The 71,634-nt window shown below is 46.3% G+C and overlaps 3 protein-coding genes, 1 non-coding gene and 1 pseudogene across 4 annotated transcripts; 2 read left to right on the top strand and 3 right to left on the bottom strand.

Moving 5' to 3' along the window:
- The first annotated feature begins 43,537 nt into the window (after positions 1 to 43,537).
- Positions 43,538 to 48,685, top strand: LOC125511124 (P-loop containing nucleoside triphosphate hydrolases superfamily protein). The gene is made up of 11 exons (XM_048676411.2): positions 43,538 to 43,686; positions 43,853 to 44,825; positions 45,452 to 45,576; positions 45,663 to 45,782; positions 45,941 to 46,028; positions 46,669 to 46,760; positions 46,863 to 46,967; positions 47,432 to 47,541; positions 47,980 to 48,067; positions 48,150 to 48,185; positions 48,274 to 48,685. The coding sequence occupies exons 2-11, from the start codon at positions 43,883 to 43,885 to the stop codon at positions 48,355 to 48,357; spliced, it is 1,791 nt and encodes a 596-aa protein (XP_048532368.2). The 5' UTR covers positions 43,538 to 43,686; positions 43,853 to 43,882; the 3' UTR covers positions 48,358 to 48,685.
- Positions 48,686 to 49,701: 1,016 nt separating this feature from the next.
- LOC125511125 (small ribosomal subunit protein eS26) lies at positions 49,702 to 51,894 on the bottom strand. Its single transcript, XM_048676412.2, has 5 exons — positions 51,737 to 51,894; positions 51,559 to 51,651; positions 51,102 to 51,186; positions 50,870 to 51,000; positions 49,702 to 50,003 (listed from the first exon to the last, which is right to left on the bottom strand). The coding sequence occupies exons 1-5, from the start codon at positions 51,737 to 51,739 to the stop codon at positions 49,887 to 49,889; spliced, it is 429 nt and encodes a 142-aa protein (XP_048532369.2). The 5' UTR covers positions 51,740 to 51,894; the 3' UTR covers positions 49,702 to 49,886.
- On the bottom strand, positions 50,182 to 50,284 carry LOC125511872 (small nucleolar RNA snoR99). The gene has a single exon (XR_007285144.1). It is a non-coding gene; the product is annotated as a small nucleolar RNA snoR99 (small nucleolar RNA).
- A 2,654-nt stretch (positions 51,895 to 54,548) lies between the features above and the next one.
- On the top strand, positions 54,549 to 55,518 carry LOC147973448 (uncharacterized; annotated as a pseudogene).
- A 149-nt stretch (positions 55,519 to 55,667) lies between these two features.
- On the bottom strand, positions 55,668 to 64,010 carry LOC147973447 (B3 domain-containing protein Os03g0212300-like). The gene is made up of 4 exons (XM_087524685.1): positions 63,906 to 64,010; positions 63,535 to 63,820; positions 63,400 to 63,453; positions 55,668 to 55,711 (listed from the first exon to the last, which is right to left on the bottom strand). The coding sequence occupies exons 1-4, from the start codon at positions 64,008 to 64,010 to the stop codon at positions 55,668 to 55,670; spliced, it is 489 nt and encodes a 162-aa protein (XP_087380811.1).
- Between the last annotated feature and the right edge of the window lie 7,624 nt (positions 64,011 to 71,634).

Below are 71,634 nucleotides of genomic sequence, written 5' to 3'. Positions count from 1 at the left end.
CAATCTTGTTGGGCCCTTCTACAACCTAGATGGTCTCATCTCTCATATTATGGTTCAAGGGACAGTTGTGGATCAACCTACAGACGACGCTGATTCTGACGAAGCGCCTGCACCACCGAAGCCAAACAAGCTGAAGAAACCTAAAGCTTCGAAGCCTTCCCCTGCACCAAAGGTTTCACGGGCGAAGCCTCTGGCCACTGCACCTCCTGAAGACAGTGTGCAGTCTGAAGATCTTTCACGCATCTCCAAGCCCGCCAAAGTGAAGATGCCCATGCAACCCACTAGCCAAGCACTAACCCCTGCTGCTGTTCTGCGCAACTAGAATGACGCCATTGATGTGTCCAGCGATGACGATCTTGGCGATGACGCTCTTGAGCAGTTGATCAAGAGCAAGCAAGAGGCGGAAATCTTCAATGACCTTCCTCTCTTTGATGTGGAAATCTTAAACAAGTTCATTGATGAGTGGTTTGACAGCCCAAATGTCAGCTTTGATGATCTTCAGCTTCCCATTGGCCTCAGCGTCGCCTTCCATGGAGCCATTGCTGCTAAGCTGGCTCTAGCTCAGAAAATTGTTGAGCTGACACATAAGATAGATTATGAAAAGGCTCAGTTCAAGAAGCATATGGCCAAGCTCAATGTTGAAGACATTCAGAACTTCTAGGTCATGATGCATGAGCTCAAGGAAGCATTCCGCATGAAACGCGAAGAAGCCAAAGGTTCTTGTGAGCGCATGAAGGATCTTGCTGCTAAATGTGTTAAGGGATACAATGAAGCTGAAAAGCGCAAGGCTTTGGGGCGTCCAGGCATCGACCCCCGAATGGCGGCCAAGAAGAAGAAGAAGCCAGTTGTGGTAGAACCCAAAGCACCAAGGCAGGAAATACATCCAATTGTCTTCCCAGCCAGTATGACAGGGTTGAAGCCTAAGGTCCCCACAGTGGCTTCAGAACTCAAGAAAACAAGGGTAGCTGAAGCCGAAGCAAGAAAACGCAAGACCAAGGCCACCACTGATGATGCTCCCCCATCCAAGAAACGGAAAACCAAGAAGAGAGACCGGGCTGCTCCCACAGAGCCCCTTGATGTCGAACCAATCTTAGTGGCTCGTCCTGCGTCTGAACATCAAGAGCGCCAAGTGATAGTTCATGAGCCTGCTTACACAAAGGCTCCTGAAGCTGAAGACAATCCAGCTGTTGACCCCACCGCAGCTGAAGACATTGGTCCTCACGACAATGTTGAAGATGATGAAGTCCTTCCTCAGATCGAGCACAATTTGGTATCATCACCTGTGCTCACGCACAGCGAACTCATCAGCATTGGTCATCCTATGACGCCAACTGCTCAGGATGCCTCGTGGGCTGATCACCCACAACGACAAGACACCCCAAGTTCTCCCCAACCACAAGTCACCTCACCCGTGAAAGATGACAATGACTTTGAGGCCCAGCCAACTCCATCTCCACAAGTGTCGCCAGCATTATGCAGGCTTCGCAAAGGACCAAGGCCCCAAGTCCCTTCCAGTGTGCACGTTTCTGAGTCTGAAGCCAAAACGGCTGAAGATATTCCGGCTGCATCAGCCGATGAAGGAGAAGAACCAAGAGTTGAAGTAGAAAGAGTTGCTACACCCCCGTCCCACCAAGATGTTGTTCTCGAGGAGAACGTTCCGACCCTCCAGCTCCTGAAGTGGAGGTTAACAATCCTGAGGCGGCCACCAACATGAACACTGAAGCCAATGGCGTTGTCATGGCTGAAGCTAATGTGGCGCCTGAAGCTCATGCGGTGCCAGAAGTGCATGCACCTGAAGCCACTGCAGCGCCCGAAGCCAATACTGAAGCTCCTGAAGCCAATGTGGACCCTGAAGCCCATGTCAATGCCAATGCCAATGCTCCTGTACCCCCTCCAAGACCTCATACAATTGAGCTGGCATTTGATCATGGTCAGCCTGTTATGGTCCGATGGCCCATTCTGGTTCCTCCACCTGCTGCAGGTCCACAGTTTCACTATCATGTCGAGCACAGACCTCATGTCCAGAAGCCCAAGCCAAGACTTCCAAGATTCCCAGGCACTGCAACCTCTCCTGGGGTCTTCAATGTGAATGGCTTCGTGGCACATAACACCTTCTTCAACAGCGCCAAGAACCCTTACACCAAACCTCGCATTTCATCGGATCGGTTCTGGAGCTATCAGCAGCGCAGCTACTATTCCTACGTCTTATACAATGAAGGGCGCATATTTCCACATATGCGTCTCGACACTGAACCTATAGCTGGCCTACCCTGTCTAGAAGAGGCATTGGATTGCTTCAGAGACGCTGGACTCCTGCAGTTTTTCACAGACAAGGAACACTGGAATGAAGAGCTTCTGCTACAGTTCTATGCAACTCTTCACATTCGAGGCTACAACAGGGATCCAAAGACTTGGGTCCTTGAGTGGATGACAGGCAATGTCCACCATGAAGCCAAAGCTCTTGATATCACTGAGCTCACAGGCCTGCCCACTCCCGATGAATACTATGAACCAGGTTGTCAACAACACCAAAATGCTTTGGAGAGCATTTTTCATAAGCCAGAACCCAACATGAGCCAAATGTTGAGCATGATGAAGCCTTTGCCTCACGACGCTGACTACCCATCTGAATTCTTTGTTGAAGACCTAGAGTATTTGCCTCGCACCATTTATCATATCATCGGAAAAACTCTATGGCCTGTCAAAGGGCATTCATCTGCAGCGAAGCTTGAAGGAGCAATGAAGACCTTGGTTTTCTATATCTTCAATGGCATCAGCTCCAATGCTCAAGACTTCTTCGTCAGGCAGTTGGCTGCATCTGGCTCCGACATTTTTGGTCTGAAGTTCTATGCTCCATGGGTAATGCGCCTTATCAAGCTTCACTCTGCCATCAACTATTAGCCGTCTACGCGCAATCATCTTGTATTCTTGTCAGAGGTTGATTTGTCTGTTGAAGCTATTTACCCAGAGCCTGCTCAGGATCCCATTTATCTTCACAATGTTGATCACCAAAGCTTCACCCAGCCCATTAAAGGAGTTCAGGCAGTCTCGCGTGTTTATCCCTTGGCTGGCAATACACGTGCCCCTCGCGCTCAAACTGGCGCCACTAGAAGCACCATTGCCCAAAGGCCTCGGAGGCGATCTCATGTTCTCAATGACCGAGAGCTTCTCGTTGCGCTACACCAGAAACAGGACAAGCATCACAACTGGCTTAAGCGTCAGATGCAAAGCCTCTTGGTGGATGTCAATCGCATTCGCAATCTTGCCACCAAGAATGCCTTTGTTACTCATGAAACCTGTCGGAGGTCTTGGAAGAGTTTGACATTGCTCAGTGCTGAAGCTGATCTGCAGGACGATGGCTTCACCGAAAGATTGAAGTTTGACTCAACTCCTCCAAGGAATGCTCACTTGCGTCGGACTCCCTCACTTGAAGACTCTGACTATTCGTCCTCAGCTGCGACAGTGAATGCCAGAGTCATCGATGGCCAAGATGATGCCACTTCACCTCCTCCAACTTCCGCGCATGTCGACACTGCACCAAGTTCTTCTGCACCACCGGACCTCAACGACGACCCTACTGCCTCGCCTGTACCTCATGGGAACGAGTAGGCGCTCTATGTCTTCAAACCTTTTTGGTCCTTACTAACAAAAGGGGGAGAAGCATATGAGTTGATAGTCTTCAAGTGGGTCCATATGGGTGGTTGCCTTACTTTTTGCTACGTTTGCCAAGTGCTTACAACTCTAGCTTTTCGATACATTTGGTTCTTTGAGTTGTAACACTTAAACTCGATGGTCGTCTGCTACTTATTTGCTATTCTGTGATGCGATGATAAATTCCGCATGTGCGATGATAACTTCCGCACATAGGTCATTTTGCAGACGTCCATTTTTCATTATGCATGTCATTATCTTCGTTACATCAAATCATGCATGATGAATTGTCATCATAAGTTGAAGAGGATCTCCACAAGTACAACCTGCCATGTGCATTTGCATTCCAAAAGCAAATTACTTATATGCACATCTTCAGGGGGAGCCTTTGCCACTTATGAATACAATACCCTATCCTTTACAATTTCACATATTTTATTCCCCGTTGAAAACTTCAACCAGTTTGTCATCAATCACCAAAAAGGGGGAGATTGTAAGTGCATCTAGTGCCACCCCTAGTTGGTTTTGGAGTATTGACGACAAACCTGGTTGAGGGACTAATGTGTTTGTGAGAATTGCAGGATAACACAGGTAGAAGTCCCTCATTGATTCGGTTTTCCTACCAGAGATGACCCCTAAAAATGTATGAAGACATTGAAGTCAAAGGTGGTATGTGAAGACATTCACATTGAAGACTATGACAAGAGAAGACATCGCGTGAAGACTATGGAGCGCGAAGACTTAGTTGTTTCATCGTTCTTTTTCTTCTTTGTTGAGTCATAGGAACCACCGTACTGTTAAGTGGGGTCCAAGCGAACCAGTCAGAATGACTGAAGTGATGCTTAACCAAAATCCTATGTCTTCGAGCAAAGACAATGAGCGCAAATCTTGTCTAGAGCTGGATAAGTCAGCCTTGCTTGTAGCCCAAGTAATGTTGTCGTGTGTGTTTGAAATCTGACCGTTGGAACACGTGTCAGTTCCTTAGTGACCCAGGGTCATTTTGGACAAATCAGGTCGGGTTGCCTAGTGGCTATAAATAGCCCACCCCCTACAACCATAAATGGTTGGCTGCTCAGAGTTAGTGTACGGCTTTTGTCGTTTGAGAGCAACCACCTCGAAGCCTTTGAGAGAGAATTCCTTGCGAGGACAAAGCACTAAACACCTAGAGCCAAAGAGTGTTAGGCATCACTGAAGTCTTCCTGTCTGTGTGATCTGAAGACTTATTACACTTGAGGACTGTGAATCCTCCAGCCGGTTAGGCGTCGCGTTCTGAGCATCCAAGAGTCATTGTGGATCGCCGGTGAACGAAGTCTGTGAAGGTTTGGAAGTCTACCTTGAAGACTTACTAGAGTGATTGGGCGAGGACTGGGTTTCCTTAGCTCAAGGGGAATAAGGTGAAGACGTGGTCTTCTGAGTTGAATCTCAGCCTCCCAACCAGACGTATAGTTGTCACAGCAACTGGAACTGGTCCAACAAATCATTGTCTTCAACGAGCCACTGGTTCCATCCTTCCCATATCTTTACTTTCAGATTGGTCCTTGTGAAGTCATTGCATGTCTGCATTATCTATTTGTCTTCACTGTGTGACTGTTGTTCTGATTGGCTTCATACTATCTTCCATCCTGATCTATACTGCCTAGCTGCTATTAGTCCTTGTGCTTTCATCCCATTGAATACTTGACTATGGCTTGCTTAGTGTAGTCTACCTTCCGCTGCATGGTAATAGGTTTGTTTCTATCGCTTGTCTTCGAAACTTCCATGTTTTGAAGACTTTCATAAAAATCGCCTATTCACCCCCCCCCCTCTAGTCGATAACTAGCACTTTCACAATGTTATTGTGGATGATTGACGGGGCCATCTAACTTCTTGGCGACGACACAGTGGAACTCTCAATGAAAGCACCAATGTCGGTGTCAAAACCGACGGATCTCGGGTAGGGGGTCCCGAACTGTGCGTCTGAGGTTGATGGTAACAGGAGATAGGGAACACAATGTTTACCCAGGTTCGGGCCCTCTCAATGGAGGTAAAACCCTACATCCTGCTAGATTAATATTGATGAGTATACAGGAGTTGATCGACCACGATATCGTAATGGCTAAAACCCTAGAAGTCTAGCCTATCTGATTATGATTGTTCTGCCCCTCTACAGACTAAACCCTCCGGTTTATATAGACACCGGAGGGGACCAGGTTTGTACAAAGTCAGTTACAGAGAAAGGAATCTTCGTATTGGGATGCCAAGCTTGCCTTCCACGCCAAGGAAAGTCCCATCCGAACACGGGTGAGTGTCTTCGGTCTTGCATCTTCACTGTCCATCAGTTCGGCCTACGTACCAAAGTCCGGACGCCCGAGGACCCCCTAATCCAGGACTCCCTCACCCGACTCCAACACCTCTTATATATACCCAAACTTCCAGAACATAACCTAGATCAGGAGTTCCGCTCCCGCAAGCCTGTGTAGCCACCGGAAAACAATCTATACCCATTCTGGCACCCTGCCGGAGGGAGGAATCCCTCTCCGATGGCCATCTTCATCATCCTGGCGCTCTCTGTGACGAGGAGGGAGTAGTTCACCTTCGGGGCTGAGGGTATGTACCAGTAGCTATGTGTTTGATCTCTCTCTCTCTCTTGTGTTCTTGATTTTGCACGATCTTGATGTATCGCGAGCTTTGCTATTATAGTTGGATCTTATGATGTTTCTCCCCCTCTATCTCATTGTGATGAATTGAGTTTTCCCTTTCAAGTTATCTTATCAAATTGAGTCTTTAAGGATTTGAGAACACTTGATGTATGTCTTGCATGTGCTTATCTGTGGTGACAATGGGATATTCATGTGATCTACTTGATGTATGTTTTGGTGATCAACTTGCGGGTTCAGTGACCTTGTGAACTTATTCATAGGGGTTGGCACACGTTTTCGTCTTGACTGTCCGGTAGAAACTTTGGGGCACTCTTTGAAGTTCTTTGTGTTGGTTGAATAGATGAATCTAAGATTGTGTGATGCATATCGTATAATCATACCCACGGATACTTGAGGTGACATTGGAGTATCTAGGTGTCATGGAATTGTCACGGCAGATGTCCTTAGTATCAGGACTTTAGTCGCGAGGCGAACGCATCTATGTGGTAGCTTGAGAGGGGTTGAGCGGGACAAGAGACGCGATGTTTTACCCAGGTTCGGCCCCTCACGGTGGAGGTAAAAGCCTACATCCTGCTTCATTGATATTGATGATGATGGTCACAATTACACGGGTGCTCTAACTCGAGAGCTCTAGACTTGTTTGTCTAACCCTAACTTATCAAACTTGTGGAACTTGTCCCTCTTGGGGTGCCCTACCCCTCCTTATATATGTTGAAGGGGCGGGTTACATGTGGAGTCCAACTCGGACTTTAACTTAAACTATTCTGACTTCCCTTCTTGGGCTTCTTAACGTCTGCCGGTTTAACATTGTCTGTCGGTTTAACATTGTTTGTCGGTTTAACACTGTCTACCGGCTTAACACCAGCCGGTTTACCGTCTGTCTTAGCCATCTGTCTTGACTCTCTGTCTTAACTCTCCGCCGGTTTACCATCCGCCGGTTTACCAAGTCCCAGCCGGTTTACAACTCCAGCCGGGTCATACCGCGGGGTATATCCCCGGCATTAGCCCCAGTTTAATTTGGATTTATCCATGTTAAACTGATCCTGAGCATCTTTAAATCCTTGTCATTTCCTTCTAGAAATTCCGAGTCAATAGACCAGCTTCATAATCAATTTGCTGACATTGGTTTGTCATAGATAAATATTGTGAAGAATAACTCCTTTGACTTCAGCTCCCAATGCTTAACAAAAATATTGGCCTTTGAAATACTCATCTGATCTGCAGCCGGTTTAAGAATGTAGAACTTGCCGGTTTGAGAATGTTAAACTGTGCCGGTTTAAGACTTGAACTTGCCGGTTTATCATTACCGGTTTACAAATATTGACGGCACCAGGTCATAATTGTAGTTAACATCAAACTTGAAAATATACCTCTTATATGCCTATCACTTGTAGCCCCCAAATCTTAAGAAGGTAGCATAGCAACAGCTTAAGACTTGCTTCAATATGAATGTCACAAGCTTGAAGAAATCCAGGTTGTTCATTTCAATCACCAGTCAGAACTGAGTATTCCACATATGTAGCCCCCAAGTGTCGGGTTGTCATGCTTGCAGCAACCTGGGACTTGAAATTGCCTTATTCTTATAAAAACTTCAACCAGTGTAGCCCCCAAGGGCCGGGTTATTATGCAATAATGAGCAGGGACTTTTGTAAATATGATCATGTAAACTTGAGCAGCAATATGTAACCCCCCAAGGGCCGGCTCAATAAGATAATGTTGAGCTGGGATTTGATATATTCTTTAATGAAAATAACATCATATGATGTAACCCCCATCATGGGGCTTGAACCCACGTCCACAAGGTTGAGATCTTTGTGCTTTACCAACTGAGCAGTGGATCCTTCAATAATAGATGAAAACTTGTGTACCTTGAATTGTTGACAGGAGCAATTGGTAGCCTCCAAGGGCCGGCTCATTATGATGTGATGAGTCGGGTCTTCAATGAGGTGAGCAAAAAATGACTTTGCATTAGCCCCCAAGTGTCATGGTGCATGCTTGCAGCGACATGAGACTTGTGTATTTGATGTAATTTCAACTGAAATAATGTAGCCCCCAAGTGCCGGGTCGTAAGCCTGCAGCAACTCGGGACTATTCCTTCAATTGTAGAATAAATCATATCTATTGATAACATGATAGCCATTGCGCAAAAGCGACTTTGGAAACCTTAATCATAATACTGGTCATAATTAAATTCCAGCCATGTTGGCTATTTGAATAATATACCCAATGATTTATAAGCGCATAATTCCAATGGCGCAATCCAAATATATACTGGCGACTTATAGTCCAAAGCCAGGCTGGGTCAATAAACACCGGATTATAAGTGATTATGTACTGACAACTTGTAGTTGAAAGTCGAGCCGGGTTAACGAACACCGGGTTAATTTGATGACTAATAGTCATGCCGGGTCAATAGACACCGGTTCAACATAAAATTTATCAAAAGAGAAAAATCTTGACAAAGGCAAATAAAACCGTGTAGTCGAGGCTTTTCAAGGGCTGCCAGGCCCAAATTCGAGGCTTTTCATGGGCTGCCAGGCCGCTGAGTTAAACCATTTGACAAAGCCTTTTAAGATGGGCCTCCAACTAACCAATCGCCGTTTTAACTTTGACAAGTTCAGGGTCTCAATGAGAGTAACTGTCAAACGTTCGGCGGGTCATGCCAGGATTACGTGGATAGGAGTGGCTTACTTGATGAAGGCAGGTTAACCCGGGGTTTTAGGTGAATACACCAGGCTTCCAAGCCGTGGGTCGATACCCAATTACAAGGGTCCTTTCAAGCTCTTTGTTACTTTACACAAAGAGCCCCCAAGTAACTTTGTGAGCTGTGCTCAATGGGTGCCTATGTTTGAGCTGTGCATAGCAACAATACTCTCTTTGGCCCCTTGGGTGTGAAGCTCCCGAGCTTTGTTGTGGCGTGATAGCCGGATTAATGGACAAAACTTCCGCTTTGTCAGCTGAAGCCCCCATGTAATCAATAATATGATAAGCCAATAAGGCGGGATACCCATGTTTGAACCGTACATCATGGCAACAGGTCCTCTTCGGCAACTTTTAACTTTTTGCAAGAGATAAATTCTTCTTGAACCGGGATTTTAAACCGGATATTGAGAGCTTCAAAGCTTTATGGGAGACATCTTTCCCTTGAACCGGATTTTAAACTGAAATCCTCATTTTCAGCCGGAAATTTTCTGACGGCCTTGAGCCGGATGTTTGAACCAGATTTGAGTGCTCCAAACTTTGCGGGAGAGAGGTGTCTCTTGAACCGGATCTTGAATCGACAATTTTTTGATGGCCTTTAAATTTTCATCAATATGGCGGTGTCCTCCAGAACAGGGTTATCATTCGCTCCAATGACCCGGAGTTCCCGAGTCATGTTATTGTAGCCCCCGAGTCATAAGGCGACTTGAGGAGTTGGCTTGAGATTCTTCATAATTAACCGTGATATAGACTGGTTTGAATCCTGCATGGGACAACTTGCAAACTGGAGTAATTTCTCTTTTATAGAAAGCAATATATATATATAAAATATGCTGGATGGATTTCACCTAATGCGTCAGGTCAGAAATTATCACCACAGAGTTGATGATCACCATGGTGAAACTGAAATCAATCACGGCCGAGTCGGCCGCGAGTGCTGACAGATCTGTCGGCCGCGGCGTTTTAAACCGGTGTGGATGGGAGAGTCGACTGCAGCGTTGTAAACCGGTGTGGCCGCGAGAGAGGGACACGATGTTGTAAGCCGGTGCGGTTGCGAGAGATGGCCATGGCGTTGTAAGCCGGTGCGGTCACGGGAGACGACCACGGCGTTGTAAACCGGTGCGGGAGTTCGTCGAGTAACGACGACCACCTGTGCCAAAAGATGTTGGCGTGCCTCCATCTCCGCGTTATAATATCACTTTTTTCATAAATAATTGCCCTGCATAAACAATATTGCAGACCAAGGCAAGATAAACTTGTTCTTTGACAAAAATAACATGTGCTAATAAATCAAACTTGGATGGATATCACCTGATTTGTTTGGACGATGGATGATCTGTTTATCGCGACAGAGGTGGCTTAGGCAGACCAGCGACTCAATATAGTTCCGGCGGCTCAGGCAGACCGGCGACTTAATATAATTCCGGCGGTTCAGGCAGACCGGCGACTTAATATAATTCCGGCAGCTCAGGCAAACCGGCGACTTAATATAACCCCGACGGTTCAAAACGGCAAGGGCGGCTCAACGCGGCTCCGGCGGGTTGACGTAGATTAAGCTGCACGGGCAGCGACTTGCGCACACCTGTTTCATCAGTAAGCGGGCGCAGATGCCAGTGCGTGATGGTGCTGACGTACACTTCATAGGCACAATATGGCACCACCTTTGCTGCACATAAAAATATACAGACCAAAATAATTGTTCTTTGATGAAAACAATATGTTTAATAAAATAAACTTAGATGAATATCACCTGATATTTTTTGTCAAACAGACAGAGATGGAGCAGACCAAGTTTCAACAGGCAGATAAATCCACAGTTGGAATTATGGACAACATCCAGCAACCAAGTGCTAGGTTAAATTGCCTGGCATCTTTGACGTGACTAGGTAGATCTTATCTCCTCATTGTTTTAAGTGGCAAAGCAATAACAACACCCTGCCCGTCCTTTCCTCCTTTTGTCTTTTTCTTGTTTCACATGGGGTGAACTTGCACATTCACAGAACGTCTTGATTGAAGTACCATCGAGGTTGTGGTTTTGAACCATTAGTTCCAATGTCGGCTGCATGCTATGCTGCAAAGGAGACGATGGTGATGACGGCTCGTGGCACGGCAGGCAGGCCGGGACTTGCGGCGCAAGAAAAGATAGCGGAGGTCGGCCAAGAAAAACGTAGAAATGATGCCTGCTCAAGGTAAGCAGTGGCGACTTGAAGCGGGTCCCTGGCCGTAGTGGCGACTCAAGGTGACTCGCCGGCGGCACAGGCGGGGGTCGACGAGGCAGGGCCGACTTGCGGTAGCGGCGCCCCAGCACAGCAGCTCGCACAGAGGTAAGGACACCGCAGCGCCCGCTCAGAGGCAGTCGAGGTCCGAGCAGAGGACGCGACAAGGCGACCACATTAGAGACGGCGGCTGTCGGTGTCAAAACCAGCGGATCTCGGGTAGGGGGTCCCGAACTGTGCGTCTAGGTCGGATGGTAACAGGAGGCAGGGGACACGGTGTTTTACCCAGGTTCGGGCCCTCTTGATGGAGGTAAAACCCTACGTCCTGCTTGATTAATATTGATGATATGGGTAGTACAAGAGTAGATCTACCATGAGATCAGAGAGGCTAAACCCTAGAAGCTAGCCTATGGTATGATTGTTGTCCGTCCTATGGACTAAAACTCTCTGGTTTATATAGACACCGGAGAGGGCTAGGGTTACACAGAGTCGGTTACAATGGTAGGAGATCTACATATCCGTATCGCCAAGCTTGCCTTCCACGCCAAGGAAAGTCCCTTCCGGACACGGGACGAAGTCTTCAATCTTGTATCTTCATAGTCCAGGAGTCCGGTCGAAGGTATAGTCCGGCCATCCGGACACCCCCTAATCCAGGACTCCCTCAGTAGCCCCTGAACCAGGCTTCAATGAAGACGAGTCTGGCGCGCAGCTTGTCTTCGGCATTGCAAGGCGGGTTCCTCCTCCAAGTACTTCATAGAAGATTTTGAACACAAAGGTAGTGTCTGGCTCTGCAAAATAAGTTTCCACATATTGCCATAGAGAGAATAATATTTACACAAATCTAATCTGCTGACGTATTCCGTAGCGTGACATCACACCACGGCCAAGTCTTTATTCGAATCGTTTTATTGCTCTACCTCGGCGCGCTTAGCGAGGCGGTTTCCTTGGCACGTCTTGTTAAAGCAGAGATCGTGTCCCCTTATTCCGGGATTCTCATCAATACGGGTGTGGGTAACCCAACCGCGCCATTGACTATGGCGCTTGGGAGATAGGCGAGTTTTACCAGGCTGGTGGGGACGCATAGTCGCGTCCGCCCATATAAGGGGATAAGGATCCACCTGTTCATCCACGCCTTCTTCCTCCTTTGCCTATCCATTTCCGCGCACTCGAGCTCCAGCGCCCAAGTCCGCACACCCCACCTCAACCTTCTCCAGCCATGTCCGGAGTGGGAGGCAAGTGGATGGTCTCCTCCGTCACGGAGGGACACATCAAAAAACTGAGGAAGGCCGGATACTTGTCTAACAACATTGCACACTGGCTTCCCGAAGAGGGGCAGCTTATCCCCACCCCTAGGCCCCATGAGAGGGTGGTGTTCCTCCCCCATTTCCTCCGCGGACTGGGCTTCCCTCTCCACCCATTTGTCCGAGGGCTCATGTTCTACTGTGGCCTGGATTTCCACAATCTGGCCCCGAACTTTGTCCTTAATATCTCAGCGTTTATCGTCGTGTGCGAGGCTTTCTTCTGCATCCGCCCCCATTTCGGCCTATGGCTCAAGACTTTCAATGTGAAGCCGAAGGTGGTGCGCGGCACTCAGACAGAGTGCGGAGGCGCCATGGTGGGCAAGATGCCCAATGTCCTATGGCCCGAGGGCTCCTTCGTGGAGTCCCGAAAGGGGTGGCAATCGGGGTGGTTTTACATCACCGAGCCGCGCGACCCTGAGTGGGTCGCAGCCCCCGAGTTCCGATCCGGGCCCCCTACGCGGCTCACCTCCTGGAAAGAGACAGGCCTGTCGTGGGGCAAAGAAGGAGAGCTGACCGGACTCCAAACATGCGTCCGGATACCAGAGTGATTCATAGTATTCTTCCATTGCACAACTTTTCCTTATGTCGAACATGTTTATGCAGTCCACCCAAAGACCGGCTCGACGTGTCGTCGAGCGGTTCCCTGGATTCGTTGGATGTGAATTCGCTTCTGACGGCTACCTCCCCCCATCCTACGAACGACGCCGAGGTGCTGTCCCAACAGGTTCCAAGCCAGGAGGAGGTGCTCCTGGAGGCGCCGCAAGGCGACCTCCCGGACTCCAGGCGCAAAGGAGATAAAACCCCCAAGGGCTCCGAGTCCGGCCTTGGGCCGGACACCGCACCAGAACCTTTAATGGTTCCGGACTCCAGTAGGCGGCCTCCTTCCAAGAGGAGCGAGCCTACCGAGCTGGTGACCTCCGTCCAACCGGATGCACCGGACAATTTGCTGGAGACGCTTAACGGCGCCTCCCTCGATGAGGAGCACCACACTATTATGAGTGCGGTGATCCAGAAGGTTCTGTCCGCCAAGAGCAGACTGACTGAAGCCTGTGCCAGCCTTCTAACAGGCTTTGAGGTAGGTAAGGAATATGTAAAAATATTACTGCATAGACAGTAGCCCCTGATGCTCTGTTCGGCGTTCGGAAAGAAAAGCCGACTAGAGGATCTAATAACATTCGCAGGAGTCTAACATAATCAAGTCAATATGCGTATGCAGGCTTCGCTGCTGGCCTCCGCCGCATTGACTGCGGAGGTGGATACGCTGAAGCAAAACCTCGCGCGGTCCGAGAACAAGCTCGGCCATGCCAAGAGGCAACTCGAGGAGAAGGAAGGTAAGTAATACCTTGCGCAATTATATAGAGAAAATGTGGTTGCAAAAAATGACAGGATCAACGTGCTATTATAGGGGCCACGACCGAGGTGGCAACCCTTAAGCAAGCGCTGTCCGAGGCCGAAAACAGGGCGGCTGCGGAGCGCACGGAGAGAGAGAAGCAGGAGGCGCGGGTGGAGGAGGTGCAGAAAGAGCTTTGGGCTCTCGTGAAAAAACACGAGAGTTTGGAGCTTGACTCAAAGACGCAAGCGTCCGAACTTGCGGCAGCCCTCAAAAGCGTGAAGTCTGCAAAGGCTGAAGCCTAGAAAGCCCTCAAAGAAATTGACGCGATGAAGAAGATAGCGGCGGGTAAGGCATTCATTATGCAAAGCAAACACGTGAAAGTAAATTACTTATTACTTACCCGAGTCCGGAGCTCTCCAGGAGCGTTCGCAGATTTGCCCCGCAGTGCGTTGGATGCCGCCGCCTACTACCGAGCCGAAGAGGGGAGCTCGACGGAGAAGGTGTTCTGGTCTTAGTATGCTGAGGCCGGACACCTGGTGCCTTTGAGCAACCAGATGAAGCAAATGGTCGAGCTCCACAAGGTTGTCGAACAGGCCATAAAGGGCCTCATAGTTCGGCTATGGCCTGGAGAGGCTTTGCCTGGGAGCAACTTCGGGCTGATGAGGCGGCTGGTGGATGCTTGTCCACGGCTTGAATTAATCAAGCGCTCCGTCTGCATCGAAGGTGCCCGTAGGGCGCTTGCCCGTGCTAAAGTGCACTGGGGCAAGATGGATGCGGAGAAGCTGGTGAAGGACGGGCCCCCGCCGGGCAAGGAGCATCGCGTCCCAGAAGCGTATTATGAGGGCGTCCTGAAGGGTGCCCGCCTTATAGCGGATGAATGCCCAAAGATGTAATTTTTGAGTAAACTCACATTTGTGATCATGTACGCTGAAAACTTGTTCATATGCGCTAAGCAACGCTTTTGAATTTAAAATATTACCTTCTGTCGTGGTTTTGTCACGACAGATGTCCTAGAGAAAGGACTTAGTCATGAAGCCATCGCGACGGGTTAGCTTGAAGGGGTTAAAGCGGACACAGGGACGCAAGAGAGTTTATACTAGTTCGGCCCCTTCAATGAAGGTAAAAGCCTACGTCTAGTTGTGATGGAATTGATGGGGTTTCGATGACTAGGGAGCAAACAAGCTTCACCTATGTCTCGAGTTGTTGTCTGTTGTCCTTGAACCGCCGCCGGGTCGTCCCCTTATATACACGGGTGACTCCCATCGGCTTACGGAGTCCCAATACCGGCTCATAGATGTGTCCGGTTTGATCTTTATTTATTCCTAACTTACAATATAAGTTAACTACTAACGCCGGTTTACGGCTACAGGCCTTGAACCGACCATGGGCCTTGAGCCCTCCTCTGTCTTCTTGGGCTTTAACATACTTAACTACTGACGAAGTTAACCCGGCCCAGATAGGCCGGTTTACGCCCAGTAGTAATATCCCCAACATTAGGCCCCAGATTGATTTGAACGGGTTCATGTCAATCCTTAAAAAAAACTTCATCGTCAACATCTTCTTATAAATTGGTAAACCGCCATGATGTCATCTTCTCTGATTGCTGTAAACCAGAGTGACATCACCTGTCATAACGAAGCTATCCATTATGCTTCTTTGTTTAATAGATCGGCGGAAATCAAGGCGACAGCTCCGTTTTGTGGCCCCTTGATTGTCGCGCCTGACTCATGTTCTTTCGCCTTATAAATAGGACCGAAGGGTCATTTCTTTTCTCCTTCCGTGCCTTCTTCGTCCTCCTCGCGTCGCCAGCCTCGGAGCTCCGCCGCCGCCGTCGACCTCTGCCTCATCCTTGGCCGCTGCATCAACCTGAGCGCACCAGAGCATCGCGGCAACCTTCTGCATCTTCCTCAGCTCCGGTAAATCTTCTATCCTTTCCCCCGCAGATCTGACCTAGGGTTTCGCAGTTCTTCAGTGTTCATCGTCTGCCTCTTGCTCATATGATAGATCTTTAGATGAATCCGCAAATCTTTACTCTGTGCAATGATAGTTGTCTGACCTTCGCCTTCACTTATGCATCTCAAACCATAGATCTATATGAACGTTTTGCTCATTGGTTCGGTAATGCTCCTTTGAACCTCTAAGTATTTGTTTCTTTTCTGAACTTGCTTCAGATCCAATGCTATAAGGAAATCTTGTGAAACCTATTTCTGCGTACTTGTCCATCCGCAATGCTTAGATCAAGCAGTTTTAACCTTATAGAAAAAATTTCCAAACCGGTATATGCCATTAGTCCCCTTATTGAACCGCCAGATGCTTGTTGCTTCATAAAACTCCGGTTCAGATAGTTCTGTCTCCGGTTTAACAGTGTCCATACCAATGTATCTTGATCAAATGCATTTTTGAACCGGGATCTTCTACCTTGTAGATTCCATCATGGCCAAGCAAGTGTATGAGTGCAATTGGGTTCCTTCTCGCGTCACAGAAGCTGAACTGGACGATTTAGTTCTGATTGGCGCTTTAGGCAGCAAAGATACCATCCATTGGAGGGCTCCTGGCAAAGAATGCCCTCCCACACCTCGAGAAGGAGAGGTTGTTGTTTTCGTAGATCACCTAGCCCGGGGTTTTAAGCCGCCCGGTTCTAAATTTTACCAGGATGTTTTAGCCGATTTCCAGCTCCATCCACAAGATACTGGCCCCAACTCTGTTACAAATATGTGTCACTTCCAAGTGCTCTATGAAGCGTTCTTTCAAGAGGAGCCCACAGTGGAATTGTTCAGAGACCTTTTCCATCTAAACCGCCGTACTGAGTTTACTGACGGCTCCAATACGGAGTTGGGTGGCGTGGCGATTCAGAAAAGGAAAGAGGTCACATACCCTCACGCCAAACTGCATAGCCACCCCAAAGAATGGAATCAGACATGGTTTTACTGCAAAGACACCTCCCCTGCTGGTGAGAATCCCTTGCCTGGCTTTCGTCCGGAGCAGCTCAGCAATACACACCCTTTTCCAAAAAGATTGACTGCACAGGAGAGAAGTAAATATGCTCCTCAACTGTCAAAGCTCAGAGCCTTTATGGCCAACGGTTTAACAGGGGTTGATCTCGCTCGCTGTTGGATATCATGGAGCATACTGCCCCTTAGTCAGCGCTCCGGTTTGATGTGCGAGTATACTGGCAGTGTTGATGACCCACTGCGACATTCCAAAATCCAGCTCACCGATGAAGAAATCACAGAGGCTGTGAATAAGATGATGAATGAACCGGAACACGCCTGTGCTAGAAACAGCCTGCTTCCCTTCTGTGCCACCAACAAACCGCCAGCTGTAAGACTTGATTTTTCTTTTTGCTGAATCTGTTAATGATATATCTGGTCTTTGTTTAATATCAGTGTCTGTGTAATCAGGGCAATGATCCGTTTTGGAGCAAGAAACTGCCGCAGGAGAAAACAGAAAAACCAGACAAACCAGAAAGAGCAACTCGGCAAAAGACTAAAGCTGTGAAGAAGACTGCCCACAGGAAAAGAACCACTGCATCTTCTAATCCGGCCCCTGATGATGATGTGGATAATCTGGACTTTGAGGTAGAGCTTGACTCACTTGGTTTATTTTTCATGCGTCTTATTGATGATGATATTTGTCAGGATGATGCCGAAGCCAGCCACGCGGATGTTGCAGAGGTAATTATTCTCTCTTCCAATTCAGAAACTTTGCCTTCACAAAAAAATCCGTCAGGCAAACCGGAAAGTTAAATTTTCTCATCCTCTTGCTTATTTGGATCCTAAATTTCTTATGAAGACCCAACAACACGAAGCTCGTCGCACAACCCGGCACAGCAGCTAGGTAGTTACCTCCGCCAGTTTACCGAACAGTCCGGTTCGGAAACGCCGTTCAGAGGTCTCTAATTTGCTTGTCGGTGCTTGTCCTAAAGTGGGCTACTTTCGTCAACCTCTTAATCCGTCTGACTCCGATTACCAGGTTACTTCCCACTCATCTTCTGGCGAGTCATCGGCTACTCAGCTCCCACCGCTCAAAACGGTGCTTGGGTAAGCTATACTTATTGTGATGTTTGCAGTACATCGCCTTAGAACATATATTGTATTTGATTTTGTTATTCTTCTTAGGGCCAAACCTAGGCCAAGCAAGAAGGCCCGCCTGGACAAAGCGGCCGAAGAAGATGTCGTTCTTGAACCAGGCAAGACACCCAACCTTGAAGCGGCTATTCCTGAGGATATACCCAACGATCCACCGCAGCAAGACGATGATCTTATTGCTGAAGAGAGACCTATTGACGCCTCAGGTCCTGTCAATCAGCCCACAGGTTCCATCCGGATTGAAATTTCCACCGGTCCAGCAAAACCTACTAACAAGCCAACAGCCCCAGTGCAAACCGGCGGTACCCAGGATGATGAGGTTGTCATTACTAGCATTGGCCATACTGAGCCAAGCAATCCTGCCGCTTTATCCAAACATTCTGCCAAGGAAGAATTTGCTGCCTTTGGCAAAGGCAAGTGGAACGCTGATCTGACGACTTATGCTGCTCTGAACGCCCAAGATATCCATTCCGGCTATCTGAACTGGTTGTATACCAGTCACGACTATGAAGCTGGTCTGGTTAATATGAGGAAAGAGAAATATGAGGTAACTTCCATATGCTCCTTCCTGCTTGTATGCTTCCATTCTTGCTGACTCTCCTTGCCCCCAAGGGCCAGTTTGTAATATTATTTCAAACCGGGACTTACCAATATAAATCTTGATGTTTTGAAATTCGCTGATGTAGCCCCCAAGGGCCGGTTCAACTTAACGTAGTTAAACCGGTACTTTAAGTAATTGAAATTGCCGCATCAGAATATATCCGAGCAAATAGCCATTAGCCCCCAAGTGCCAAGTTGAATACTTGTATTGATCTTGGGACTTTGTAAGCAATTGAAAGATGAAGATCGAATATACATTAGCCCCCAAGTGCTAAGTGCATAACTTGTTATGTGATTGGTACTTGAATCCTTATACCGATTTGTTGAAGCATATATCTGTATGCATGCAGGCGGAGCTGAAGACAAAAGAAAACCAAGTCACCGATCTCCAAGAAAACCTAAAAACCCAACAGGCTGAAACCTCCAAAGCAAAAGAGGAATTGTCCAGCGCTTTAAGCGCCATGGAACAGCTTAAGGAGAGCTTCAAGAAGAAGCGGGCGGATTGGGCCACTGAAAAGTCCGCTTTGATCAAACGAGCAGAGGATGCCGAGGCTGCACTAAAACCAGTGGCAGATGAACTGACCTGCATAAAGCGGCACGTGCATGCCATGACTACTGCTATCTTTGGTAAGCCAGTTTGCCTTCTGAATTGGCTCTTCCTTCTGACAGAGTCGCCAGTTTATTAACCCTTTATGGTATTTCAGGGACACGCATTGGTCACTTGGGGTCAGATGTGCGGAAGAAACTAAAAACCGCCTATACATTGGTTGAACAATTATATACTGGTGCCCAGCGGATCATCTGTACCACATCTCATAACAAACCGGCGCCCACTTTGATTCAAGATACTGTGATGAAACTGTCGGTGCTTCCTGCCCGGGTTGAAGAGCTGAAGAAATCTGCTGCTCGAACTGGTGCAATCAATGCCTTAATCCGGGCAAAAGCCTGGGTGCCGGATTTTGATCCTATTGAAGCGGCTCAGGGCTATCCCAGCTTGAAGGAAGACGGGTCAGAATTTGGTGAAGCGGATCTGCGAGCAATAAACCGGGAGGTACGTCCGCTAGCTTGTCAATTGGCTGAGGAAGCAGACTTGTCTCATTATCAAGCCCAATATGACAGTCAGAACAAGCGAATAGCCGCACCAATCCATGAATCGGAAAATCTGATCCCTCCAATCCGTAAGCATACTTACGCTCCCGATATTGACCCGTCATTGCTGATCCATGATGAAGCTGTTTTTCAAGCATTAGTGGGAATCGACTGGACAGCTGTGGATTTCCAGCCACTGGGTAGAGAAACGGAGGCTGAAGCGGCGCAGGATGACCCACAACCATCAGGCCAACCTGGTGACCAAGCTTGAACCGAAAGCCGGTTTTAAAACTGCCTCTCCTTTGTGAAAACAATTATATTATTATGGGCACCGTGTTGCCTTGTAATAGTCTAGCTGATACCTTTGATGTTGATATGCCTTCGTGCATAATTTGTTCTTCCTGTGGTAATGATCTTTCCAAAACACTTTCTGAAATGAAAAATCCGTCAAGTGTCACCGCGGTTGTACCGTCAGGCGGAATATGATGTCTGCATATATGAAATCAAAACATCCAAAACAAAATTTGAAGTATATGATCAAATTTTTGAGATACATAATACCTGCCATCGTTGAGCGTGAAGTTGGCTTGGCCAATCTTGAAGCGGAGTTTTGCAAACCCACACTGTTGGAGGAGATAACAGCTCCTGTATATATATGACGCTGGTTTACCATGTAAACCGTGCCGGGTTATAATAAACACTGTGTTACTCCATAAGAGGATGTTAACAACAAGGATCAAACCGGGCAAATAGTCTCTGGATTGACGTGAACTGTGTTCCGTCAATTGATTTGTTAAAAAACTTTGTCAGTTTAAAAAACGCAATAAAAAGAAGAAAAAAACCCTTCAAAGAAAAGTGTAAATCAAGTGCAATGACAAAACGTTGCAAAAAAGGTTTATTTGAGCTGATCAGATGGTGTTACCATGGCCGAACACGACCAAGCTCCCGTTAGGTGTAACTATGGTTCTAGTCAGTCTGGTCCCCAAATGAAACCGTGGCATTTATGCCGATCAAGTGGCATGGTCATGGTTCGGGTTCGACCAAGCCCCCAAGTGATTCTGTGGCCTTAAGCCGACCAAGAGGCATGACTGGTTCAGACATGACCAAGTCCCCAAGTGATCTGGTGGCTCTCGCCTATCAAGAGGCATGGTATTGGTTCGGACACGACCAATCCTCCAAGTGATATAACACGATGATTTTAGCAAAGCGAACTCAAGGGGTAAACCGGAAGCCGCTTTAGAACAACTCCGTGTAACCACACATGATGTAAAAGAACAGAAACCCCGCTTTAGCTGAGGTTCCGGTTTATTATAGTTAATATATACATCGTTGTAATATGTACATAAGTAGAACCAATGGCTCGGGTATAATAAGGCCGAAGATGAGCTATGTTCCACGGCCTGTTGGTCTCCTCCTCTGATGTACGTGAGTCCTTATGTTCTCGAATATCGATCAGATAGTATGACCCGTTGTGCAGATTCTTGCTGACCACGAAAGGCCCCTCCCAAGGTGGGGATAACTTATGCATATCAGTCTGATCTTGGATGAGCCAAAGCACCAAATCTCCTTCCTGAAAGGTTCTGGTTCTGACTCAGCGACTATGATAACGACGAAGATCCTGCTGGTAAATCGCCGATCGGGCGGCTGCGATATCACGCTCTTCATCCAACCGGTCCAAAGCATCTTGCCGTGTTGTCTCGTTGTCCGCTTCAATATAAGCTGTTACACGAGGTGAATCATGACGGATATCACTGGGGAGAACCGCCTCCGCTCCATAAACCATGAAGAACGGTGTGTATCCTGTTGATCTGTTGGGCGTTGTATTAATGCTCCATAACACAGATGGTAATTCTTCTACCCAACAACCGGCGTTCTCTGCAAAGGAACCATGAGCCGGGGCTTGATGCCTCTCAAGATCTCTTGATTAGCTCTTTCTGCTTGACCATTGGACTGTGGATGTGGCACTGATGAAACGTCGAGCCGGATGTGCTCCCCTTCGCAGAACTCCTTCATAGAACCTTTGGACAAATTGGTACCATTATCTGTGATGATACTGTGTGGAAAGCCAAACCGGAAAATCACTTTTTTAATGAATTGAACCGCTGTGGCCGCATCACACTTGCTAACAGGTTCTGCCTCCACCCACTTTGTAAACTTGTCAACCGCCACCAGGAGGTGGGTCTTCTTATCTTTGGACCTTTTGAAAGGCCCGACCATATCCAGCCCCCAAGTCGCAAACGGCCAAGTAATTGGAATCATTCTCAATTCTTGAGCCGGTACATGAGCACGTCTTGAAAACCTTTGGCAACCATCACATCGTCTGACCAGATCCTCCGCATCAGCATGAGCGGTTAACCAATAGAAGCCATGGCGAAACGCTTTAGCCACCAGAGACTTTGAACCGGCATGGTGACCACAATCTCCTTCGTGTACCTCACGCAAAATTTCACGGCCTTCTTCAGGAGACACGCAGCATTGAAAAGCTCATGATACAGTGCAATGATGCAACTCGCCGTTGATGACAGCCATGGACTTGGATCGCCGGATTATCTGCCGAGCCAGAATCTCATCCTCTGGCAACTCGCCACGGTTCTTGTACGCCAGGTAAGGAAGCGTCCAATCCGGAATAACATGAAGAGCCGCCACCAATTGAGCCTCCAGATCAGGAATAGCCAAATCCTCTTCACCAGGGATCTTGATCGACGGGTTGTGCAGCACATCCAGAAAAACATTGGGCGGGACCGGTTTGCGCTGAGAGCCCAGCCGGCTTAAAGCGTCCCCGCTTCATTTTTCCGCCGGTCCACATGGTCCACCTGATAGCCTTTGAAATAACCTGCAACAGCATCCACCTCCCGACGATAAGCTGCCATGAGTGGGTCCTTGGAGTCCCAAGTGCCAGACACTTGCTGAGCCACAAGGTCCGAGTCACCGAAGCACTTAACTCGACTTAGATTCATCTCCTTAGCCATCCGGAGACCATGGAGCAAGGCTTCATACTCAGCTGCATTGTTAGTACAAGGGAACATTAAGCGGAGAACATAACAAAACTTATCACCTCGTGGGGAAGTTAATACGACTCCAGCCCCCGAGCCTTCCAACTGCCTGGATCCGTCAAAATGGATGGTCCAATACGTGTGATCCGGCTTTTCTTCAGGTGCTTGCATTTCCGTCCAATCATTGATGAAATCAACAAGTGCTTGAGACTTAACCGCTGTCCGAGGCACATACTTCAAACCGTACGGCCCCAGCTCTATGGCCCACTTTGCAATCCGGCCAGTTGCTTCCTGGTTCTGGATGATATCTCCCAAAGGAGCAGAACTGACCACCGTAATTGGGTGCCCTTGGAAATATTGTTTAAGCTTCCGGCTTGCCATAAAAACTCCATACACCAGCTTCTGCCAATGCGGATACCTTTGCTTGGACTCAATGAGCACCTCGCTGATATAATAGACCGAACGTTGAACCGGATGCTCCTTACCTGCCTCCTTTCGCTCCACCACAATAGCCACGCTGACCGCCCGAGCATTAGCAGCAACATATAGCAATAACGGCTCCTTGTCAATGGGAGCGGCGAGCACAGGCGGATTGGCCAATTGCCGCTTTAAGCCCTCAAATGCTTCATCAGCAGCAGAACTCCAGACAAACTGATCCGTCTTTTTCAACATCTAATACAAAGGGATTGCCTTCTCACCAAGGTGACTGATAAACCGGCTTAGCGCGGCAATCCGGCCTGCCAGGCGTTGAACATCGTTGATACACTTCGGTTTAGCCAGGGGGGTGATAGCCGTGATCTTCTTCGGATTATCCTCAATTCCCCTGTTGGACACCAGAAAACCCAATAGCTTGCCCGCCGGTACACAAAAAACACACTTGTCCAGATTAAGCATCATCTTGTATGTTCTCAGGTTATCAAAGGTTTCCTTCAAATCATCAATCAGAGTCTCCTTCTCCCTGGACTTAACCACGATATCATCCACATAAGCATGTACATTACGGCCAATCTGCTTGTGAAGACAATTTTGTACACACCGTTGGTAAGTTGCCTGGGCACTCTTGAGCCCGAAGGGAATAGACACATAGCAGAAGGCTCCAAAGGGGGTTATAAATGTTGTCTTCTCCTGGTCCTTAATTGCCATTTTTATCTGATGATAGCCAGAATACGCATCCAAAAAACTTAAACGCTCACAACCCGCCGTAGTATCAATAATTTGATCAATACGGGGGAGGGCAAAAGGATCTGCTGGACAAGCCTTATTAAGATCTGTGTAATCCACACACATGCGCCAGGTGCCGTTTTTCTTGAGGACCAGCACCGGATTGGCAAGCCACTCGGGGTGAAAAACTTCAACAATAAAGCCAGCTGCTAAGAGCCTGGCCACCTCTTCTCCAATCGCCTTGCGTCTTTCTTCGTAAAACCGGCGGAGGGACTGTTTCACCGGTTTATATTTAGGATCCACATTATGTGTGTGCTCAGCGAGTTGCCTCGGTACACCTGGCATGTCAGAGGGCTTCCATGCAAAAATGTCCCGATTCTCACAGATGAACTCGATGAGCGCGCTTTCCTATTTCGGATCCAAGTTGGCACTGATGCTGAACTGCTTGGACGAATCGCCAGGTACGAAGTCAACAAGCTTAGTTTCTGCCGCCGATTTGAACTTCAGGGCCGGATCATGCTCCGTAGTTGGCTTCTTCAACGAGGTCATGTCCGCCGAATCAATATTGTCTTTATAGTACTTCAACTCCTCGGTGGCACAAACCGACTCTGCATAAGCCGCATCTCCTTCCTCGCATTCCAGAGCGATTTTGCGGCTTCCGTGAACCGTTATTGTCCCCCTGTGACTCGGCATCTTGAGCTGCAAATACACATAATAGGGCCGTGCCATAAACTTGGCGTAAGCCGGTCGCCCAAACAGGGCGTGATATGGACTCTGGATTTTCACCACTTCAAACGTCAATGTCTCCGACCTGGAATCATGGTCATCCCCAAAGGCCACTTCCAGAGCTATCTTGCCAACAGGATATGCTGATCTGCCAGGTACTACACCGTGGAACACCGTATTAGACGGTTTAAGATTTTTATCTGTCAGTCCCATACGACGGAAGGTCTCATAGTACAAGATATTAATGCTGCTACCTCCATCCATGAGCACCTTGGTGAACTTATAACCTCCCACCTGAGGTGCCACCACCAGAGCCAACTGACCCAGATTATCGACCTGGGGTGGGTGATCCTCTCTGCTCCATATGATTGGCTGTTCAGACCAACGTAAATAACGGGGTATGGCAGGTTCAACAGAGTTGACCGCCCGCCTCTGAACCTTCCGGTCTCGCTTATCCAAGCTAGTGGTGAAGACATGGTACTGCCCACTACTCAACTGCTTTGGGTTGCTCTGGTAACCTGACTGTTGCTGCTGTTGGTTGTAACCACCCTGGTTGTTCTGACTATTTTGACCATTATGTCCGCTCGGATTACCATTGAATCCTGAACCAGAACTTCCTCCACCGTAACCCGGCCCGGATCCTGAGCCACGCCAGATTCGTGATCATACCAGAAATTATTAGAATTCATGAACTCCTGCATAATAAAGCAATCCTTTCAAAGGTGGTTTGCCGGCGCCTCCTTCGTCCCATGTCTTGGACAGGGCTGGCTTAGCAGATAGTTTAGGCGGTTTGGGTTACGGTTAGGTGCTCCATTACGATTTTTCGGTCTACCCTTGCGTCGCTGGCCATCATCCTGTGCGTTGGTATTAGCCACAAAGTCCATGTTACCATCCGCTTTACGCTTGCCTCCACCACCATTGCCTACCCAGTGATGCTGCTGACCTTTGGAGCTGCTGTTCTTCTTCCCTTTCCCTGTCTTGTCATCATCAGATTCGGAATCCTTGGTACTATCAGAATCAGCATATTTCACCAAAGCGGCCATGAGGGTCCCCATGTCAGTGCAATGACGCTTCATCCGTCACAACTTCAGCTTCAGGGGCCCAAACCGGTAGTTGCCTTCTAGGGTTAATACTGCGGTGTCAGCATTGATGCGGTCTGAGGAGTGCAACACTTGTGAAACCCGGCGCACCCAATGAGTCGTTGATTCTCCTTCCTCCTGGACGCATGCAGCTAAGTCCACTATCGACATAGGCTGTTTACAGGTACCCTTGAAATTGCTGATAAACCGGGCTCGTAATTGGGCCCATGAACTGATAGAATTAGCCGGCAAGCTTTTTAACCAAGTACGGGCCGTTCCTTCAAGCATCATGGTGAAGTATTTCGCACACGCCGCATCATCCACATCAAGCATCTCCATGGCCATCTCATAGCTCTCCACCCATGTCTCTGGAGGTTGATCCGCCGTGTAATTTGGTACCTTGCGCGGGCCTTTGAAATCCTTGGGCAGGCGCACGTTGCGTAAAGCGGGGATAAGGCAAGGCACCCCCAAAGAACTAGAAGTAACACCAGGTTCAGTCGAGGTGGTTGGACGAACCGGCGTGAGCTGCCGAGCCTGATGCTGTGTGGCTAACTCGGCCTCCCTGCGGGCGCGGGCCCGGTCCACCACTCCCTGAGCGTTATCAGCACCATCCGCCGGGTTGTTGTCACGGGGTGCCCCACGGCGTTCATTACTCGACACTGCTAGTTCATCCATATGTCTGCTATAGCTCCGGCTTGGACGGGGGTTCAAGTGGATCCGGTCGCGGCTGTATGAGTACGCTTCCTGTTGGGCCAAAGCTGTCCTCAGAAGTTCCTTGACCCGTCGCGTCTCTACTGCCTGCGGCGAGTCACCTTCAATTGGAATGGCCTCCAGCCGTGCAGCAGCGGCAACAAGATTGTCCATTGGGTTGGAGTAGTGACCCGGAGGTGTTAAAGCAGCCTGAGGTATAACGGTGTTTTGACGAGGCGGGTCCATCTGACGAGGCTGAACCGGTGCACCGGCCCCAGGGGCTTCTGCCCGGTTTCCCTCCAGCGGATTGCCGGCTCTTGGTCCTGGAGTGTTGAAAAGGTCTCTGGCCTCGAAAACCGGAGGTAAGCGGGATCGGTGCTTCCTCCTCATGACTTCATGCGACGCACTCTGGTCCAACATAAGCCTGTAGGCCTGTGCGTCTAAAGCGGCCCGCTCTGCGGCCATCCTGGTATCCTCAGCCGCCAGATCCGCCTTGGCCTGGGTGATCTGTTCCTTTACCTTTGCAATCTCCGTGTTGTGAACGTTCTGATCCGGCGGATTAATTTCCGCCATAAGCACAGCCAACGCATCGAATAGTTCGGATAGAACCTGAGCCGGCGGGCGCACAGGGCCTCCTGCCCCGGCAGCCGTCGCCGCTGCTGAACCGGATATCGTTGCCGCAGCTGTCGAAGAATGAAGCGTTGCTTGTGTTCCGGCCATGAATATTCCAACCTGGTTGGGCAGATCAGAGGGGTCCAGAATACTGTCGCCATCGGAACAACTCCCAATAAGGCCATCTTGTAGCTGATAAAGAGATTCGGTTTCTCCGGTCGAAGATTCGTCACCGGAACAAATGATGGTCGCGCCGCGAAATTCCGATATGTCCTCATAACTTCCTCCATGGATGACTCCCACGAAGGCACGCTTCATGGCCGGTTTAACCCAGGCGGATTGCGCACGCTGAGCCGTCTCGACGAGGTCAGTGCAGATGTCCGGCTCAGGGCCCGGTTCACCGATCTTGCCAATGAAAACGTGAATGCTACCAAAGGGGACCCGGTACCCGTACTCAATTGAGCCGGCCTCGGGGCCCCAGCCTGCGTCGTCGATGTAGAGCTTGCCGCGACGACTCTTAGTCATCCGGCCTACAGCGTAGCCCTCGAGTCCTTCAAAGCGGCCCTCCAAGAACCGGAAACCATCGTGCGATAGCCCCACGGTGGGCGCCAACTGTCGTGGTTTTGCCACGACAAATGTCCTAGAGAAAGGACTTAGTCGTGGAGCCATCGCGACGGGTTAGCTTGAAGGGGTTAAAGCGGACACAGGGACGCAAGAGAGTTTATACTAGTTCGGCCCCTTCAATGAAGGTAAAAGCCTATGTCTAGTTGTGATGGAATTGATGGGGTTTCGATGACTAGGGAGCAAACAAGCTTTACCTATGTCTCGAGTTGTTGTCTGTTGTCCTTGAACCGCCGCCGGGTCGTCCCCTTATATACACGAGTGACTCCCGTCGGCTTACGGAGTCCCAATACCGGCTCATAGATGTGTCTGGTTTGGTCTCTATTTATTCCTAACTTACAATATAAGTTAACTACTAACACCAATTTACGGCTACAGGCCTTGAACCGACCATGGGCCTTGAGCCCTCCTCTGTCTTCTTGGGCTTTAACATACTTAACTACTGACGAAGTTAACCCGGCCCAGATAGGCCGGTTTACGCCCAGTAGTAATATCCCCAACACCTTCTGTGCGGCCGTTTATCAAATTTGAGAGATGGCGAGTCATCGGCTTCTGCCCCCATGGCACGAGTGGTGGGGTGTTCGGGATAAACATGAGCGCTCTTTTTCCCATTCTTGGGTCCTTCGAGGGAGGCGCTCAACACAACGAACAAGGCAATCGGACTATAATGCTTGAACACTCTCACTTAGCCATAGAATTCTATAATTTTAAATTTTGGCGAAGCCCCTAGTGTTCGGAAGACCGAGTTCGGGGCGCTATCCACGCCTAGGCCGGACAAAGCCGACTCCTCGCTCTAAGCGGCATAAGTCTTTAGGGACTCGAAAACCTCTCGAACAGCGACCAGCTCTCGCTCATCATGACAGTCAGTTTTAGCTTTCTCTACTGAGGTGCTTAGCCCAGCTCAACTGGGGCACAATCGCAGTAGTTCTCCTAGTGCTACCTTAGCCGATATAACGGAACGTAAGGTACCAAAACATAGGAGCCGGGCAAACCCAACATTTGACCCCAAGACATGATTCGGAGCCGATGCATATAATGCTATAAGTTCGAGGTGCCGCACTTGTGAAAGTGTTCGGACTTCTCACACCGTATTGTGGGGTACTTGAGCCCCTGGCGTATTGGCCGTACCAAAGTGTACGGGTGCAACATGTCATTAATGAACATATATTCGTAAAAAAAAGGGTAATGCAATAATAGACGGAAGCTATGCATCGTTTATTTAAAAAAGCTGCGATCAAAGCAGAATGATACAAATAGTGCGATAAGCAAAAGATGGGACTATCAAATATGTCCTTTCTAGGGGCGAGCTGTGGTATGTTATGCGAAACAAGTATACTGCTCGTTATAGAGACCACCTTAGAGTTCCGTAGTGCGGCGTAGCTTTCTGCTTCCCTGGTTGTATCGTTTGTGCGGCAATTGTACTGCCAGACAAGCCTTCCGAAGAATGGAGTCCTGAAAATAAGAGAAAATTTAAGAAATCGGCAGCCACTAGTGCGGTTTAAGCCGCGTTTCGGGCGTGCCATGATGGTGCCCCTCCCCCTGTGCCCATGGTATTTCCAGAGCATAGTTATGTACGCGCGACACTGTTTTCGCAAGTTCACGAGGGCTGGGGTTGGGGCCGCATTGCTACGCTTGCTCAGAACATGCCAGGCAGTCTTGTTGTAGGTTACTCCAGGCGCGCTTGACGGTGTCCGGATGTTTAATGGCCGGACTGGAGAATTGCCTTGAGAGGCTGCTTTGTACTTCCGCTGCGATAGCCGCCGTATGCTCCTCCGTTCGGAGAGAGCGTTCGGTGTTTCCATTGACCGTGATGACGCCTCGAGGGCCTGGCATCTTGAGCTTGAGGTATGCGTAGTGCGGCACTGCATTGAACTTGGCAAATGCGGTTTGCCCGAGCAGTGCGTGATAGCCACTGCGGAACGGGACTATGTCGAAGATTAACTCCTCGCTTCGGAAATTATCCGGAGATCCGAAGACCACTTCAAGTGTAACTGAGTCTGTACAGTTGGCTTCTACACCTGGTATGACGCCTTTAAAGGTTGTTCTGGTGGGTTTAATCCTCGAGGGATCAATGCCCATTTTCCGCACTGTATCCTGATAAAGCAGGTTCAGGCTGCTGCCGCCATCCATAAGGACTCTAGTGAGGTGAAATCCGTCAATAATTGGGTCTAGAACCAATGCGGCGAATCCTCCATGACGGATGCTAGTGGGGTGGTCCCTTCGATCAAAAGTGATCGAGCAAGAAGACCATGGGTTGAACTTTGGGGCGACTGGCTCCATCGCGTATACGTCCCTTAGCACACGCTTCTGCTCCCTCTTGGGGACGTGGGTTGCGTATATCATGTTCACCGTCCGCACTTGTGGGGGAAAACCTTTCTGTCCACTGTTGTTCGGCGGCCGGGGCTCCTCCTCGTCATCGCTATGCAGCCCCTTGTCTCTGCTTTCTGCATTTAACTTGCCTGCCTGCTTGAACACCCAACAATCCCTGTTGGTGTGATTGGTTGGTTTTTCGGGGGTGCCATGTATCTGGCATGAGCGGTCGAGTATTCGGTCCAAACTGGATGGGCCCGGAGTATTTCTTTTGAATGGCTTTTTCCGCTGACCGGGTTTAGAGCCTCTGAATCCGGCATTAACTGCCGTATCCTCAACATTGTCGCCGTTAATGCGGCGCTTTTGCTTGTTGCGACACGACCTGCCACTGTTGTCCTTGGTATCCGAATTACCAGGGCTCTTGGTCATGTTATTGCTGCGAGCTAGCTAGCTGTCTTCTCCCGCGCAAAAGCGGGTCATAAGTGTCGTGAGGGCTGCCATAGATTTCGGCTTTTCCTATCCTAGGTGCCGTGCAAGCCACTCGTCGCGGATGTTATGCTTGAAGGCTGCTAGGGCCTCTGCGTCCGGACAGTCGACGATTTGATTTTTCTTGGTTAGGAACCGTGTCCAGAATTGTCTGGCCGATTCCTCTGGTCTGCTAAATTATGTGGCTTAGGTCATCGGCGTCTGGTGGTCGCACATAAGTGCCCTGGAAATTGTCGAGGAATGCGGCTTCCAGGTCCTCCCAACAACCAATTGATTCTGCTGGCAAGCTGTTAAGACAATGCCGAGCTGGTCCTTTAAACTTGAGTGGGAGGTATTTGATGGCGTGTAGGTCATCACCGCGGGCCATGTGGATATGAAGGAGATAGTCCTCGATCCATACCGCAGGATCTGTTGTGCCATCATATGATTCGATGTTCACGGGTTTGAAACCCTCGGGGATTTGATGATCCATTACTTCATCTGTGAAGCATAGTGGGTGTGCGGCGCCTCTGTACTGGGCTATATCACGACACAGCTCAAACGAGCTTTGTCTACTGTGTTCGGCCTGGCCGGATTTACTATATCCGGCGTGACGAGTACCATCTCGTGCCGTGGGGCGCCCATGTGATCCGTAGATCGATCTTGTTTGCCTTGCCTTCTCCTCCAATATGTCTCGCAGGTCTGGCGCATTTTCCCATGCCTTGGTATTTTTTGAGTGGCACCGGGGTGCGGCTTGAGTGGAGGGCCGAGAGGCCTCTCTATCGCGGCCACGGGGTGGCCGGTTGGCCGCATCATGCGCTGGTGATTTAGGTGCTTCCTCCTCTAATTGGGGTAGCAACCTGCGCTTTGGGTAGCTCTTGGAGGGGCGTTCGAGTTCATACTCTTCGGCCGCAAGGACTTCAGTCCATCTGTTGGCTAGCAAATCTTGATCAGCTCTAAGATGTTGCTATTTTTTCTTGAGGCTGCTCGCCGTGGCCATAAGCCTGCGTTTGAAATGCTCTTGTTCGACGGGATCCTCCGGCACGACGAATTCGTCGTCGTCGAGGCTTGCCTCGTCTTCGGAGGGAGGCATATAATTATCGTCCTCGACCTCTCTATCTGCCGCTCTCTCATGAGGGCTGGCTTCTCTATCCTCCTGTGCTGAATCTTGCCGGAGGTGGTTGTCTTCGGCACTGTCCGGGGTGTTATTATCCCCCGTGCCGGAATCACCGTTTTTGTTTTGGCGGGATTTAGAGCGGCGCCGCTGACGCCGGCGCTTAGGCTGCTTCTTGGAGGGGTCATCCTCCGCTATCATCGCCATTGCCTTCTTTTGGGGTGTCCACCATGTATATATCATATGACGAGGTGGCTTTCCAGTGCCCTATAGGCGCTGGTTCTTGATCGTCTCCTGCATCGGCGTCCATACCGTTGATGTCTTCGGAGTCGAAGTCGAGCATGTCGGTTAAATCATCGACAGTGGCTACGAAGTGGGTGGTGGGTGGGCTTTGAATTTCTTCATCATCCGCATCCCAACCTTGCCGACCATAGTCCGGCCAGGGCTCTCCTGACAAAGAGAGAGACTTTAGTGAATTCAGAATATCGCTGAAGGGCGAGTGCTGAAAGATGTCTGCGGCGGTGAACTCCATGATCGGCGCCCAATCGGGTTCGATCGGTCGGGGCGCAGAGGGCTCGAAGTCCGGAGAGGAGTCCGGCTCCTTGGAGTCACGGGCTTCGCAGAGAATAGGGCTGGTGTTCGGCTCGATCGCCGTAGAGATTGCAGCCCCCGAGGTGGTGTCTAACCACCCATCCTCAGTTGGTGTGATCGTCTCCGAGCTAGGGGTCGGAGCGGACACAGGTGCGGCCTCCAGGGCACTGTTCGGCGGCAGAGCTAAATCATGCCCATCGTGACAGTGCGGCGCGCTCGGCTGTGGCTCGAACCCGTCGAAGAGCAAGTCTCCGCGGATGTCGGCCGTGTAGTTCAAACTTCCAAATCTGACCTGATGGCCAGGGGCGTAGCTTTTGATCTGCTCCAGACGACCAAGCGAATTGGCCCGCAGTGCAAAGCCGCCGAATACGAAGATCTGTCCGGGGAGAAAAGTCTCACCCTGGATCGCATCGCTGTTGATGATCGGAGAAGCCATCGGGCCTAAAAGCGATGACACAGAGGAACTCTCAATGAAAGCACCAATGTCGGTGTCAAAACTAGCGGATCTCGGGTAGGGGGTCCCGAACTGTGCGTCTAGGTCGGATGGTAACAGGAGACAGGGGACACGATGTTTTACCTAGGTTCGGGCCCTCTTGATGGAGGTAAAACCCTATGTCCTGCTTGATTAATATTGATGATATGGGTAGTACAAGAGTAGATCTACCACGAGATCAGAGAGGCTAAACCCTAGAAGCTAGCCTATGGTATGATTGTTGTCCGTCCTATGGACTAAAACTCTCCGGTTTATATAGACACCGGAGAGGGATAGGGTTACACAGAGTCGGTTACAATGGTAGGAGTTCTACATATCCGTATCGCCAAGCTGGCCTTCCACGCCAAGAGAAGTCCTTTCCGGACACGGGACAAAGTCTTCAATTTTGTATCTTCATAGTCCAGGAGTCCGTTTGAAAGTATAGTCCGGCCATCCGGACACCCCTTAATCCAGAACTCCCTCAGCGGCTCAAGCCCAAACGAAGCGAGGACATGGCGCTCGAAGTCAGTGGCGGAGGCAATAACCGAGGCTTGGCGGGTCAAAAACGGGCGGCTCGAGCAGTGTTGTCACGGCAGAGGCGGATGTGGGCGCGGCCGTTGATCTCACCGGCGGTGCCGGCTCAACACACAGCAGAAGGAGCAGCGGCTCGGCGACTCCAACGAGGCGTGGGCAGAGGACCGCAAAGGTAGGGCCGGCGAAGGCAGCAGCGACGGCGGGTCAGGCGACTACTCATGCGAGGTGCGGCGCGATCGAGATGGCGTAATGTGGAGAAGCAGAGCGGCCGGCATGGAGCAGGGCCGGCTTTCCGAAGCGGAGCCGGAGGTGGGCATCTTGCGGTGAGGATGTGGACGCGGACGATGGAGTCCATCGTCGTGGCCAGCCCTGTTTCCGGATCGTGGTTACACGAGCGAATCCACTTTCTTTTCCTCTTGATCCCAGTATCTCTCCTTGCCATCGACGGCCACCGTGCCTTGGATTGATTGGACTTATTCCTTTGTTGAACCATCAGCAATAACTTTCCACATGATCTCTCCTCTTATTTTTTGTCTTTGTCTTGATGTGATGAAGAAACGGCAGGCAGTGGCCCTTGATCTCCACGTATAAGTAGTAATATTTAGTAGCAACGCACTTGCAACACTAGTATTTTATACTCCATGTAGTCTGTTTTTGAGTGGCAGCAATATGACCTCGTAATAGCTGAGGTCTTGATTTTTTTTTTGATGAAATGCAAGCTGCTTTCATTCATTAAGAAGGGGAGTGCTTCAAGATAAGGCAAAAAGTGCTAGTTACAGAGTTACTGTGCAAGGTGAAAGAAAGAAAAGAGAAAAGGAAATTACATTGCCAGAAACAGAACTCTCTTAACCATGATCTCCCGGCCACTGTGCACCTCCAGCAGCGCCTGAGCTCCTCAGAACTTGAAGCTTCCCTGCCGCATGGCATGTGCCTGACGCTGCGGACGTACGCCAAGGCCCACGGCAAAAAGATCTCAAGGATTATTTCACAACCTACTTCTTGTCAATCTCGGACACTGGTGCACACAATTGAAATCCCGTCGGTCTCAGCGATTTGATTCTTTTATTTGGTCGGACAGATAGCTGATCAGCAACTCGGATGTAGTTCCAAGCGGCGGCTCTTGGCAGAGGTGACGGCCCAGGCGGTAGAAAAAACGAAGCCGGGAAGCTCAAGCCAAAGAATACGTAACGGTGACGACGATTCGGAAACGCGGCAGCGCAACGGCTTGAGCAACGGAAGCAGAGACGAGCTGGGGGCCACGGGCGAGCCAGCGCTGGAGTCCAACCGCTAGCGCGCACCAGCCGTTTGACGGCGCGGACGAACCGAGCGGGTCAAGGCGCAGCCGCAACTGCAGCAGAGACGGAGACCGTGGAGATGTCAGAATCGGAGTCCAATCCGGGTCTTCCTCCATATCGTGGTTGGTTTGATCAATTCGTGTCCGGGTCGTCGCCGGTCTGAAGACCCACGTTCTTTGACAAAAACGCGGCAGCCACGGCTACACGTTGATCTGATCCTGTATCTGTAGTAGTCCTTGATCTCTGTGTTTGGATTTAGTACACGCCTTGACGTGATGGCTGTCCGATTCACTTTCCTGGTTGCCACATGCCTTTTCTCTGTTGACGTGATGTGCACTAGTCGATGTGCTAGTATACATCGTTTGTGCGAGCATAACAGTGGATCGCTTCCAATAACTGTGGATTTTCTTCGATTGTTTCACGATCGAAAAGATCTAAAAACAATGGACGCAACAACTTACACAGATCCTTCCAAACAGGCTATTTTTCATTGCAAACTTCTCGATCCTTGTAAAAGATCCCTCCAAAAACTCAACACCATAGTGCGCAGGCCCCACGGTGGGCGCCAACTGTCGTGGAATTGTCACGGCAGATGTCCTTAGTGTCAGGACTTTAGTCGCGAGGCGAACGCATCTATGTGGTAGCTTGAGAGGGGTTGAGCGGGACAAGAGACGCGATGTTTTACCCAGATTCGGCCCCTCACGGTGGAGGTAAAAGCCTACATCCTGCTTCATTGATATTGATGATGATGGTCACAATTACACGGGTGCTCTAACTCGAGAGCTCTAGACTTGTTTGTCTAACCCTAACTTATCAAACTTGTGGAACTTGTCCCTCTTGGGATGCCCTACCCCTCCTTATATATGTTGAAGGGACGGGTTACATGTGGAGTCCAACTCGGACTTTAACTTAAACTATTATGACTTCCCTTCCTGGGTTTCTTAACGTCTGCCGGTTTAACATTGTCTGCCGATTTAACATTGTCTACCGGTTTAACACCAGCCGGTTTACCGTCTATCTTAGCCATCTGTCTTGACTCTCTGTCTTAACTCTCCGCCGGTTTACCATCCGCCATTTTACCAAGTCCCAGCCGGTTTACAACTCCAGCCGGGTCATACCGCGGGGTATATCCCCGACAGTAGGTGACATTAGGGTTTTGGTTAATTTGTGTCTTAAGGTGTTATTCTAGCACGAACTCTAGGATAGATCGAACGGAAAGAATAGATTCGTGTTATTTTATTACGGACTCTTGAATAGATCGATCAGAAAGGATAACTTTGAGGTGGTTTCGTACCCTACAATAATCTCTTCGTTTGTTCTCCTCTATTAGTGACTTTGGAGTGACTCTTTGTTGCATATTGAGGGATTGTTATATGATCCAGTTATGTTATTATTGTTGAGAGAATTTGCACTAGTGAAAGTATGAACCCTAGGCCATGTTTCGAAGCATTGCAATATCGTTTTTGCTCACTTTTATCGTTAGTTACCTTACTGTTTTTATATTTTCATATTACAAAAACCTACTTCTATCATCCATATTGCACTTGTATCACCATATCTTTACCGAACTAGTGCACCTATACATTTTATCATTGTATTGGGTGTGTTGGGGACACAAGAGACTCTTTGTTATTTGGTTGCAGGGTTGTTTGAGAGAGACCATCTTCATCCTACGCCTCCCACGGATTAATAAACCTTAGGTCATCCACTTGAGGGAAATTTGCTACTGTCATACAAACCTCTGCACTTGGAGGCCCAACAACATCTACAAGAAGAAGGTTCTGTAGTAGACGTCATCCGTGGCTCCTCCCCGGAGGGATCCATCATCGATCTGATGTCCACCGGCACCGTTCGGGTTTCGGTCTCTGACGAGGAAGAGTAGGGCATGGGAGACGATGGAGCCTTGAGTCCCCTGAGCCGGCTCGTGTGCCATGCCCTACCCTACCTTACCGGCGACTATACCAACACTTCGAGGGGCGCGGCCAACCGCCGAACATGGCCAGGCAGAGCCGGGCGGACGGGAGCGGAACCGGACGAAGCTCCCATCAAAGATCGTTGTGTTGCATGTAATAATATGGATTTGAGGTTTCTAATTTGAAGTATCCGGATGTGGAATGTGTTTTTGAGGTGTGACCGGTCATTATCCACGGATGCGCCTAGACGCGTCCGCGGGCGTTTGAGGGGTCGAGTTTGCCAAGTCCGTTTGTAAATGCTCTTACCGTAGTGAATCAAATAAGTTGATGGTCTTTCTGTGTTGCCTTTACCACCTAGGTTGTGCTCTACTCGTACTTGTAATATGTGTCGCCCTCAGCCTCACTAATGTTGTTAACAATTTTTATGAACCAGTCAGTGATTGGATGGTTAGGAGGGCAGTGGTTTCCCCAACCCACCAGGGTTCAAATCCTGGTGCTCGTATTTATTCTGAATTTATTTCAGCATTTCCAGCGATGCGCGTTCGGTGGAAGGAGACGTTCTTGTCGACTATGATATGTTGGCTCGGTCTCTCAGAGGTGCTCATAGGGATAGGGTGTGCGTGTGTGCATTCATATGTGTGAGTGTATGCGGTATATACGAGCGTTTGCATTTGTGTTCGTGTTAAAAAAGTGTTGTGTTCTAACCCTTTTTAATGAAAACTAGATTGTTGATGGTGCGCGTTGCCGCACCCGTTCATTTTTATGATACAATAATAATATTTTTCATAAATATTGTACATAAATTAAGTGCAAAAGATGGATATGATTTTTTTATTAAAATTTAAATTGTACAAAAAAGTTATAAAGTGTTGCACTACTCCGCCACACTAAGTAATGTATAGAACTGAAGAAACAACATTACGAATTAATTAAGTGATACCTGGCATATCATAGATCAAATTTTGGATGGTACATTATATAGAATCACTAAGTAGTAATACCCTAGTATGAAATGCCATGTATCAACAACAGCATAAAGTACATGGACCGCGCCTAGGTAACTAAGGAAAACTGCATTATCATTTCCAGTGGCGGAGCTTGAGTATAATTCGAGAGGGGGCCATTAGTCAAAAGGAACCATGCTAATAGGGAAGGAGGGGCTAATTTGTAGTTTAAACACTAAATAGGCTCATAATGTAGCCTGATCATTTCTACTCTGGTGCTCATTTTGCATTCGCCCGTGAAGTAAATTTATACACAAAAGCCTAATCTAAGAGGTAGCTCATTAGCCTAATTGCCTAACTTTGAATATATGTATTTATTCTTTGTAGGTAGAAGAAGTAGTGCTTATATAATCTAACATGTGGCATTAATACTTGTCCTCATGTGATGGAATGGTAAATTTAGTTTCTCAAACTCATGCAAGGAAGTTATTAACATCATACTTAGATTAGCAACATGTTATACAAATTTGTAGAAGACACACAATCAAGCATACTCCGGATGCAACAGATGGTCAATAATTCTTTCTCCTTCCCGAGGACTTGGCGATTGTACCTGCAACAAATTAATTGTGGAAAACATTATCAGCATGAGCCAGAACTAATTACAAACACTAACTTACGAACAAAGCAAATACCCAAGAGGTGCTTTTCACAAGACAATGGGATTGTAGAGAAGGAAAATCTACGCAAATTTGAAGATGAAAAGGCAACCTCGTCAATAAGAATAGCTCATAGAATGATATTGCCAGATGAAGAAGGCACAACATGTACCATAAAGGGTAAGAAAAAATGTTGTGTGAGATGATATAACTCATTTCAGAAAAGTAGAAGGTTAAAAATACTACTGGTGATTGAGGATGCACCTCATAGATGGTGGACTCTGGAATAATCGGACTACTACACATATTAGCAATGCTTGCCAGAACACAAATAGTGAAGAATATTGTTGTGGTGTCAATCCCCATTCACGAGAAGAGATCGTTCAAAAATGGACACAACAGAAATATACAACATTCTAATGCAACAACTTTTGTTATGGATAGAATTCCAAGAGCGGAAAATGTCATTTTCTTGAAGTATTCTTCTAGTGGAATATGGAATTCTTTGCATCCACACAGGTGATAAGGGCAACCTCCTAGTATGATCAGTTCATTAAGTGTGGCTACAAAATAAGCTTGGTTCTTGGACCTCAATTTGCTTTCAGTTTAAAACAGATAGACCATTTGCGCGACAATAAAGTGAAAACACCAGTCCTTTGAACCATGAAACAGGAATGCCTTCTCTCTGCTCGCATAGAAGTAGCAAACAATAAATCAATGAAAAATATTAGTATATTATAAAAAGATAAAATTGCAGAAAGAAATATGGATAAGCAAACAATCCGTAGAATCATTTCATTGCCTCGACGACAAATGATAGCCCCGATATAGGAGCATCATGCAACTGCTTTATTGGAACTAAAGTAACACACACATACACACGGAGCATCGTCATTCTTGGATGAGGTGAAGGCCCCCTAAATTTGTGCTTACACATATGTTTTTATTGTATGTTTTTTTGATACAGTACTTCGTATAGGGAACTTGTAAAAATGAATTACCACACACACGACAGCTTTAGTTAATGAAGCTTTAACATGTAAACACAAATTTACTAAGGGACCAACACTTGATTGTTTTCGAATTCAGTCTTATGTGTAGAAATAAATTAAGAACTGATGGAAGGAAAATATATCATCAACCTATCAACGTGATATTGCTACCATTACAGTGAAGAACATGTACATGATAGAAGAGTGCTACTCGTTGTCTCTTGCTTGCTTCTTCTCACATACGTAGGGGAAGGAAGAGCGGCGTGGATGTGGGGCAGAAGCATGGTGGCCATTGCAACTAGGAACACCCAAGCCACGGAGCGAGCTGATGAGTTGTGGTGAGCACCGCTGCTCGGGGAGAAGGGGCAGGCACAACGTCACTATACTATAAAAAAAATCATTTTCATGATGATACGTGTTTGTCATAATAGGTCATGTTTTTTGTCATGTATGTACATCCATGACGATTTTATGACAAAATCAAGATATTGTCATACACGTGTTGTCGTAGAAGTGTTCCATGACAATACCAAAAATATCATCACGGAAATGTCCATTTCCATGACGATAAATGACGCATCATGGAAATATTTTCTTCAATGATAACCGACACGTGGCATCCACCGTAACAGGTCGCCGTTAAGCTATCGGGTTCCGGTTTGGATCCGATAACCCATTAACAGCCTTAACCAATGGGGATTTTTCACGTGTAAAATTCTCATTCGTCGAAGGATCCACATGTTAGCTTCTCGTTGGGACAAATGTCAGCTGTCCACTGGACAGGAGTCGCCAATGAAACGTTGACACATGAGACGGCCCAGTAGAGGCCCATATAGGTTTAAAAACTGGCTCAGGAAAATGCCCGCAAGATTTCGTCAGATCTAATGAGCCGGCTCATTCATTTTCTAGACCAAAGTATGGCCCACATCAGATACGGCCCATTAAAAACCTGCAATATTCTGGGCTAGTTTACGGCTCATATCAGATCCGGCCCATTAACAACATGTAATAGTTTGAGACAAATTACGGCACATATCTGATCTGGTTCGTTAACTGATTTTCATATCTTGGGCCAAATTACGGCCCATAATAGATACGGTCCTTTAACTGCTAATGTGCCTTTGGGCCCATTGGGGGTCTGCTTTGCTCTTCGGTCTCTTAGGGCCCGTTCGGATCCTCTCCATGAGCCAGCTTCCTAGAATTCCTACGTGAATCGATCCCGAACGCTCCAGCTTCGAGGAGCCAGCTTCGCGGAGACGAGGATCCACCCGTGCAATTTTTGCGGAGACGAGAAGCGGCGGTTGGCCAGCTTCGCTAAAACGAGAAGCGGGAGTTCGATGTAATTACAGGGAATGCCACCGCTAAGTTGCATACCGGTTCGGCGAGCCTCCCGATTTATTTTCTTCCGAGCTCTCGTAGGAACCAGCCAGTAGACGTGGGTGCATCAGGGTCATCCACATCCTTCACTCCGAATTGGGCCTGCAGCCCATGTCACCATCTGTGTTCCCTAATAGCCCATGTACACACCTTTCGCTCTAAACAGCCCTATAGCCCAGCGCCAGCGCATGAAAAGCTGGCTAGAGCCTCCCGAACGCACGTAGCTCCTCACGGAAGTTGGACGCTGGCGCACGAAGCTGGAATCGTGGATTTCCTGAACCTGGAGAGCTTCAGAACGGGGCCTTAATGGCCTGTTTAACAGTTCGGCCCGATATTAGTGTCAGCCTTTCAGCGGCCCTGTGTACATATAGGCCTCTTTCGGCCCGGTTTCACTTTCGGCCATTAAAGGCCAGAGTTGCATCTGGGCCTAATTTTGGTTCGTACTGACTTTCGGCCTCTTAATGACCCGTAGTCTTCGTGGATACATTTTAGCCCAAACTGCCTATCGGCCCGTTAAAGGCCCTTGATAGTGTTGGGCCTAATTTCCGCCCGCTATGCATTCGGCCTGCTTCTAGCCCGTCCTGAAATTGGGCCCACCAAGGCCCAACAATATTTCGGCCTGTTAATGGCCCGTCATATCACTGGGCCAATAATGGGCCGATGTATATTCCAGCCTGCTGTCGGCCCGTGATTTGTTCGACACAATTCAGGTTCAATCTACATCTCAACCTGTTAAAAGCCCATTTTATTTTCTGGCCCAATTAAGGCAAGCGGTTTACTCGGCATTTTAAAGCCAAAAAGTAATAGTGGGTCAGATTAAGTCTAGGCCTACTAAGGCCCAAGATGATTGTAGGCCCACGGTTTGGCCCATTCATAGCGATTGGCAGACGATCAGTTTTAGTACCATTTTTTTATATAAACCTGACATATTGGCTAATTGCTATCCGATCGAAGATTACGACCTTTTCTCAAAGCGACGACAACATATACAGCAAATAAGTTACAGCATCGTGACGAAGAATAAACTATTTCATAGAAAAAGTTCACATAACTCAGTTCAAACTTTCCGTGTTTCATAGACAAAGATGATAAAATTCATTTTGCTTGATTTTAAATTTTCTTCCATGCAATTTTTAATTGAAACAAAGGATATACTATTAAAATAAACTATTGAGCAATGAGAAAAGCAAATATTAAATGGACATTTCATATGATAATATAAATAGAATATGAGGTGCTAACCCGAAAGCTACTCACTGAAAAAAAGGGAAAAAAATTAAACAATGAATTAAGAATAGAGTAGGACTAAATGTAAATAGGAAAAACTAATAAAATCAGAAATGTCAAAAAATTAATGGAGCGGAAAAAGGGAAATAATTGGAAGAAAAGTCATACATTATAACAATACCCGCATACTAAATGGTCTGTTTTAAACTACCTCTGGAGTCTTTGCCAGCATCTCATGTCCCTCATCCGGAATTTTTGGCGCGTTTTCATATAATAATATAAATAAAGCACATTTAAATTATTCTTTTAGAATAATCCACTAACTTCATTACTACTCCCTCTATTCCTAAATAGAAGTTTTGACATTTCAATTTAAAGTGCCAAAATGTCTTGCATTTGTGAACAGAGAGAGTAATCCGTAACGTTCAGGGGTTACATCATGGACCCGGAGAAGCCAAGAATGGTTACTCGCCATTAAAGACAGAGCATAGCTGAAAGTACCTTTCTACACCCCGAGCTCAAATGCTCTTGATGTGAACAATAAAATAAAAAATAGAAAAAAAAACTCAAAAAATTCTGATTTTTCTACATACTTTAAGAAATGTTTGTTGTGCATATAAAATTTTATCACGAAATCACATTGGTGGAAGTCATGGCAAAAAAATGGATGCTCTGAAATACATCTGAAAGTAACATTTTCAGAGCATCGATTTTATTTTTTTACCACGCCTTCCACCAATGTGATTTCGTGAAGAAATTTTGCATGCACAACAAACATTTCTTTTTTTTAATTTTTATGGTGTTCACACCAGGAGCATTTGAGCCCGGGTGTAGAAACTCCACGTCCGAGCATAGTGAGCAATATTATTAGCCTCGGACTTGACTTCGAGGACCTTCCTTCATGGACATAACTGACTTGATCAAATTCAGCTATCCTTGACTTGATCTCCCTGATCAATGTAGCGTTGCTTGGGAGCAACTAGTTAACGGGCGCTATTTTGGGAGCCTCGCAACGATCAGCGTCACTTGGCGCGCTCTCAGTCATTCGTCACGTGCCGTGCTCTGGACGTTTCCTTCAGGTTTTTTTATTTTTCTGCACATGTTTTCGGCTTTTTAAACAGTTTTTTTTGGGGGGCGACGTTTTGGTTTTCTCCCGGTCTTTCTTAGCTTTTCGATAAAAAAATCGGGGTACGGTTGTGCTTTAGCGAGTCACGGCCGTGCCTTTCGGAAACGAAAAAAAACGTGTTTTCTGTTTTTTTTTCTTTCGCGAGAGTTACGATTTTGCTTCCACGAGAGGCACGGTTGTGCTTTCGCGAGAGTCATGGACGTACCTCTCGGAAAGGAAAAAACAAAACGCGTTTTTTATTTTTTTTTCTTTCGCGAGAGTTACGGTTTTGCTTCCACAAGAGGTACGGTTGTGCTTTCGCGAGAGTCACGGCCGTGCCTCTCAGAAAGGGAAAAAATGCGTATTTTCTGTTTTTTCTTTTGCGAGAGTCATGGTTTTGCTTCTGCGAGAGGCACGGTTGTGCTTTCGCGAGAGTCACGGCCGTGCCTCTCGGAAACGGAAAAAACGCGTTTTCTGTTTTTTTTCCTTTCACGAGAGTCACGGTTTTGCTTCCACGAGAGGCACGGGTGTGATTTCGCGAGAGGCACGGGCGTGCCTCTTTTGGAAAGGGAAAAAAACCATGCTCCCGGTTTGATTTTTTCGCCCGGGTTTTTTCGTCCGTTTTTTTTGTGAAAAAAAGTTAGTCAAAACCTATCAATATGGGATCTAGTTTTGAAGATCTCGACGCGAGGAATCCAATATGAAAACGGTTCAAGATTTGAACGTACGGTTTAAAAGATAAAACGTTTTGAATAAACGAATCTATGAAAAAAAGAAAAACTTCCCGGTTGCGACAAGTGGCACGCTGTATGTGTGTCACTTGTCGCGACATGAGAAAGTGAAGTGTTCTTTGCTACGAATACTCCTTAATTAGTGATTTTGGCGTTGCTTCCTCCAAAATTGTGCAAGGCAGAGTTTTCGGATGGTAAATGACTAACAAATTGGCCCATTTATTTAGGCCCACGTGCTTCGGAACTACAACGGCCCAAACATAAGCTCGCCGCCGCACCCCATTCTTACCGTCGGATCTGTATCCAACACTCCATAAGAAAACCTTAAGCCTCAGTACGCGCGCGCCTCCGTTCAGTTCGCTCTGGTACTCCCACGAACGCCTACCCGCCGCCCGCCGCCCGCCGGCAGCCGCCTCCGCCCGGCGCGACAGCAACGCGGCCGCCGCCCCCCGCTCCAGGTGAGCGCACTGCCGCCCCATCCCCCGCGCGCCCGCGCCCACAGCAGCCATCTCTTCCATCCTCCCCTTTTCCGCCTAGGCATTCCTCCGAACACCTTCCCTGCTCGCGCGCGCATGGTGCGAGACCAGCGGCCAGAGCGTCTAACCCGTCGTCGTCTTCGTGCAGGGGGTTTTCGTCAGACAAAGGGGCCGAGAAATGCCGCTCGGTGTACGGTTGAAGTGGCGGGAGACCAGCACGGCGAGCCAGCTGAGCGCCAAGAGGGACATGAGCGGCGGCGGGACCGGGATGGCCGGCGGGAAGACGGGGAACAGGAGGGAGGACGCCAGAGGGAAAGGAGGGGCCAGGTTCGGTGGCCGGGGCAATGGGGAGGAGAGAGAAGAGCGCGGCGGGCGTGGGCGCGGAGGGGGTACGGAGCAGAAGCGGTGGCGGAGCGATGCAGGGTCTCAAGGGGACGCCAGGAGGGGTTCGTCTGGGTTTGACAGCAGGAAGAGGAAGGGTGATCATGGCTCGGGGTACGGCGATTACAACGACACGTCGTTTTCTAAACCAAGGATGGACAGAAAGAACCCTTCCGATGGAACCCGTGGGAAGTTTTCTTCTCGAGGAGGCGACGGATTTAAGCCCCGGAGATCTGAAGAGGGTGAATTTCGGCCGATGAGAAGGAGTAGCAGCAATGGTTCTGGTATGGGCAGAGGGGAAGGCGAAAGGTTCAAGCCTCGATGTTCGGAAGATGATGGCTTCCGTTCAATGAGAAGGGATAGCAGCAAGGTTTATGGTGGGAGTAAAGGGGACAAGGGTCGATCAATGGTCTGTATGAATTCACAAGCCTCCAAGTGGAAGAAATTTGACAAAGACATCAGGGTCGATCGTCGAAATGGTGGCACCACAAATGCCGATTTGGATGAGCATGATGCGGGAAGCAGGAAGTCTGATGATTCACAGCAGAATGCTGAAGACAAGCCCCGTGCTCGTCCTACTCGGGTGCTGGACAAAACTGGGAAGAAACTCAGGGTCTATAGGAAGGATTCAGTTTCTGACTCTGAGGAAATTGCTCCTCCTAAGAAGAGAAAGCGAATGAAACTAGATCCTTATGACACATCAAACAAACGGATTGAGGATGCAACTCCCAAACAAGATGGTATGAATGCTATCTTACCTTTTTTTTAGGTGGTGCAGAGGATTGATTTGTGCATATGTATGTATATCATGTTCCATGTGCACGACCCCTCAAACCCTGTGGTGGTGAAAAGGCACCCTCTCATGGATAGTTTTTTCCTTCACCCTGAATTTAGCATCACATTTCTCGTCTGAAGTTCATGTTAACAAAAGAAGAATATTCCATAATATTTAAATGCAGGTATAGAGCTCGGGCAATCAAGAAAATGTAGGGCAACTTATGTATACTACTCGATATGCATGTCTAAATGATATCCTTTTAAGATTAAAAAGAATGTGTACACACTAGAACCACTTACAAGTTCTAGTTTTATCCAGTCTGTGCCATTCCCCCCTTTTAGAAATATATTTGCATGCTTTGTTATGTAACACTGTTGATTCAAATCTCTTCTTTCAACTGATAACTTCTCAAAATTGCTACATATTTTAATTGTTTCCTTAATAATATGAAAACTTTCCTGAACTTCTTAGTGCGTTCACCCACTTATAATTTCTGTACTTATTTGAAATTTCTGGTCTTATGAGGAAAGTGTCTAATTATCCATCTGATGCTTCTGTTTTAATATCTCCATTTTCTTTCTTTCTTAGTTTGCATAACAGAGAAGATTCCAGAAAAGAGCACACCTGAACCTGACGAGACTGAAATGTCTATAAATGCTAAATTTCGTGACATACAGCCAAGTTCTTCAATCCTTTCATATGTTGAAGATAATGTATACACGAATGCCTCCTCATACCTCTCTTTTGACTCTTTCGCTCTATGGATGCAATTATAACATCATTTTACTGTTCTTTGCAGTTACTTGGTCGTAGGCGTCTAATTGACATAAAAAATGCTGGCTACAATACCAAGCTTTCTGCTCCTCTGGATAATGTCCCCTTCTCAACCAGAATTGAACGTGATCGGATAGAAGACACTGTAAGAACGATAACATATAATCAGTGCAGAAAGTCGTATGTTTCTCTTGTTTTAGTCAGTTATTTTTTGCTACTATATGATTTTAGGTTCTATATTGTATGTTCTGTTGATTTTCAATCCAATTTTAGTTATTGTTGCTCACAAGAAATCATCAACAGGTGTTCAGAAATAAGTTGGACTTTTTTGCCGCTGCAAAGATCCCATCATCTTTCCCTCCTCCCACAATTCCAGAGATAGCATTTGCAGGTAAATATCCTAGGAAGGAATGCATGCTATTAGTTCCATCTCCCCTTATTTCTATGGGAAGTTGTCTAATCATGTCATTTTGATGGGCTGTGTCTGAATTCAGTTTATGTCATATCCCCTACAATGTTTTGCAAATACTGGAGCAAATATTTGTATTAAAATGTGTGTTTTGTTAGTTCAATGGCATTATCCTACCAAGACATTGATGATGAGTTGCTCATTGAAATTTTGTAGCAAACTAACCTAGCCTCTATTTTGATGTCTGTTTCAACTTTCGGCCATTTTATGTTCTGCTCACTTCGTCACCTTATCATGGAACTCATGAATCTTTGGTTATTTATTATCCACTAAACTATTGGTGAAACAGAAACTTCACATCTTATAGAAGGCCTTTTTTACTATGACAAACTTCAAATCATATCCTCATGCTTTAGTAAACTACATTTAGTATATACTATCATTTTGCATTTAGTATTTAGATATTTTATGCTAATTGTTTTATCAAAACAATGCTTTCTTTGGAGTCTGTAACTCTTTACTGAATCAAATATAACATTGAACCTATCTGTAAATCCCTGTTACTTAAAGTGTTTCATATCTGCATTAACAACTTTGTTTTCTTACTGAACTGAAATTCAAGGGGTATCAAATGTTGGGAAATCCTCACTACTCAATGCACTTACAAGACAGTGGGGTATTGTGCGAACATCAGATAAGCCAGGACTTACTCAAGTAAGTTGAATAAACAATTAAAGCTTTCATTTCTTCGTCTACTTATCAGTGTTCAAATTGTTAATTTGTTTATATGTATAACATATTACTTCTGAATCACAGAGTATAAATTTCTTCAAGCTTGCATCAAAGTTATGCCTTGTTGATTTGCCCGGATATGGTTTTGCTTATGCAAAGGATGAAGTTAAAGAGTCTTGGCAGGAGCTTGTAAGTATCCAATCTGAATAATAGCCTTCTCATGAATCATGTCGCCTTGCATGCATGAACTTGGGATTGCTGACATCTGGTCTCACTGTCTATGGTAATTTATTAAAATTCTAAATTTTATTGTAAATACTTGTAGATCACATAACTATTGTACATTGGTAATGAAATTCCTTAAGTTCTTGCTCTACAACTTTTATGGGGCTGCTGCTGATCTCTCAATTTAATACAAAATTGAACATCTGGTTTGGATGTCTTAACTGAGCACAATTTCAAATCAAGGGGGCCAAGCAGCTTTACAATTTGTGTTTACGACCACATAATTAGATGAATTATCTGGTCCCCATGCAGTATTCTTGCAGTTTGAATATAACCATTGGCTCTGTCTGTCAAAGATATCTCTTGTTCTATTTTTGCCTATTGATTATTGTTATTCTTAGTTCTTACAAGCACTCTGAAATTTGTAGGTGAAAGAGTATGTTTCAAACAGGGTTGGTCTGGATAGAGTGTGCCTTCTTGTCCACACTAAACGTGGAATGAAACCATTGGACTACGAGCTTATAGATCTAATGGAAAGGTTTGTTTAAATCCTTACAGAGGCAGTGTTATCTACTTTTTTTCTCTCTAATGTAGTAATGTTAAGTGGTTTTGCAGCTTTGCAATCTTAATTGAAGTACATCACTGTCAGTGCAAAGTTAAAAAAACCTTAGCTGTCAGTGCAATCAAATTCATTGATTAGAATCATGCATTTTTTTCTTGAAATACATTGTTTGATCAAAGCATTTGCTTGCGTTTTGGGTGATATACATAGTGGTGTTACCTTTGTGACCTTGATTGAAGTGCATCACTGTCATTGTAAAGAAAAACTCAAAGCAATCAAATTCAATAATTAGAGTAAAGCATTTTTGCTTTGAAAGCCATCAGTTGGCCAAAACATTTGCTTAGATTTTGGGTGATATATAGATAGTGGTGTTACGTTTGACTCTGTGAATGACATCTCCAAATACACTGGCAGATACAAGACACCGTACCAGATTGTATTAACCAAGACTGATTTGGTTTTCCCTATAGACGTCGCTCGCCGTGCCATGGAAATCCAAGAGGTTCTCTCCCTCCCTTCCTCCCATGTGCGTTTTGATTCATTGCCTGACCTTAACCCAAAACCGCTCATTTCCTCCACCACAGAGCCTCAAGAAGAACAAGTCGGTCGTAAAGCCCGTGGTGAGCTCCTGAACCATCTGATCATCTCCAATCTGTTATACCTGCTCCTGAACCATGTCATTCTGATACCGCGGTACATGTCTTGTAGATGATGGTGAGCTCCAAGACGGGGGCGGGCATACGCAACCTGAGAGGCGTGCTTGGGAAGCTAGCTCGCTTCATCAAGCCGTAGGGAGGCGATCGCTTAGCCTGGAGTGCGTGATTCCGGGAAAGATAAATGCCCAAGTGGTTCGGCTTTTAGGCCTTGAGGTCCTTCCTTGCTAGGATGGGATATGACGCCATGTTGTATCTAAGATTTGGATCACCGAACCATTTCCCTGTCTGAGAGAAGATTCTATCATTTAGAGGCTACTAGAAGGATACTGTGTGGTTCACTGGGCTGTTTTTCTTTTTTTGCGAAGTGTATTTGCACTGTTTTAGCAAAATTCATGTCTTAAATAAACTTCTACGCTGATTGAGGGCAGTGAGTACACAAATTTAAGTATGGATGTGGTACAGAACCCAGAGCTTCATAAAGGAAGGAAAATACAGCGTGTCATTTCAGAATTTCCCTTGAAAGCTAGATACAGCTAACATGTTAACACCTTCTCAGGGAACAGATTGTGCATTTTTATGCATTGAGGTGCTGTCTCTCTATATATTGCTAAATTGTGGGCGTTTTGGTGACCAGGCTCCATGGAGCCTGAAACTTCTGGAAAAAAAAATAATCAAAATTCATATTTTTTCGGTTTCAAAACAATCTGAAAAATATATGCAAATATACCAGGACGAAATGTACATGTGTGTAAAAATTAAGGATGCGACCTGTACAAAAAAACAAATTCATGGACTTATGGGGATTAATGTGTTAAAAAGACTTAGTTTTGCTTTTTCCTGTTTTTGCAGAGCCCTCAGTTTAATGCATTTCATCCTGAAAATTTACACATGCATTATGCCATAAAAATATGAATTTTGATGAATTTCGAATTTTGCAAATGGATGCCTTTATGGAGCCCAGCCTCTAAAATTTTCAGCTAAATCGTAGACTAATTTCGAACTCAGCCTCCAAAAATTTCAACTAAATCTTAGACTAGAAATCAATTTCGTGGTGGCTGGGCTCTCATTTCTCTTTCCTCTCCATTAGAGGGCACGACATGATGCCAATAGACTCACTGCAGAGTAACCCCAGCCAAGCTTGTACCCTAATGGAGCTGAAGATAAGCGGATCCAAACTTCAAACGATAGCTACTACATCGACGGAGAGATAGCTACTACCTCGACGAAGGGGAACCGGAGGACAATGTGTTCTGGCTCAGGAAAAGTTGCTGCCCGGCTGTTTAATCATATTGCCAAACGGCAGCAAGGTAAAGTTGGAATCTGCGGTGTGCAATCTCCAAAACCAATTAAGTCATTTTTCACTCAGCACTGTTCACTACTAAGAGGACTTACGCACTGACAGGATTCAAATCAGTCTTGAGAGAAATAAAAGATGATATGATGCATGAACGCAAAACCACAAGGGGGGCATCCCCAGACAAACCAAAAGGTTCTCTCTGATATAGATAGCAGTGAAATTGTCAAAACATAAAGACCTGATCACAAATTGTGCTTGACCAACCAACTTTCAGTACAACCGATTGCAGCAAAAACTAGGTAGAATAGTTCAATATCCAGAGACGAGTAAAACTAGGACTGGCTCCATATCATGCAAGCATTCCCAAACTAGACACGGGGAGCAGGGGCACCAGGAACGGCACCAGCGCCAGCGGGCGCACCACCAGGTCCACCAGGGCCGCCAGCACGGGGCGGGCCACCCTGTCCAGGCCTCGGGCCGTCATCCTACAGTCAAGTTACCAAAACAAGTCAGTGAAAAATGTAATAGACATAACAGAGGCAACCAAGAAGAATGATGAAAAACAGATGAGAAACAACAATAGTCATTCAAAAATGTCACATCAGCTAATGATCAGCTAGAAACAGAACGTCTTAGCAGACAAAGTGAAGGAGATGGTTATATAAATGTCCCATCCGTTAATGATCAGCTAAAAACTGGAGGTTTTAGCAGACAAAGTGAAGAGGATGGTTATCAGATGTAAGGGACGGCTTCATCCCATAGGCAATCTCACTTGTTATAGCCAATGGGGCAGACAATAAGTCCCACAATCTGATGAATTTTTAAACATGTTCTAAGCAGACAAATAAAACACCGCAACCCGGTACCAACTGTAAAAAGTATTAACAAATGAGTGCATTGAGGAGGTCATGAATGAAAGAAGTAGGGATCAGTCATCAAAGATAGGTCTGCAATGCAACAAGACATGTTTATCTATGCTTCCGTTGACGCATCCATTGCGACATATACACAGAGAATGCAACGCCAAAAGCAACACTAGGACAGTACTGAAATTTTGTTTCAAATGAGTGCAATGAGGAGGTGGTGACTGAATTAGGTAATCAGTCATCACACATATGCCTGCAATGCACCAAGACATGTTTATTTATGCTTCCGTTGACGCATCCATTGTGACATATACACAGAGAATGCAACGCCAAAAGCAACACCAGAAGAGTGAAGAACTAATCATGGTGCACTACTCATCATGAACTTAAAACTTCTATCTAACAGTTAAAAATATATGGAACAGCATACAAGAAAACTTCAAAACTTAGTTAAAGCGAAGAACATATGGTTGCTAAAATCATACCCTGCGCCTGAAACGCTGCGGGGGCTCACGGTTCCTCCTGTTCTCACGCGAGCGGACACGGACAATGTGGGCATGGATGGCACAAGACACACAGTGGTGCACCTTGGCGTACAGCTTGGGAAGCACATATCCTGGACAAAAGAGAATCAAAATGAGATGTCTTCAGTATGCAGTTACTAGTGACTAATAATATCTGTCAAGTTGAAATGTAATAGTTAGCAAGAGACTGTACCATCATGCACACAAGCCTCCTGCACATCTCTCACAGCAGCCTGCTCCACGATGTTCCTCACCAAGAAACGCTTGATAGCCTTGTCCTGCACAAAATAAGAACTAATTGTTAGATACCAACCATCTTTATCGATATAAGTAACATAATTTGACATGTACCAACTGTTGACTAGAGAACAATTCAGACTAAAGAGACCCTAAAACTAGTAACAGTCGTATAAACATCACTGTACCGGCCGGATAAAAACACATCTAGACGGCAAAATCCCTCCTCGAACATAATGTCAACCGCAAACCGCTAGAGCAATAATATACAGATCGCACCATGGAAATAACACTAGCACAGATCCTCGTGCGTGCACTGATTCTTCTACCACTAAAGCAACCTGATCTACCCACTGCTACGAAATAGCATCACATCCAGGAGGGGAACAGAAGAGAAATGATGGCGCTCATACCTTGGGGCAGCACTTGGCGCAGTTGGAGCAGCGGATGTACTTGACGTGGCCGCGGCCGTGCTTGTTGCGCCCGCCGTTCCTCCGCTTGAACGTCTGCAAAACACGGCGGAGAACGGTGAGACGGGGGCAGGCGGGGAGCGAGATCCGACGGAGGAGATCCGAGGACGGCGGGTCTTACCATGGTCGCTTCGCGCCGCTAGGCGGGGGGTGGAGGCGCCCGGGAGAGGGGAGGAGGGAGGCGAGGCTCTAGGGTTGCGGCGGCGGCTTGGTGGGAAGGGTTGAGCGAATGGTGCCAGCTTTAAGTAGGGCGAATGCTGGGCATTTGTGGACCGTCAAGCGGCTCTGCGGTCATGGGCCTGGATGTCGTATCGCTTTTCGGAGCGCAGGTTGGGCCGGCATCTAAATGTTCTTCGTGTGGCCGGTTATCACTGGCCCATGGTCTTTTGTTTTCCTAACTACGCTTCTATGTCAAAAAAGGAAAGAAAAAAAAACTACGCTTCGAGAGTGTCTTTGTTGAAGTCAGACTGGACAAGACTTGCCTGCTCCCGCTCGTGCGCCCATACGTGCTCCCGCATACGTGGCTTGATTTGATTGGAACAAAATAAGGTCCGGCCCCACCCCGTTAAAATCAGAGGAGGGATGATTAGATTAGGAAGGAAAAAGAAAAAAAATTGTCATAGGATAAAGTGGGAGCACGGATGGGAGCATGTGAAGGGAGCATGTAAGCCGGATCCAGTCAGACTATCCGAGCATCTATATTTCACCCTGAAAAAAATTTAAAACAAATAAAAATTAGGAGCTTCCAAAAAACAGCCCCTTCCTGCCGAAAAAAGTAAAGAGATTTTGCTTCCGGATACAACCCTACCCCTCACAATACATAATCTTTTGGCGGTATGAAACCTCCCAACCAAATTGCCAGTGCCCATCCTCGGTGTCCCTCCGACAACACCGTCTATGCTAGGGATCATTCCCGCTCTTCCCTCTTGCTTGCAGCTGCTGAAGAACCCTCTCAAGTTATTGTCGTGGCCACCTCCCACCACGAGAGCCATGCTCGCGGACATCGTTGGACACTGCGCGGTCTCTCGAGGTCCTTCACACCCTTTTAGCCTCCCGTGTCGTGACCGGGAGCCCCCGCAAGGCTACCAATCGACTTTCAGCGCCTGGGTGCCTCTCTCTAGCCATCACATACTCGACGCCACTTCCCGTCGCTGCCACACGATTTATGTGGTGACACACGCAGCGTGTTTGACTAAAAGTCCATAAGCTGACTTTTTTCCCTTGTGAGTTCCTATCTGAAGATTCAAGATTTCATCCATTTGAGGAGACAGAAAATGATGCCGGCGTTGATCATTCAAGTGGAAGAGAGAAAACTAGGCATGGTTCTTAATCAGTTATCTGTGTATTCATCGCAAATAGGGCAGAAGGACGTACAAAACTAATGATGGATTGCGTTGTGGACCTGTTGTTGTATCCAGAGATGCTTTTAGGCAACTTCCTAGAATGTTGGGGGAACTCACTAGTGCTGGAAAGCCTAACTATGGAGTTGCAAAAAGGCCTTGCTCGAGTTGGCACCCGATGCCATCAATATGGCGCCAGTGTTAAAAAATAGTGATGGCATTGGATGCCAACGTGAGCAGTATTATTGGTGCTCATGGCGTGCCACATTTCCAACGCCATCGCTATAATTTCACCTACCGGCGTATCTTGTTATATGCACGCCACCTACATATTCTGCAAAAAAATATTTTGCCACACAATAGAGCATTTTGCACCTCACATTGCAATAGCACACATGAAACGAGACAATTGACCAGCAATAAGTTTAGCGATAGCTAAACTTAGTAGTGAACGATCACTTAACGACACAATCTCACAAATACTAGCTAGCTATTATTTAGTCGTGGTCAACATGCACTACAAGCAAACTAATATCTAGTAAGCTGTTTACTTAAGAGACCTACTGGCATCGATGAGTCAGCCGTTTGAGGAGTAAAAAGATTATGCTTTTGAGATGGCATTGGGGTTGATCACTCAAGGGGAGGTGAGGGAAATTATACATGGTCCTCGAAATAATACTATACCAAACATAATAGAGATTACATCCTATATCAAGTAATGTACCCTAAGACATTTTCCAAGCAACATTTTAGTGTGACGAGGGAGTTCATTGTGTGCATTGTAACCGCTGTCGAAAAGAATGACTATGAGCTTAATGAAACACATCTTGCCTATCTAAATATATGCAAACACAATCCATGCATTTATTGAAATGCATTGATGGATGAAAGACCCACAAACTCATGAGCAACTCGGAGACGATCTTGTGAAGCGCGTGTGGGTATTTTGTGAGCAATAGTTCATCATATGTTCATCTTATTTGATTTAGAATTTTCGCTTGATTTGGACCAAAATGTTTCTTCGGGATGGGTTAGATATGCTTTGAGGGGTATACTATGGTTACCTACAAACAACACCAGCGGAGCTACAGCAAGGCCATAAGGGTCGTGGCCCGCCCAGACTGGGGTGCTCCAAGAGATCATGGAGTGCTCCAAGAGAGATTCCTTGCCATTAAGCACATCACAGACTGTACATCTGCTGGAATTAAAGAAGCTTTGGTTAATGTGTTGGAATGTCATGGTTTGTCAAGAGGCTACGTGGTCAGGGTTATGATGGGGCTTCAATTATGAAAGGGGAATTCAATGGTTTGCATAAATTGGTAAGAGATGAAGCTTTGTATGCATTCTCTATATGCTCATTGCTTTGCTCACCAGTTGCAATTGGTGGTTGTCACCGTTGCTCAATGTAGTCCTGCTATTGTTGATTTCTTCAATTATATTCCCTCAATAGTGATTCAAGTGTGTTCATCTTGCAAAAGGAAAGATGCATTACTTGCGAAACATCAAGATGAATTGCATCAAGAATCTAATATAACAAGACCATGAGATACTCGTTGGGGCTCACATCTCAAAACCTTGCTTCGTATATTCACAATGTGGAATGTTGTGGTGAATGTGCTAGGAATTGTTGCGGTTGATGCTCGGGAACATACATGCCAAGGTGGATCTAGAGGTTTGCTTAAAATCATAGAATGATTTGAATTTTTGTTCATCATGTTGTTCTTAATAACTTGTTGAGCAACACAAATCACCTATCCCAAACTTTGCAAAGAAAGAATCAAAATATTGTTGAGGCCATGTGTTTGATCTTGGATGTGAAAGAAAGCTTGCAGGACATGAGGGACAATGTTTGGGGGTCTTCATTTTGCCAAGCCAAGAACTTTTGTGGAACACATCATATTGATGTGCCAAACATGGATGATCTTGTTGGAACAATGGGCCAATCTGCTCACATTAAGAGTAAGGTGACTCGACTTCACTATTACAAGGTTAGCATATTCAATGTTGCCATTTATGCAACTATCACTGATATGAATGTCCGATTCAATGAAGTTTCCACCAAGTTATTGGATTGCATGTCTTGTCTTAATCCAGCAAACAACTTTGCAAAGTTTTACGTTGACAAACTTATCCGTCTTGCTGAAATTTATGATGAGGACTTCACAGAAGCTGACCGGATGTTACTAAGAGTACACCTCCCAATATTCCTTATGGTTATTAGGAGAAGTGATGAATTTAATGGATGCCGGGATGTGTCCACACTTGCTCGGATGATGATTGAAATAATCAACACACAACTTTCCAGTTGGTATATCGCCTCATTGAGTTCACACTCATTCTTCCTGTAGCCAGTTCATCAGTTGAGCAAATATTTTAGGCAATGAAGGTCGTCAAGACAGACTTGCGCAACAAACTATTAGATGATTAGATAAATGATTTAATGGTGTGCTACTGTGAGAAAGAGATATTCAGAAGCATTCATGGTGACAAAATCATGATACAATTTTAGGAAATGAGTTGTCGGAAAGGACATTTGCCTCATGAGTTTAATGTGATTCCTTAGAGGTATAGATGTTAGTGTTACTAGTTTTAATACTTAGTTGTGCATGCCTTATTGTTGTATCACTAACAAGTGTGCTAATTTGGACAGTGGCTTGTGGTTGGTGACTTGAGCGGGAACTTGGGCATACATTTCTATAATTTGGTGCGGGACTATTCTATAACTACAATACCACTAGCTAAATACCCCTGTGTTGCTACAGGGAGAAACAATATTTGAAGAGTGGTGACACATGATCGATTGTCCTATTGGGGAACGTAGTAATTTCAAAATTTTCCTACGCACACGCAAGATCATGGTGATGCATAGCAACGAGAGGGGAGAGTGTGATCTACGTACGCTTGTAGACCGACAGCGGAAGCGTTAGCACAACGCGGTTGATGTAGTCGTACGTCTTCATGGCCCGACCGATCAAGCACCGAAACTACGGCACCTCCGAGTTTTAGCACACGTTCAGCTCGATGACGAACCCCGGACTCCGATCCAGCAAAGTGTCGGGGTAGAGTTCTGTCAGCACGACGGCGTGGTGATGATCTTGATGTACTACCGTCGCAGGGCCGGCCCCTATTGGCGCGCCAGGAGGAGTCCTCCTCCTAGTAGGAGTAGGACTCCTCCTCCTAGTAGGAGTAGGACTCCTACTAGGAGGGGGAAGGAAGTGGGGAGGGAGAAGGAAAGGGGGGCGCCGCCCCCCCTCTCCTAGTCCAATTCGGACCAGGGGGAGGAGGCGCGCGGCCCACCCTGGCTGCTCCTCTCTCTCTCCACTAAGGCCCATATGGCCCATTACTTCTCCCGGTAGGGTTCCTGTAACCCTCCGGCTCTCCGGTTTTCTCCGAAATCACCCGAAACACTTCCGGTGTCTGAATATAGCCGTCTAATATATCAATCTTTATGTCTCGACCATTTCGAGACTCCTCGTTATGTCCGTGATCACATCTGGGACTCCGAACTAACTTCGGTACATCAAAACTCATAAACTCATGATATAACTGTCATCGAAACCTTAAGCGTGCGGACCCTACGGGTTCGAGAACAATGTAGACATGACCGAGACACGTCTCGGGTCAATAACCAATAGCGGAACCTGGATGCTCATATTGGCTCCTACATATTCTACGAAGATCTTTATCGGTCAGACCGCATAACAACATACGTTGTTCCCTTTATCATCGGTGTTTTACTTGCTCGAGATTCGATCGTCGGTATCTCAATACCTAGTTCAATCTCGTTACCGGCAAGTCTCTTTACTCGTTTCGTAATACATCATCTCGCAACTAACTCATTAGTTGAAATGCTTGCAAGGCTTATGTGATGTGCATTACCGAGAGGGCCCAGAGATACCTCTCCGACAATCGGAGTGACAAATCCTAATCTCGAAATACGCCAACCCAACATGTACCTTTGGAGACACCTGTAGAGCTCCTTTATTATCACCCAGTTACGTTGTGACGTTTGGTAGCACACAAAGTGTTCCTCCGGCAAACGGGAGTTGCATAATCTCATAGTCATAGGAACATGTATAAGTCATGAAGAAAGCAATAGCAACATACTAAACGATCGGGTGCTAAGCTAATGGAATGGGTCATGTCAATCACATCATTCTCCTAATAATGTGATCCCGTTAATCAAATGACAACACATGTCTATGGTTAGGAAACATAACCATATTTGATTAATGAGCTAGTCAAGTAGAGGCATACTAGTGGCGTTTGGTTTGTCTATGTATTCACACAAGTATTATGTTTCCAGATAATACAATTCTAGCATGAATAATAAACATTTATCATGATATAAGGAAATAAAATAATAACATTATTATTGCCTCTAGGGCATATTTCCTTCAGTCTCCCACTTGCACTAGAGTCAATAATCTAGATTACACAGTAATGATTCTAACACCCATGGAGCTTTGGTGCTGATCATGTTTTGCTCGTGGAAGAGGCTTAGTCAACGGGTCTGCTACATTCAGATCCGTATGTATCTTGCAAATCTCTATGTCTCCCACCTGGACTAGATCCCGGATGGAATTGAAGCGTCTCTTGATGTGCTTGGTTCTCTTGTGAAATCTGGATTCCTTTGCCAAGGCAATTGCACCAGTATTGTCACAAAAGATTTTCATTGGACCCGGTGCACTAGGTATGACTCCTAGATCGGATATGAACTCCTTCATCCAGACTCCTTCGTTTGCTGCTTCCGAAGCAGCTATGTACTCCGCTTCACATGTAGATCCCGCCACAACGCTTTGTTTAGAACTGCACCAACTGACAGCTCCACCGTTTAATGTAAACATGTATCCGGTTTGCGATTTAGAATCGTCCGGATCAGTGTCAAAGCTTGCATCAACATAACCATTTACGATGAGCTCTTTGTCACCTCCATATATGAGAAACATATCCTTAGTCCTTTCCAGGTATTTCAGGATGTTCTTGACCGCTGTCCAGTGATCCACTCCTGGATTACTTTGGTACCTGCCTGCTAGACTTATAGCAAGACACACATCAGGTCTGGTACACAACATTGCATACATGATAGAGCCTATGGCTGAAGCATAGGGAACATCTTTCATTTTCTCTCTATCTTCTGCATTGGTCGGGCATTGAGTCTTACTCAATTTCACACCTTGCAACACAGGCAAGAATCCTTTCTTTGCTTGATCCATTTTGAACTTTTTCAAAACTTTGTCAAGGTATGTGCTTTGTGAAAGTCCAATTAAGCGTCTTGATCTGTCTCTATAGATCTTAATGCCCAATATGTAAGCAGCTTCACCGAGGTCTTTCATTGAAAAACTCTTATTCAAGTATCCCTTTATGCTATCCAGAAATTCTATATCATTTCCGATTAGTAATATGTCATCTACATATAATATCAGAAATGCTACAGAGCTCCCACTCACTTCCTTGTAAATACAGGCTTCTCCAAAAGTCTGTACAAAACCAAATGCTTTGATCACACTATCAAAGCGTTTACTCCAACTCCGAGAGGCTTGCACCAGTCCATAAATGGATCGCTGGAGCTTGCACACTTTGTTAGCTCCCTTTGGATCGACAAAACCTTCCGGTTGCATCATATACAACTCTTCTTGCAGAAATCCATTCAGGAATGCAGTTTTGACATCCATCTGCCAAATTTCATAATCATAAAATGCGGCAATTGCTAACATGATTCGGACAGACTTAAGCATCGCTACGGGTGAGAAGGTCTCATCGTAGTCAATCCCTTGAACTTGTCGAAAACCTTTTGCGACAAGTCGAGCTTTGTAGACAGTAACATTACCGTCAGCGTCAGTCTTCTTCTTAAAGATCCATTTATTCTCAATTACTTGCCGATCATTGGGCAAGTCAACCAAAGTCCATACTTTGTTCTCATACATGGATCCCATCTCAGATTTCATGGCTTCAAGCCATTTTGCGGAATCTGGGCTCACCATCGCTTCTCCATAGTTCGTAGGTTCATCATGATCTAGTAGCATGACTTCCAGAACAGGATTACCGTACCACTCTGGTGCGGATCTTACTCTGGTTGATCTACGAGGTTCAGCAGTATCTTGTTCTGAAGCTTCATGATCATCATCATTAGCTTCCTCACTAATTGGTGTAGGTGTCACAGAAACTGGTTTCGGTGATGTACTACTTTCCAATAATGGAGCAGGTACAGTTACCTCATCAAGTTCTACTTTCCTCCTACTCACTTCTTTCGAGAGAAACTCCTTCTCTAGAAAGTTTCTGAATTTAGCAACAAAAGTTTTTCCTTCGGATCTGCGATAGAAGGTGTATCCAATAGTTTCCTTTGGATATCCTATGAAGACACATTTCTCCGATTTGGGTTCGAGCTTATCAGGTTGAAGCTTTTTCACATAAGCATCACAACCCCAAACTTTCAGAAATGACAACTTTGGTTTCTTGCCAAACCATAGTTCATAAGGCGTCGTCTCAACGGATTTTGATGGTGCCCTATTTAACGTGAATGCGGTCGTCTCTAGAGCATAACCCCAAAACGATAGCGGTAAATCAGTAAGAGACATCATAGATCGCATCATATCTAGTAAAGTACGATTACGACGTTCGGACACACCATTACGCTGTGGTGTTCCGGGTGGCGTGAGTTGCGAAACTATTCCGCATTGTTTCAAATGTACACCAAACTCGTAACTCAAATATTCTCCTCCACGATCAGATCGCAGGAATTTTTTTTTCTTGTTACGATGATTTTCAACTTCACTCTGAAATTCTTTGAACTTTTCAAATGTTTCAGACTTATGTTTCATTAAGTAGATATACCCATATCTGCTTAAGTCATCTGTGAAGGTGAGAAAATAACGATATCCGTCACGAGCCTCAACATTCATCGGTCCACATACATCTGTATGTATGATTTCCAACAAATCTGTTGCTCTCTCCATAGTACCGGAGAACGGTGTTTTTGTCATCTTACCCATAAGGCACGGTTCGCAAGTACCAAGTGATTCATAATCAAGTGGTTCCAAAAGCCCATCAGTATGGAGTTTCTTCATGCGCTTTACACCGATATGACCCAAACGGCAGTGCCACAAATAAGTTGCACTATCATTATCAACTCTGCATCTTTTGGTTTCAACATTATGAATATGTGTGTCACTACTATCGAGATTTAATAAGAATAGACCAATCTTTAAGGGTGCATGACCATAAAAGATATTACTCATATAAATAGAACAACCATTATTCTCTGATTTAAATAAATAACCGTCTCGTATCAAACAAGATCCAGATATAATGTTCATGCTTAACGCTGGCACCAAATAACAATTATTTAGGTCTAATACTAATCCCGAAGGTAGATGTAGAGGTAGCGTGCCGACCGTGATCACATCGACTTTGTAACCATTTCCCACGCGCATCATCACCTCGTCCTTAGCCAATCTTCGCTTAATCTGTAGTCCCTGTTTCGAGTTGCAAATGTTAGCAACATAACCAGTATCAAATACCCAGGTGCTACTGCGAGCATTAGTAAGGTACACATCAATAACATGTATATCACATATACCTTTGTTCACCTTGCCATCCTTCTTATCCGCCAAATACTTGGGGCAGTTCCGCTTCCAGTGACCAGTCTGCTTGCAGTAGAAGCACTCAGTTTGAGGCTTAGGTCCAGGTTTGGGTTTCTTCTCTTGAGTAGCAACTTGCTTGCTGTTCTTTTTGAAGTTCCCCTTCTTCTTCCCTTTGCCCTTTTTCTTGAAACTAGTGGTCTTATTGACCATCAACACTTGATGCTCCTTCTTGATTTCTACCTCCGCAGCTTTCAGCATTGCGAAGAGCTCGGGAATAGTCTTATTCATCCCTTGCATATTATAGTTCATCATGAAGCTCTTGTAGCTTGGTGGCAGTGATTGGAGAATTTTGTCAATGACGCAATCATCTGGAAGATTAACTCCCAATTGAATCAAGTGATTATTATACCCAGACATTTTGAGTATATGCTCACTGACAGAACTGTTCTCCTCCATCTTGCAGCTATAGAACTTATTGGAGACTTCATATCTCTCAATCCGGGCATTTGCTTGAAATATTAACTTCAACTCCTGGAACATCTCATATGCTCCATGACGTTCAAAACGTCGTTGAAGTCCCGATTCTAAGCCGTAAAGCATGGCACACTGAACTATCGAGTAGTCATCAGCTTTGCTCTGCCAGACGTTCATAACATCTGGTGTTGCTCCAGCAGCAGGCCTGGCACCTAGCGGTGCTTCCGGGACGTAATTCTTCTGTGCAGCAATGAGGATAATCCTCAAGTTACGGACCCAGTCCGTGTAATTGCTACCATCATCTTCAACTTTGCTTTCTCAAGGAACGCATTAAAATTCAACGGAATAACAACACGGGCCATCTATCTACAATCAAACATAAACAAGCAAGATACTATCAGGTACTAAGTTCATGATAAATTTAGGTTCAATTAATCATATTACTAAAGAACTCCCACTTAGATAGACATCCCTCTAATCCTCTAAGTGATTACGTGATCCAAATCAACTAAACCATGTCCGATCATCACGTGAGATGGAGTAGTTTCATTGGTGAACATCGCCATGTTGATCATATCTACTATATGATTCACGCTCGACCTTTCGGTCTCCGTGTTCCGAGGCCATATCTGTATATGCTTGGCTCGTCAAGTATAACCTGAGTATTCTGCGTGTGCAACTGTTTTGCACCCGTTGTATTTGAACGTAGAGCCTATCACACCCGATCATCACGTGGTGTCTCAGCACGAAGAACTTTCACAACGGTGCATACTCAAGGAGAACACTTCTTGATAATTAGTGAGAGATCATCTTAAAATGCTACCGTCAATCAAAGCAAGATAAGATGCATAAAAGATAAACATCACATGCAATCAATATAAGTGATATGATATGGCCATCATCATCTTGTGCTTGTGATCTCCATCTTCGAAGCACCGTCATGATCACCATCGTCACCGGCGCGACACCTTGATCACCATCGTAGCATCGTTGTCGTCTCGCCAATCTTATGCTTCCATGACTATCGCTACCGCCTAGTGATAAAGTAAAGCATTACAGCGCAATTGCATTGCATACAATAAAGCGACAACCATATGGCTCCTGCCAGTTGCCGATAACTTGGTTACAAAACATGATCATCTCATACAACAAAATTTAGCATCATGTCTTGACCATATCACATCACAACATGCCCTGCAAAAACAGGTTAGACGTCCTCTACTTTGTTGTTGCAAGTTTTACGTGGCTGCTACGGGCTTAAGCAAGAACCAATCTTACCTACGCATCAAAACCACAACGATAGTTTGTCAAGTTGGTGTTATTTTAACCTTCGCAAGGACCGGGCGTAGCCACACTCGGTTCAACTAAAGTTGGAGAAACTGTCACCCGCTAGCCACCTTTGTGCAAAGCACGTCGGGAGAACCGGTCTCGCGTAAGCGTACGCGTAATGTCGGTTCGGGCCGCTTCGTCCAACAATACCGCCGAACCAAAGTATGACATGCTGGTAAGCAGTATGACTTATGTCGCCCACAACTCACTTGTGTTCTACTCGTGCAAATAGCATCAACACATAAAACCTAGGCTCGGATGCCACTGTTGGGGAACGTACACTACTAGGAAAAGGGCTACTAATGACGCACCAGTTTTGCCTACTAATGGCGCATCACTCGTGCGCCATTAGTATCACGCCACTAGAATTTTTTACTAATGGCGCACCACTGGTGCGCCATTAGTATCTGGTATACTAATGGCGCACCTGGTAGTGCGCCATTAGTTTTGCCCACGGTGCGCCACTAGTGTCTGCTATACTAATGGCGCACCACACGGTAGTGCGCCATTAGTAACAATTTTTTTATTTTTTTTCTTAATCTCATGTCACTATTTCACCTATGAGATATCCAACACATATATATATACAACAAGCATCCATATAACAATCATAGCCAACACACAAGTTCCATCATATATACATACATAGCCAACACACAAGTTCCATCATATATACATACATAGCCAACACATAGTTCCATCGTCATTGTCAGGCACCACCACCATCGCGAGGCCACCTTCAGGCACGACCATCGCTAGGTCATCCTCAGCCACCTCCATCTCTTGCCCATGGTCAGCCACCACCATCTCTTACCCTTGGTCAGCCACCACCATCTCTTGCCCTTGGTCAGCCACCACCATCTCTTGCCCTTGGTCAGCCACCACCAGCGCTAGGTCATCCTCAGCCTGATGCCCATCGTCATCCTGCATCTCCTCATCCCCACTCTGCTCCTCTTCTCCTGCACTCCAGTCCGGATCATCCTTCTTGTTGTCTATGCTGCTGCCAGAATCGCTGCTGCTTTCGCTACAGCCAGAATCGCTGCTGCTTTCGCTACAACCATGGTCGCTGCTGCTTTGGCTGTAGCCATTGTCGCTGCTGCTGCTCCCATTACCTGTCCAAATGCAACAATGACCGTTAACAATCGATGTGAGACAGAGCCAAATGTAGAGGAATAAGAAGAGGCAGAACATACCGGCATCATAATCTTCAGCGTAGCGCATGCGACACATAGTCGCGTTGAACACCTTCACGATGAGCATGGTGGCGTCGTCGTCGTACATGAAGAGAAGGAAGTACCCCAGCTGCAGGTCGTAGGCACGGTAGAACTTCTCCCACCCACGAGACAAGTACATGTGGCCCTCCTTGATCACCAACTCCACATCCCACAGCCTGCGAAACCCGCTGCCGGCCTGTCGTAGCTTCACATTATTTGGCGGATCTTCACCCATTAGCATGTTCATAAAACTGTCAGGCAGCCTCTGTAGTTTGGGACAATGAGTGATGTAGGCAAACAACAGATATCATAATGAGATGGGTGAAGGGGAGATCTCTCGTTTTATATACCTGTGTCATGGATGATACTGAAGTCCCAAGTATGATAGTGAAGAACTCGGAAGTATCCAACTCATACTGCGGTGTCGCAGAGCGGCGGTGGCTGCTTCCCGCCATCTCTGATAAGCAGCAGAAGAGACCAATTAGTACCCTTACAACAGATCATAAAACATATGGAGTACACTGTCTATTTCTTCTATGCTATCAAACCTAACAAACCTACTGGACAACATACAGGTATAACCGATACAACCAAACAAGGCAAGGTATTATACAGATAACATTTAGATTTCTTTACTTGAAAAGGACAGACAAAATATACCATAGACCTTTCTGTAGTGGAAGCACAAAATATCAATTGACCATAGACCTTTATGCACTAGAACCGAACAAGGCAAGGCAAGGTATTAAGACAGATGTGAACACATGAGATAAAATCTAGAGATGTGAACACAAAAGATAATAAGAACTACTCGTCATCATCACCAATATTGTGACCAGTGTGATCTTCATCATCACTACCATATTGCATCATAGTTTCATCGTGGTCATCCTCCTCCTCGCTTTCATCCAATAATTCAATATGTTGTTTGACAAGTTTTGCTGCTACAACAGGATCAAAAAAGTGTTCTAAAAAATACCGCTAACTATGCGGATGAAGATCGTGGCCCCTAAAGTGGCCTGTGTTTGCTGTACTGGTTCTCCAATACAGCAAAGGAAACGGGCTCATGGCCCCTAACTACGCGGCACCACCGATCGTGGCACTCATGCCATCCCACGAGCGATCAGAGGGGGCGCCAGACTCGCTCTTGGCGCTAACTAACTCGAGCTAAACTCATTGACAGAAAACAATCTCAAACTACTAATGACAAAACTGATGAAACTGACGAAACTGAAGAAATAAACACTAGCTACTGAAGACTTGGCTTTATTCAACAGATATGACCAAACAAGGAAGAGTAGATTTCTCACATTACAATTGATAATGTAATATCAGTACATTACAATTAATAACAGTAATCAGGACACGACATCAAGATAGTCATTTACTTCAAAATATGATAGTCAATTAATAACTAAATTCATAAATATTGCTCATATCTGCGAAAGTGCCCTTCTGCTCCCAGATGCAAATGCACCTAGGTTGACAGTAAATTCCCAAAAATGACCAAAAAACAATCAGAAATTTCCAAATTTTTCTGGGAGTTGTAATTTGGAGCAAATCCACTACTAGCAGCAACAAAGAGTTAAACTTTCAGCGAGCAGAGGATAAAAACATTGCACAGAGACCGCATCAATCAGACCAGCATGTACTTAAGCAGCATAGGAGTTCACATAGCTTATTCATATGGGTGAAGAAAGTGGAGATGACATCTACTAGTATGACCAAGCCGAGAGGAGCACAATACATGTTGTGTCTACTACTAAACAAATGAAACTGGCAAATTCAATCCAACATGCCACTCCTAGAATTTATGGGGTTCTCTCTTGCTCAAAGCCTGTACCATCAGCAACCCAATCATATGATAAACTTCGATGCATATGTGGTGACCAAACCAAACAGGCGCAGAGCTGCACCATGGTAATAACTTAATAGAGGTGAATCGATGATAATTATATGTATTAACCGCATGGTACAGATAGCTGAATGGAAGTGCATAGATGAGAATGATATCCGAGAAACCGCACACAGCAGACAGAGCATATATAGCAGCAACATGAGCACGCCCACGCTCATCGTGCATAGTTAAGCTGAATGCTAATCTTATTTATGGGGTTCTATCTTGCTGAAAGCCTGTACCATCATCCACCCAAACATATGATAAATACTTGCTTGGATGCATATATGGTGACCAAACCAAACCAAACCAAAGCAAAGAGGCGCAGAGCCGCGCCATGGCAATGCAGATGCAGAGCACACAAAAACTAATCAAGCAGCCATAGAAATTTAGCAAGCAAAGCTTGAGGTGTTGAGCTAGTACAGATTGATGCATTGAGCTCCATCGTGCAACAGAGTGGTACATTTTCAGGTAGAGGCATATCCTCTGATATTTCCATTTTATCTTTATCTTTTGGAAGGGATGGATTGATTACCAGAGGATGACGAGGTCGCAGAGGATGACAACATACCAAACATAAGCATCGGAGGTAAGCAAGAGTATGCGAGGAACTGTACCTGGGGCGGCCTGGTAGCGGACGTCGGGGTGGGGGGCAGGGGGGGTGGAAGGTGCCGTACTGGTACTGGGCGGGGTCCTGGCCCCGTAGGTGCGACGGCTTCGACGGCGGGAGCGGGCCGGAGGAGGAGGAGTGGGCCATCTTCTTCTCGCCGCCGTCGCCGGCGCCGGCCTCCAGGTCCTGGCCGGCTCCCATGGTCGACGGACGGAGATCGGTGGGGACGGGGCGGCGGCGGCAGGGGACGGCAGGGGACGGAGGGGACGGAGGGGGCGTGGGGGCGCGGGGGTTGGGGGTCGGGGCGGCGGCGACATGGGACGGAGGGGACAGAGGGGGCGTGGGGGCGCGGGGGCGGGGGTCGGGGCGGCGGCGGCAGGGGACGGAGGGGACGGAGGGGGCGGAGGGGGCATGCAGGCGCGGCGGCGGCGTACGGTTGGGACGGAGGGGGCGTACGGTTAGGTCAAGTGGGGAGGAAGGGAGGGAGGGGAATAGGTGGAGTGGGGGGAAGCTTACTAATGGCGCACCCAGCAGAGGTGCGCCATTAGAATGTTTTTTTGCCAAAAAGTAAAAAAAATAAAAAAATTACCGGCGCACTATGTCGCCGGTGCGCCATTAGTAGTTCACTTTGCCAGGATGCGCCATTAGTATATTTGTAAAAATGAAAAAAATTGTTTTACTAGTGGCGCACCTTTTGCCTGGTGCGCCATTAATGTCTTCCACACTAATGGCGTATCTCCACCAGGTGCGCCATTAGTATATAGTAGTGGCGCACCACTTCTCTGGTGCGCCATTAGTGTCAATCCTATCTTTAGCCCTTTTCCTAGTAGTGGTAGTAATTTCAAAATTTTCCTACGCACACGCAAGATCATGGTGATGCATAGCAACGAGAGGGGAGAGTGTGACCTACGTACCCTTGTAGACCGACAGCGGAAGCGTTAGCACAACGCGGTTGATGTAGTCGTACGTCTTCACGGCCCGACCGATCAAGCACCGAAACTACGGCACCTCTGAGTTTTAGGACACGTTCAGCTCGATGACGATCCCCGGACTCTGATCCAGCAAAGTGTCGGGGTAGAGTTCCGTCAGCACGACGGCGTGGTGACGATCTTGATGTACTACCATCGCAGGGCTTCGCCTAAGCATCGCTACAATATTATCGAGGATTATGGTGGAAGGGGACACCACACACGGCTAAGAATATGATCACGTGGATCAACTTGTGTGTCTAGGGGTGCCCCCTGCCCCCGTATATAAAGGAGCAAGGGGAGGAGGCCGGCCGGCCCCTATTGGCGCGCCAGGAGGAGTCCTCCTCCTAGTAGGAGTAGGACTCCTACTAGGAGGGGGAAGGAAGTGGGGAGGGAGAAGGAAAGGGGGGCGCCGCCCCCCCTCTCCTAGTCCAATTCGGACCAGGGGGGAGGAGGCGCGCGGCCCACCCTGGCTGCTCCTCTCTTTCTCCACTAAGGCCCATATGGCCCATTACTTCTCCCGGTAGGGTTCCTGTAACCCTCTGGCTCTCCGGTTTTCTCCGAAATCACCCGGAACACTACCGGTATCCGAATATAGCCGTCTAATATATCAATCTTTATATCTCGACCATTTCGAGACTCCTTGTTATGTCCGTGATCACATCCGGGACTCCGAACTAACTTCGGTACATCAAAACTCATAAACTCATAATATAACTGTCATCGAAACCTTAAGCGTGCGGACCCTACGGGTTCGAGAACAATGTAGACATGACCGAGACACGTCTCCGATCAATAACCAATAGCGGAACCTGGATGCTCATATTGGCTCCTACATATTCTACGAAGATCTTTATCGGTCAGACCGCATAACAACATACGTTGTTCCCTTTGTCATCGGTATTTTACTTGCCCGAGATTCGATCATCGGTATCTCAATACCTAGTTCAATCTCGTTACCGGCAAGTCTCTTTACTCGTTTCGTAATACATCATCTCACAACTAACTCATTAGTTGAAATGCTTGCAAGGCTTATGTGATGTGCATTACCGAGAGGGCCCAGAGATACCTCTCCGACAATCGGAGTGACAAATCCTAATCTCGAAATACGCCAACCCAACATGTACCTTTGGAGACACCTGTAGAGCTCCTTTATTATCACCCAGTTACGTTGTGACATTTGGTAGCACACAAAGTGTTCCTCCGGCAAACGGGAGTTGCATAATCTCATAGTCATAGGAACATGTATAAGTCATGAAGAAAGCAATAGCAACATACTAAACGATCGGGTGCTAAGCTAATGGAATGGGTCATGTCAATCATATCATTCTCCTAATAATGTGATCCCGTTAATCAAATGACAACACATGTCTATGGTTAGGAAACATAACCATCTTTGATTAATGAGCTAGTCAAGTAGAGGCATACTAGTGACGTTTGGTTTGTCTATGTATTCACACAAGTATTATGTTTCCGGATAATACAATTCTAGCATGAATAATAAACATTTATCATGATATAAGGAAATAAAATAATAACATTATTATTGCCTCTAGGGCATATTTCCTTCATGTCCTTGGTCATCACTGTCGTCCTCGAAGGCATGGTTGGAGCCCTCGGCCGTCAGGGCTTGGTTGTCCTCGAGCATGCAACCATCGACCTTGTCTGCGAGCCCTGGTTGCCCCCACCCGCGAATGATTTGGCAACTATCACTATTTGTGTGTCCTGCTCCTGCACAGCACGGTCATCATCCATCTTGGTGAACGATTGGTCGTCCATGTGGCGAGCGCTTGTTTTCTATGTTGGCAAGCGCTGGTCAGCCATGTCGCTGAGAGTCTTACTGGCAGTCACAAACGTCGACGAGAGCTTGTTGGGCATCCTCCCGCACAATCACTTTCAAATTTATTTGACACGATTAACAGTCTTCCTAACTAATGGCCTAATTAAGTAATTGCATGCAAATTTGAAAAAAAATCCTACTTCTAATCATCTACAGACCTAATTAATTTATTGCATTAATGACTTATTTGCAAATTGATTTAGCACAAAATTCCTATTTAAATTGACATACTTAATTACATAAGTAATTAACTGTTTTGCTAATTGATTACATTATTTTTTTATTTTCAAATTGATTTGACGCTCGGTTTTCAAATTATCTTCATATAAATAGCCACATGCGAAACCACGAGGTATCAACTCATCTTGAATAATAAAGATATGACCTTTGACTTTTCATGAAAAGAAAATGTTAACCTCCATTGTGTTGCTCTTTTTGTGAAAAAACAGATATATTATAAAAATTCATTGAATGTACCAGCATATCAAACATAATAAAAAATTACATCAAGATTCTGAGACCACCAGATGACCAATACTACCACCAGAACAAGTCGCCGACACACCGTTGTTGCCTCTACCCTAACGGAGTCGGCTTGACCTTGTCAATGACAGACGAATAGTCTTCATGCATGTGCCCATAAGGACCAGCACACTGGAGCCGCACTTATTGCCGTTGAACCCTTGCATAGATCTGAAACATCTAACACCAAATCTCTGTTGGGGAACGTAGCATGCAATTTCAAAATTTTCCTACGCTCATGCAAGATCTATCTGTTGGAAATATACCCTAGAGGCAATAATAAAATGATTATTATTATATTTTTCTTGTTCATGATAATTGTCTATTGTTCATGCTATAATTGTATTAACCGAAAACCGTAATACATGTGTGAATACATAGACCACAATGTGTCCCTAGTAAGCCTCTAGTTGACTAGCTTGTTGGTCAATAGATGGTTATGGTTTCCTAACCATGGACATTGGATGTCGTTGATAATGGGATCACATCATTAGGAGAATGATGTGATGGACAAGACCCAATCCTAAGCATAGCACAAGATCGTGTAGTTCGTTTGCTAGAGCTTTTCTAATGTCAAGTATCATTTTCTTAGACCATAAGATTGTGTAACTCCCGGATATCATAGGAGTGCTTTGTGTGTATCAAACGTCACAACATAATTAGGTGGCTATAAAGGTGCACTACAGGTATCTCCGAAAGTGTCTGTTGGGTTGGCACGAATTGAGACTGGGATTTGTCACTCCGTATGACAAAGAAGTATCTCTGGGCCCACTCGGTAATGCATCATCATAATGAGCTCAATGTGACTAAGGAGTTAGCCACGGGATAATGCGTTATGGAACGAGTAAAGAGACTTGCCGGTAACAATATTGAATGAGGTATGGGGATACCGACGATCGAATCTCGGGCAAGTAACATACCGATGGACAAAGAGAATTGTATACGGGATTGATTGAATCCCCGACATCGTGGTTCATCCGATGAGATCATCGTGGAACATGTGGGAGCCAATATGGGTATCCAGATCCCGCTATTGGTTATTGGACGGAGAGATGTCTCGGTCATGTCTGCATGGTTCCCGAACCTGTAGGGTCTACACACTTAAGGTTTGGTGACGCTAGAGTTGTTATGGGAAATAGTATGTTGTCACCGAAGGTTGTTCGGAGTCCCGGATGAGATCTCGGACGTGACGAGGAACTCCGGAATGGTCCAGAGGTGAAGATCGATATATTGGACGAAGGGTATTGGAGTCCAGAATTGTTCTGCATAGGGAATCACAAACCTTAACACCAATATTCATTGCATGACTATTGACTTTCGTTCTTGCATAGGGAATCACAAACCTTAACACCAATATTCTTATAAAGCATAATTACTCATCAACATAACTCACATATCACATCATCATATCTCAAAACTATTACTAAGAATCAAGTTTATTTTGTCCAATGATCTTCATGAAAGTTTTTATTATATCCTTCTTGGATATCTATCACTTTGGGACTAATTTTCATGTGTTGCTTTTCATAAGCTCAAACAAATATAAGTGAAGATCATGAGCATACTTCTTTTTCTTTCTCTCAAAATAATTTAAGTGAAGCAAGAGAGAATTTCTTGAAATTTTTACTAACTCTCAAATAAATCTAAGTGAAGTAAGAGAGAATTTCTTCAAAAAATACTAAGCACACGGTGCTCAAAAAGATATAAGTGAAGCACTAGAGCAAGTCCATAGCTCATAAAAATTTAAGTGAAGCATAGAGAACAATTCTAAGAAGTCATGACATAATTTTGGCTCTCCCAAATAAGTGTGTCCAGCAAGGATTGATGACTTAAAACACAAAAGAAAACAAGCAAAGAATAATATCATACAAGACGCTCCAAGCAAAACACATATCATGTGACGAATAAAAATATAACTTCGAGTAAAATACCGACGGTCGTTAGAAGAAAGAGGGGATGCCACTCAGGGGCATCCCCAAGCTTAGTTGGTTGCTCATTTTTGGATAATAGCTTGGGATGCCGGGGCATCCCCAAGCTTAGGTTCTTCTATCCTTTATTCCTGCATCCATCGTAAGATAAACCAAAACTTGAAAACTTCAATCACACAAAACTCAACAAAACCTTTGTGAGATCCGTTAGTATAAGAAAGCAAACCACTACTATAAGTGTTGTATCAAACCAATTAATATTTTGTTTTTGTATTATATCTACTGTATTCCAACTTTTCTATGGCAAAAACTCA

This window comes from Triticum urartu, chromosome 5A (assembly GCF_056163025.1).
Source record: "Triticum urartu cultivar PI428250 chromosome 5A, HENAU_Tu73, whole genome shotgun sequence".
Taxonomy (NCBI): domain Eukaryota; kingdom Viridiplantae; phylum Streptophyta; class Magnoliopsida; order Poales; family Poaceae; genus Triticum; species Triticum urartu.
Note: the sequence above shows the minus strand (reverse complement) of the source record. Positions and strands in the feature narration are given on the sequence as shown.

What these genes read in the sequence shown, in the direction of transcription:
- LOC147973447 (XM_087524685.1), bottom strand. Translation starts at nt 64,010, where the DNA reads ATGGCGGGAAGCAGCCACCGCCGCTCTGCGACACCGCAGTATGAGTTG. An exon ending in CGCTGAAGATTATGATGCCG is followed by an intron (nt 63,454 to 63,534) that starts GTATGTTCTGCC and finishes GCATTTGGACAG; the next exon opens with GTAATGGGAGCAGCAGCAGC. An exon ending in CCAAAGCAGCAGCGACCATG is followed by an intron (nt 55,712 to 63,399) that starts GTTGTAGCGAAA and finishes TTCTCCCTGTAG; the next exon opens with CAACACAGGGGTATTTAGCT.
- LOC125511125 (XM_048676412.2), bottom strand. An exon ending in GCGCCAAGTGCTGCCCCAAG is followed by an intron (nt 51,187 to 51,558) that starts GTATGAGCGCCA and finishes TATTTTGTGCAG; the next exon opens with GACAAGGCTATCAAGCGTTT. An exon ending in CGCAGCGTTTCAGGCGCAGG is followed by an intron (nt 50,004 to 50,869) that starts GTATGATTTTAG and finishes ACTTGACTGTAG; the next exon opens with GATGACGGCCCGAGGCCTGG.
- LOC125511124 (XM_048676411.2), top strand. Translation starts at nt 43,883, where the DNA reads ATGCCGCTCGGTGTACGGTTGAAGTGGCGGGAGACCAGCACGGCGAGC. An exon ending in TCCAGAGATAGCATTTGCAG is followed by an intron (nt 46,029 to 46,668) that starts GTAAATATCCTA and finishes CTGAAATTCAAG; the next exon opens with GGGTATCAAATGTTGGGAAA. An exon ending in AAGAGTCTTGGCAGGAGCTT is followed by an intron (nt 46,968 to 47,431) that starts GTAAGTATCCAA and finishes TGAAATTTGTAG; the next exon opens with GTGAAAGAGTATGTTTCAAA.